General features: G+C 33.2%; 2 protein-coding genes across 2 annotated transcripts; both read left to right on the top strand.

Annotated features, from left to right (window-relative positions):
* Positions 1 to 2039: 2039 nt before the first annotated feature.
* On the top strand, positions 2040 to 45778 carry LOC149492032 (cullin-associated NEDD8-dissociated protein 1-like). The gene is made up of 30 exons (XM_089716913.1): positions 2040 to 2250; positions 2858 to 2962; positions 3297 to 3466; positions 3654 to 3897; positions 3981 to 4144; positions 5150 to 5279; positions 5615 to 5729; positions 5842 to 5999; positions 6096 to 6210; positions 6461 to 6511; positions 6588 to 6670; positions 7055 to 7133; positions 7226 to 7327; positions 7434 to 7532; positions 36883 to 36993; positions 37075 to 37158; positions 37253 to 37393; positions 37544 to 37636; positions 37718 to 37839; positions 37941 to 38103; positions 38186 to 38425; positions 38549 to 38797; positions 38891 to 39067; positions 39168 to 39314; positions 44404 to 44520; positions 44634 to 44711; positions 44946 to 45007; positions 45131 to 45251; positions 45351 to 45509; positions 45607 to 45778. The coding sequence occupies exons 5-26, from the start codon at positions 4081 to 4083 to the stop codon at positions 44670 to 44672; spliced, it is 2679 nt and encodes an 892-aa protein (XP_089573039.1). The 5' UTR covers positions 2040 to 2250; positions 2858 to 2962; positions 3297 to 3466; positions 3654 to 3897; positions 3981 to 4080; the 3' UTR covers positions 44673 to 44711; positions 44946 to 45007; positions 45131 to 45251; positions 45351 to 45509; positions 45607 to 45778.
* A 1072-nt stretch (positions 45779 to 46850) lies between these two features.
* On the top strand, positions 46851 to 48607 carry LOC149492031 (E3 ubiquitin-protein ligase UPL5-like). The gene is made up of 4 exons (XM_089716914.1): positions 46851 to 47460; positions 47850 to 48097; positions 48205 to 48356; positions 48450 to 48607. Exons 1-4 carry the CDS (start codon positions 47441 to 47443, stop codon positions 48531 to 48533), a joined length of 504 nt encoding a protein of 167 aa, XP_089573040.1. The 5' UTR covers positions 46851 to 47440; the 3' UTR covers positions 48534 to 48607.
* The last annotated feature ends 2273 nt before the right edge of the window (positions 48608 to 50880 follow it).

The raw sequence follows: 50880 nt of genomic DNA, 5'->3' as shown, positions 1-50880 counted from the left end.
AAATGTTGTAATTGATTCAATCTAGATAAAGATTATCCATATCTCTCACAGTTTTATTGTTCATTTGTAGACTGGCATAAGTGCAAAGGCACAGAGGAAGCTTGGGAGATCAAAACAGCTCGTGCTTTTGGTCAACGCCTTTCACAACAATGGGAACAAAGTCATTTGTTGTTGGAAAAAGTATGGAAAATCTTGACGAGGACTTCGAATATGAGACCTACAATACAGTTGATGATGCGAATGGGAAAGATGATTTTGTTGGAGCTTAAGTAGATTTTGCTGTGATGTGGGAGTAAACTCATGCTCCTCCACCCTTCTTTTCAGAACATTTAGGGAAGGATTGCTCTATCCAAAAGCCAAGATTGTATACCATTAGATGGTGAATTGGCAAGAAATTTTGAGTCTTTGATTTTTTGCATCATCCAATTGTGAAAGTGTTAGTTGCGGCCTAATAATAACTATAACACTGAAGATGCCTTTCTCAGTCATGATAAATTATGTTTGCTATTATAATTTATCTCCGTAAATTGAAGTTCAGAGCATATAACACAAAGGACAGGTTTAGAGTTCAAGAACTCTGTTTGGATCCATGGAATTTAATCCATGAAAATTTCATGGATTTATCCGTTTCCTTTCTTTGTGTATACGAATTCATGAATTTAGCTTTCTTGGGAATGTATTGTCAGATACTGAAAAATTACATTTTCTAGTCATTTTTCATGTGATTTCAACTGTCAAATTCTTTCTTCTCTCTAAATAATATTTGGTAAATGCAATATGCTGGGAAAAATAAAATTGGTTTCTAAATTATAATCTAAGTCAATACATGAGAATCTTTTTTTCAAAAATTAACTATGAATTTTTGAACTTTTAATTTTATTAACACTTTAATCATTTGGTTCAAAATACTCTATTGATTGTCAACTGATTGAAAATTTTGTTCTAACTTGATTTTTAAATTATAATCAAACTAACTATGAAATTATTAAATTATTATATGTATCCATTTACATGTTGGGTATTTTAGATAGAAAGATAGAAAAGTGTTGGTAGATTCATTTTAAAGTTTTCATTAAGGATGGAAGTGAGGTGAACCTGCTATTTAAATTACCTATATCTAAATCCGTTTAAAAATTCCGATACTTATATCGATTATAACTCATTTAAATTTCTTTGAAATACCTATACACAGCCATTTAAAATTTTAACACACACATCCACACCCATCCAACTAATATCCAAACGCACCTTAAATGGGTTGGAGTACATAAGATACCCACAAAAATCTATTTTACTTATTTATGCAATACTTCACTAGTCTGTTATAGTTAATTTTCGCATAGTCCTAAAAGATAGATATGAAAAATAAACGATAGGACTATAAAATGAAAAGTATGAATGAAAGATAATTCTAAAATTCTAGTAGTTTGATACATTTTTTAAGTAATTAATTTTTTTTAGTATTTGATGATATTAGTGATTGGAGCTTTAGGTTTGAATTTTAATTTATTTTAATTTTAATAAAATACCCATATATATATATATATATATATATATATATAAATTTTTACTTGAATTTTATTATATTTAATAAATATTAAACTATACAATGAGTTTTGGTGGGCAGAAGGTACCATAACTTTACATCCACCTCCAACACAAACTTAATAAAGATAATCAATTTGATACTCATATATTTAATCAATACCCAAACCTGCTTTAAAAAATTTTTTAGGTTGGGTACCCCCACGAAACCTCAACTTGCTTCCATAGCTAGCTTTCATGTACTATTTTGACTATAATTGTATTTTTTTCCTAAAATATAAATATAATTTTGCATACAAAAATTAATTTCGTTGGATCAAATATAACTAAAACAAGTAAACAGCTAGGACTAAGCATGTAGGTCAATCCGATAGACAAACACGAATTTAGGCACTCAAAAAAAAAAAAAAAAAAAAAAAAAAAAAAAAAAAAAACCAACGGACGAGGTTACTCGTCACAAGAGTTGATACAAAATCCTTCCTGAACCGGACCGAACGTACTCGGTCTTCTGTGGGCTTTTTTGTTAGGCACAACACAAAGAACACCTGTATTTCCAAACAAAAGTGGGTTTTAGAGTGAGAGCGAGTCACTGAAACAAAAGCATCAGGAGCAGAAACAAAAGACACAAAGTAGAAACAACTATAAACAGATCAATTTTACTTTCGATAATACAATTTCTCAATCAATCAAGCTCTTCTTTTCGCGGTACGATCTCCTCTCTCTTGCTGCTTTCGCTGTCAATGTACAATGAAAAAAAAAAAAAAAAAGAAAATAACTAATTTCGCTTTCTACTTTTGTTTCGTTGTTTCCTTTGCTATTGCGGTTATCCGCTTTCGATTTTGCTGCTCAGGTCAGCTTCTAGGGTTTTCTTTTCTGTAATATATTTGATAGTTTCTTTTCGTTGGGTTGATGGTAACTATTTAGGGTTTCGAATGATTTTGTTCTAAGTTTTGTAGAAAAATCGAATGATTTTGTTTCAGCTGAGTTGATTTTGTTTTTTTATTTAACTTGTGTTGCTTATATAGCCATAATGTGCGTGTTTTTTCCTTAAAAAGTTTTTGAGTTCTTCTTGGTTATGTGTTGATTCCTTTTCTATTCGTTAGAAGAAACACCAATGCTTGCTTGTGCTCCCATTTTGTGTTTATTTACACCTTTGCTTTTGTTGGGTTCATTGCTTGTGCCATCATCAAGTGTGGAATGGAGGATTTTTGATTTATTTATTGTTTTTCTTTGCATTCCTTTCTGTTCTACAAGCAACCATATATGGGGATATGCAGCTGCATAATTCTTGCAATTCCTTTTTCCTTTCTAGGTTGTAATATCAAGGGAGCATTAAAATCAGGTTTGAATTCTGAGAACACTGCAAGCATAGTTGCCAAAGATGGCGAATTTGCAAATTACTGGTATTCTGGAAAAGGTACTGCCCAATTCAGTTGTTTAATTTTTGCACACGTGCATCTTGTTCTTCTATGTTTTATAATTATGTATTCTGGAAAAGTTACTGTCCAATTCAGTTTTTTAACTTATGCACGCATGTGTATGTATTAATTTGTATTCTACATCCTCTGTTGCTTCTATGTTTTATGATAGTATGTCATATCTACTGGAGGTTTAGCATTGTGCAAAGACAATTTTGCTCCTTTGTGATGAGATCCTTGCTCCTTTATACTATTTTGGCTGGTGGTGGCTGTTAATTATATGAAGCTTTTCTCTTTATGTCATTCAATTGATTTTGTTCCCTTTATTTGCAGATGACGGGTAAGGATAAAGATTACAGATATATGGCAACATCTGACTTGCTGAATGAGTTAAACAAGGAGACATTTAAAGCTGATACTGATTTGGAGATAAAGCTGTCAAATATTGTTCTGCAGCAACTTGATGATGTGGCTGGTGATGTCTCTGGATTGGCTGTGAAGTGGTATTCCTTTCTTTGCAATTATTAGATTTTGAGGATGTGACTAATCGAACTGAATATTTGAAATTTATGATATTATTTTCTCAACTGGCTTTATGTAATTTCAAAATCTTTTCTTTTGATAAATGTTGAAGCCAATGAATGTCTCTTTGGATTCTGTTCCCACCAATATCATGATTTATCTTTACAGTACTTTTCCCTTGTCTGGGCTGTGGTATTGCAGTCTTGCCCCATTGGTGAAGAAGGTTAGTGAGCCATGAGTTGTAGAGATGACTAATAGGCTTTGTGATAAATTGCTCAATGGCAAAGATCAACATCGTGACATTGCAAGCATAGCTTTGAAGACAATTGTGTCTGAAGTTACAACACAATCTCTTGCTCAATCCATTCTTATTTGTCTATCTCCACAGTTGATAAAAGGAATAACTAGTCCAGTGAGTTTCTAATGGAAATGTTCTACTGATTCATCATTTTGAGGCCTCATGCATAATTTTTTCCTGATTCTTTTCTGCCTCAGGGAATGAGCACAGAGATAAAATGCGAATCTCTTGATATTCTATGTGATGTGCTCCATAAATTTGGAAATTTGATGGCAACCGACCATGAGTTGCTTTTAAATGCACTTTTCCCAGTTGAACTCCAATCAAGCCAGTGTCAGAAAGAAGACCGTTTCTTGTATTGGTATGATCAAGATAATTTGTTTTAATTTTCCAAAGATGTGTTTTTTGAAGGCATTTAACCAATAGTGTCAGTTCATAGTTTCTATGCTTGTTTCCCCTTTTTGTGTTAAACAAAAAGATCTAGTGCCAGTTTGGTTAAACTATTAATCTTTATTGATCAGTGTTTAAGCCTGCAACTGCTGGAGCAAGGCATTTGGTAAACGAAAAAACAGGAGCTAGTGATTGCATTTTTAACTGCAAGTTTGACATTTATAACAAGAATTTATACAAGAAACTAGCTTTTGGATTGAAATCTCAAGATTCAATCTCTTGGATTGAAAGCTAAAGATTCTAGCTTGCGGATTCAGAATCTAGCTCTTTATAAAAAAATACCATTCAACTAGCAAAAGTTTACTGAAATACTTGCTAACAGTCTTAAAATAACATCAGTTGCATATATGAATTCTTGTGTACAAATAAAAAATAACTCAAGTTACATATGTATATGTGTGTGTATATGTACTTATAGCTATATACATAAAGAAAAACTGTATCTATTTATATGTGCTAAATACAGAATACTGTTGAAATATTAGATATAGCTGATTGAAAGTGAGCCAACCTTCCAAATGGTTAGAAAGTTTTGTTCCAAAAGTTTAGGGAACCTTTATGTGGTCTGCAGTCAACTGTGGCAGTTAGAGGTTCTAATTTATTGCAAAGTGTGAGTAGGACTGGTATGAGTTTGCATTAGCTGCTAGGGTGCCATTATGAGGACTAGACATGTTATTCACAAGTTGGTGATTTATCCTGCACTTTTAGTTCTCAATTTGGACAATTCTCTCAATGCATGAACAAAGAGAGCAGATAGGTTTTTGGAATGGATTATGTTCTTCATTTTATGAGATTTGCAATTAAGTATGACATGGTGGTTTGGATGTCTGTTTTGGGCTGCAACTTTAAATGAGAGATTCAATTTTCTGTCAACAAGAAAGGAAATTTGGCATGCCAAATATTTTCTCTTTTTCAGTATCTCTTGCTTCAAGCTTGTCAGATGATTTATTGGCGAAGGCAACAATTGAAGTCGTTCAGAGCTTAAGAAGTAAGGGTGTAAAGCCTGAAATGACCTGTACAAACATTCAAATGATTGGTGCTTTAAGGTAAGCTACACTGCAATTGTTAGTTTATACTTTTTCCCTTTTCACTGTCCTGTGGGTATGTTTTGAAGAAAGTACACGATCTTCATGAAAAGTTAAATTTTGCATTATTTTGTGATCACTGGAGCTAGAACTTAAAAGAGGTTGGATATGATATCCAACATGCCAGTATCTATGCATGTGCTTGTGGTGTAATCTTGGGATTTTCAGTGCTGCAAAAAGTGAAACTTAGAGCTTTATGCTTTAGATTTCAATAATCATATTAATTGTCCAGTCATCCTTCAACGTATAAACCAAAGTATGGTTGTGCTCACAAATGTTGCTTTATGGTTTTTTAGCTGTGCTGTCGGTTACCGATTTGGACCTCATCTTGGAGACACTGTGCCAGTTCTGATTAATTACTGCACAAGTGCCTCGGAGAATGATGAGGAGCTTCGTGAATATAGCTTGCAGGTGCTGTATATCTGCCCACTCATTTTTTTTTTCCCTTGATTTATTTTCATAAAATGCCTTATTAGCTTGTTAAATCATAACTGTGCTCTCAACTATTAAATTTTAACTGTAGGCACTGGAAAGTTTTCTTCTCAGGTGCCCCAGGGACATTTCTTCTTATTGTGATGAAATTCTTCATCTTACTCTAGAATACCTACGTTATGATCCAAACTTCACTGATAACATGGAAGAGGATACTGATGATAAGAGTCATGAAGAAGAGGAGGATGAGTATGTTTTCTGCAAAGTATGTGAGTTGATGAATAATGCATGTCCTTGATGAACTTGTTACTTAGTTCTGGTCCTTCTTTGTTTTTGCGGTGAGAGTGCAAATGAATATACTGATGATGAGGATGTCAGCTGGAAAGTTCGAAGAGCAGCTGCCAAATGCTTAGCATTAATCGTTTCTCGTCCTGAGCTGCTCTCAAAGCTTTATGAGGAGGTATATATGCATTATCTTGTCAATCAATTTCTTGATATCATCCTACGTGGTGGCTTAGCTGGACTTTTGATTGATTCATTGCTTTGAAACTGAATATAAGCTTCAAAATGGGTGTCTTAAAAGATTTACCTCTTTTGACATATGATATATTCATGAGATTATGTCCTGATTTGTCTGATAAATGGGTTTCCTTTACAATTTCAAGATCTGGGATTAATATCATTGAACATTCAATTATCTTTTTATACAGGCCTGTCCTAAACTGATTGATAGGTTTAAAGAAAGGGAGGAAAATGTCAAGGTGGGCTGGGATCAATCAATTGTTGGTGTTTAGTTACTTTTACTCTGGCTAGTAATCTGATTATGTTTTGATACAGATGGATGTGTTCAATACATTCATTGAGCTACTACGTCAAACTGGAAATGTTACAAAAGGGCAGATTGATATAAATGAATCGAGGCATGTATCTGATGTGTTTCAAATTTCTCTACATCTCTCTTTTTGACTTGAAATTTACATTACATTGAGTTTGAATGTCACATGGTGCCCTTTTGAGGCATTTCTTGTTGCTGTTATTTGCTTTTCATTTGTTCTATATTTATCTATCTAGTTTATTCTATGATTTCAAAACCATCCTGAATATTAGAACTTCTAATACATAAAGGTGAATTTCAAATTGACTTTGATGGTTTAGAGAAGCCACTGGGAGGAAAGCGTGGAACCATATTTTATGCTTGAATTTAGATATTTAATAAAATGGAATTATTTCATTTGCAATTTATTTCTTGTTTTAAGAGTTGTCTTTTGTTGAATTACTTATATGCTGCTGTTGTAGAGCCAAAGGTGGTTATTGAAGCAGGAAGTGCCAAAGATTGTTAAATCTATAAATAGGCAGCTTCGCGAGAAATCTATCAAGAGAAAGGTAGGGATTGGCCAAATCAGTCATGTATTTAGTGTGTTCATTAGCTTATAATGTTTCACAACTATAGTTGACAGCATCTCATTTGCCTGCAGGTTGGTGCATTTTCTGTTCTGAAAGAACTTGTGGTCGTCTTGCCAGACTGCCTAGCAGATCGCATTGGATCACTCATTCCAGGAATAGAGAAGGCATTAAATGTAAGTAAAATTGCTTAGAGGTGATTATCCATGGTCGCTTAATTTCTTACCCGTAGTTAAAGTTATTGTTTTTTGCTTTTTTGATTCTTCATGTCACCATATCTAGTACAAATCTTCAACCTCGAATTTGAAGATAGAAGCTCTTATATTTACAAGATTGGTATTGGCATCACATTCTCCTCCTGTGTTCCATCCTCAAATAAAGGTAACAGCAATGATTCTTCCTGTATATCTTCATTGTACTTTTTATCAAAACTAGTATATATATATATATATATATGTATATCTAAAAATCCTTGTCTTGTTACTGGTGAGTAGGGTTGAACTTAGTTTTATGTGAATTGTCTCCTTTAAATCTATAGGCTTAGTTATTGCATCTCCTTTAATTGAAATTGACCTAAGTGTTTACATTTTAAATTGCTTAAAAGTTCACCATGTTCATTAAATAAAGGATAAAAATGCTGAACTTTTAAGCAATTTAAAATGTAAAACTTAGGTCAATTTCAATTATATAAAACCACTTTTCTTACACGATTAATGTTAAGGGAAGATTCTAATCAAGCTTTTTGGAAAGAAAAATTCTTAGCTGGTTTACCTTACTTCTTAGGCGAAAAAGTTAGGAATTATATTAAACACCAATATGGTAATCCAATTCCCTACAATAAATTAACTTATGGTCAATTAATAAGTATAATTCAAAAGAAGGATTACAGATTTGTCAAGATTTAAAACTTCAAAAGACTTTAAAATCTGAATTAAAAAAGACTAAACAAGAATTAGGAAGTTTTTGTCAACAATTCAATTATAGTATAACCCCTACTCAGCAATGTAGTGGTCAATGTTCTAAACCATCAAGTTCTAGGAAACACTATAAAAAACATTATAGATCTAAGCCTAGTAAAGAAGACTATTATCGTAAAGATAAAACTAAACATTATAAGAATCTAAAAATAAAAGACCATATAAAAAGTCTGAAAAAATTTCATACAAGGATTTAACTTGTTATAAATGTGGTAAGAAAGGACACACATCAAAATTTTGTAAATTCAATAAGAAATTGCATGAATTAAAATTAGAAGATGATGTTAAATAAAATTCATGAATTGTATCTTACTTCTGATACATCAGATTCTGAGATACAAGAAAGTGAAAATCAAATTGATGAACTTGGTTCAACAACTAGTTCTTCCGAAAAATCAATAAATATGTTAACTAAAGATCAGAATACACTCTTAGAAGTAGTAAAAACTCTCACAGATAATGATCTTAAAAAGTCAACTTCTTAAAAAATAATTCAAAGTTTTGAAGAAGATAAAGAAGTTTAAATTAACATACCTAAAATTCAGACTAATACTTATGATTTAACTACTATATTAAATAAAAATAAAAAATTGGGAGACAAAACTAACATTAGAAGATTTGCATAAAGAAATTAAAGTATTAAAAAATGAAGTCAAAGACTTAAAACATCAGGCACAAGTACATAATGAAAAAATAAACAATTAGAAACCCAGTTGGTATCTAGTTCCTCTTCTGATGAACCAGATGATAAAATCACAGATGGAATAATGAGATAAATGAAGATGAAGAAATAAATCCACATTTTCTTTTTCTTTTACAAGAAATAACATCTAGAAAATATTTAGTAAAATTAACTTTACAAATTTCACATGATTTATAGTAAATGGTATAGCTTTATTCGACACAGGAGCAGATTTAAACTGTAATAAAATCTGATTTAATACCACATAGATTTTGTCAGGAAACCCATGAAAACCTAACTACAGCAATAAGTCTAAATTAGAAATTCTTGGTAAAATTGAAGCAGATATTTGTAAATAAGTGAGTTTTTTTAGAAATTAAAACATATTTCTTACTTTCACCACAGATAATATATGGTAATCTTAGGAACACCATTTATAAACCTCATTACACCATATTCTGTAAAAGAAGATTGGTATTAAATTTAAAGTAAAAGGAAATAAAGCTAGGTTAGAATTTACTGGAAAAACCTAGGAGAAAAAAATTTAAATTTATTAAAAGCTCATTCTATTAAAAACTTTGGAAATTAAATTCTTTAATAAAATCTAAAGAAGAAGAATTAAATAATTTGAGAAATCATACATACCTCCAAAGGATTAAAAATCAACTCGAAGATAAAGATATTCAAACTAGAATTAGTAATTAAGAGCATTTATGGAACAAAAACTATGTGCAGATCATCCCCATGCATTTTGGAAACGTAAACAACACATGGTAGATTTACCTTATGAAAAGGACTTTGATGAAAGTCTATTACAACTAAAGCTCGGCCTATTCAAATGAGCCCTGAACTCATAGACCATTTGTCGAAAAGGAAATTCAGGATTTAGAAAGTAAAAAATTAATTAGCAAATCCAGAAGTCCTTGGTCCTTGTGCAGCTTTTTATGTCAATAAAAATGCTGAAATAGAAAGAGGAGTACCTAGATTAGTAATTAATTATAAGCCATTAAACACAGCTTTAAATGGATAGGTATCCATTACCTAATAAAAAAGATCTATTAAAACAATTGTATAATGCAACATTTTCAGTAAATTTGATATGAAATCTGGTTATTGGCAGATCCAGATTCATCCTAATGCAGATATAAAACAGCATTCACAGTTCCTTCGACAATACGAATGGAATGTAATGCCTTTTGGATTAAAAAATGCTCCTTCTGAGTTCCAGAGGATCATGAATGATATATTTAATCCCATAGTAAATTCTGCATAGTGTATATTGATGATGTTCTAGTTTTTAGTAGAACATTAGAAGAACATTTTAGACACTTAAACAAGTTTTGCACGGTAATTGAAATGAATGGATTAGCATTAAGTAAAACTAAAATGGACTTATTTAAAACTAAAGTTAGGTTTTTAGGCCACTATATAGAACAGGGTATTATCCAGCCCATAGAACGAGCTATGGTTTTTGGGACCAAGTTCCCTGATGAATTAACCAATAAAACCCAACTTCAACGTTTTCTTGGATGTTTAAACTATGTTATAGATTTTATCCAAACCTCAATTGCATGATAAAACCATTACATGATAGGCTTAAGAAAAATGCTGGCCCATGGACAGGCCCAGCATACACAGTTAGTAAAAAAGATAAAGGCCTTAGTAACAGATATTCCATATCTTTATATCCCTGATCCAACAGCTTTTAAAATTGTTGAAACAGATGCTTCAGATGTTGGATATGGCGGTATTTTAAAACAAGTAATTAATAGTAAAGAACGTATTATTCAGTATACGTCTGGTCATTGGAACCCAACTCAAATGAACTATTCTACTATTAAAAAGGAGATTTTAAGTATAGTAATTTGCATAAACAAATTTCAATCTGATTTATTAAATAAAAAATTTTTACTTCGTATTGATTGTAAATCTGCAAAAGATGTTTTACAAAAAGATGTCAAAAATCTGGCTTCTAAACAAATTTTTGCTAGATGGCAAGCTTTACTTAGTATATTTGAATTTGATATTGAATTATTCAAGGAGATAAAAACAACAATCCAGACTTTCTGACTCGAGAATTCTTACAGAACGATGGGCAGGAAAAAGGATAAGGGCAAAGCCCCTAAAGAAGAACCTGCATCACCTACTAAAGCTCTTTCTGAGCATTCAGAAGATTTACCTAAAACCCTAGACACTAAAATTTCTCCAGATCTTAAAAAATGGATTGAACAGTTAAGTCAATCCCCTGAAGTGTTTAAGGCGTTACAAAGTATAGCGTCCTCTTCCACAGAGGCGCCAGGTATGTCTTCTACACCTAAAGCGATCGTACCCGTTCATGGTACGGCTAGTCTGTCTCAAACGGTAGACAGTAAAGACTTATCAAATCCGTTGATGGCTGTGGGTTTGCCAAAAATCCAGTATACTCCAAGTATACATAAATGGTTTGTTAAAAATCATTTTGATTATGAAATTGAGATTGAGGATGGATATAACAATATTAATTCTTGGTCTGTTTTAAAACAATATTATCCTGAGGATTGGTATTTTCCTCCAACAGATCTCTCAAAACCTCAGGAATATTATCACAATATTCTTTTGGATACAGGCTCCGTAAAATTAAACATAATTATGATTCAAAAAATAAATCGATTATTTTGTATTCTTCACTTAAAATCCACAGAATTCTTCATCCAAGGATTGGCCTAAACCCTCTCTTATACACCTGTACAATTTAAAGTTTTATATAAACATGTCCACAGTACTGTTTATAATTATTTTGATTACCGTGATGCATGGGAAGAGTTTTTGCTATTCAAAATCCACTGCTACGCATTCATGGTTAATCTATTTTGATACTTCATTCCGTACCGCCTGTAGAGTGCCTAACTGGTTTAAAAGATGGTGGCAAACAAGGGGTATTTCCAATGAAATTCTCCCTCCTCCAATTCAGGCCTTATATCAGTATTTTAAAGCCCATTATAACCTAGTCCTGCGGAAGCCCATATTCCTTCCCTTATGTATTATTGTATGGCCTTCTTCACGCCCTGGGTATATCAATGGTATTTGGACACTCAGTATGCCGTAGGAACATATCAGATTCCTATATTGGTAAAACGGCACAAGATTAAATGGTGGGGATCATTCAAAAACTCTACCACGGAACTTAAAATTGATCTTTGGATACGTGATAAATTAAAACAGGTCTCTCCATTAACCTATGCAACCACTTCTTGCATTAAAGGATCAACCGACTTTCGGAATCCAAAAAGCACAGTGCCAAGCAAGGTTAGCTGCTGCTAAAACTCCGGATGAGTATAAAAGAATCTGTCAAGAAATGCTTCAGCATCTTTCAACAGATTCTGATTCTCCAGTAAAACCCTCATCAAGTAAAAAGCATGCAGACTGTTCCAGTAAAATATCTAAATCAAGCAAACAGAGGTGGGCTGACATGGCTTCCTCTTCTTCATCAACATCATTCCCACTGTCCTCCAACGAAGATAGTGATGATGAGACTTTTGAATCCATTATAGTCAAAAGTAAAGCTGATACGGCAAAAGAAAAATTAAAGCAAAAAAGCAAAGTAAAGAAAAAAGAAAAGAAAAAGAAGGACCCATCGTCCTCATCTGAGTAAAAGGCAGGTGAAACCTCATTTCACCATCACTTTCTCTCCAGGTAAAAACAAACATGTGACGGCTACAGTAAAATCAAGTGGAAGACAATTCACTGTTCATCCACAGTAAGGTCACACTATTCAAGATTCGATGGCAGACCAAGAACTGTTCATCTACAGTAAAAGAAGCATAGTAAAGATTCTTTTCTATGTTATTTAAAGGGAGCCTTTCCTCTTGTGAAGGCATAAGCTTGAATAACCAAATATTCTAACTCTCTCATCCTCTCCCCTAAGAGTTCTTTGTAAGCATTCAACGTTCGAAGTCTGGATTGTAAACTTTAAACTTGTAAGTTTAAATTTGAATTTCATATTTAAATAAAGGTTATTTATTTAAATTTATAAACTGCTACTACTAAGCCCTGTTAAAGGCTTCCTTCTCTTCTCCCTCCACATTCTGACTTAGTTCTGGGGATCCCAGTGCTAAGGTTGCAGGAACCCTCAACCTTAATTAAAATCAAATAATTAAAATTGATTGAGTTAATTGATAAATTTAGTTTGTAAATTTATAAGTATGCTCTGTGGTTGCACCTTCGTGTGATCTTCCACATCAGAAATATTGTTCTTGTTTGTTCATAAACATAATACTGTTCATTCACTGTTTAAATTAAAACGGATACTGTTCATCTTTAAACAGATACTGTTTAAATTAAAATTCTTTGGTATATCAGCTGGAAACACATAACCTCCTGGTGTTTATCATTGCACTTGATAAACAAGGGAAACTTTGTGGCTACAACGCTAAGTACCATATGAATTATATTCATGTTTTTGTAAATTTAAGAGAAAATAATATTTTGATTACAATATATAATATTAATTTAAATATTTTTGAAATATTAATTAATTTAAATAATAGATCTATTTTAGTTGATATGTTTGATATAAATTTGGATAATATAAATCATTTCTTGTTTGAAATATAATAAATACTTAAATCGGTCGATCTTGGTTATTTATGGTATCAGAGCCTGTATCCAAAAGAATATTGTGATAATATTCCTGAGGTTTTGAGAGATCTGTTGGAGGAAAATACCAATCCTCAGGATAATATTGTTTTAAAATAACCAAGGCTCTGATACCATAAATAACCAAGATCGACCGATTTAAGTATTTATTATATTTCAACAAGAAATGATTTATATTATCCAAATTTATATCAAACATATCAACTAAAATAGATCTATTATTTAAATTAATAAATATTTCAAAAATATTTAAATTAATATTATATATTGTAATCAAAATATTATTTTCTCTTAAATTTACAAAAACATGAATATAATTCATATGGTACTTAGCGTTGTAGCACAAAGTTCCCTTGTTTATCAAGTGCAATGATAAACACCAGGAGGTTATGTGTTTCCAGCTGATATACCAAAGAATTTTAATTTAAACAGTATCTGTTTAAAGATGAACAGTATCCGTTTTAATTTAAACAGTGAATGAACAGTATATGTTTATGAACAAACAAGAACAATATTTCTGATGTGGAAGATCACACGAAGGTGCAACCACAGAGCATACTTATAAATTTACAAACTAATATTTATCAATTAACTCAATCAATTTTAATTATTTGATTTTAATTAAGGTTGAGGGTTCCTGCAACCTTAGCCTGGGATCCCCAGAACTAAGTCAGAATGTGGAGGGAGAAGAGAAGGAAGCCTTTAACAGGGCTTAGTAGTAGCAGTTTATAAATTTAAATAAATAACTTTATTTAAATATGAAATTCAAATTTAAACTTACAAGTTTAAAGTTTACAATCCAGACTTCGAACGTTGAATGCTTACAAAGAACTCTTAGGGGAGAGGATGAGAGAGTTTAGAATTTGGTTATTCAAGCTTATGCCTTCACAAGAGGAAAGGCTCCCTTTAAATAACATAGAAAAGAATCTTTACTATGCTTCTTTTACTGTAGATGAACAGTTCTTGGTCTGCCACGAATCTTGAATAGTGTTGACCTTTACTGTGGATGAACAGTGTTGTCTTCCACTTGATTTACTGTAGCCGTCACATTTTTGTTTTTACCTGGAGAGAAAGTGATGGTGAAATGAGGTTTCACCTGCCTTTTACTCAGATGAGGACGATGGTCCTTCTTTTTCTTTTCTTTTTTCTTTACTTTGCTTTTTTGCTTTAATTTTTCTTTTGCCTATCAGCTTTACTTTTGACTATAATGGATTCAAAAGTCTCATCATCACTATCTTCGTTGGAGGATAGTGGGAATGATGTTGATGAAGAAGAGGAAGCCATGTCAGCCCACCTGTTTGCTTGATTTAGATATTTTACTGGAACAGTCTGCCTGCTTTTTACTTGATGAGGGTTTTACTGGAGAATCAGAATCTGTTGAAGATGCTGAAGCATTTCTTGACAGATTCTATACTCATCTGGAGTTTTAGCAGCAGCTAACCTTGCTTGGCACTGTGCTTTTTGGATTCCGAAAGTCGGTTGATCCTTTAATGCAAGAGTGGTTGCATAGGTTAATGGAGAAACCTGTTTTAATTTATCACGTATCCAAGATCAATTTTAAGTTCCGTGGTAGAGTTTTGAATGATCCCCACCATTTAATCTTGTGCTTTTACCATAGGAATCTGGTATGTTCCTACGGCATACTGAGTGTCCAAATACCATTGATATACCCAGGGCGTGAAGAAGGCCATACAATAGTACATAAGGGAAGGAATATGGGCTTCTGCAGGATTGGGTTATAATGGGCTTTAAAATACTGATATAAGCCTGATTGGAGGAGGGATTTCATTGGAAATTCCCCTAGTTTCCCCATCTTTTAAACCAGTTAGGCACTCTACAGTCGTACGGAATGAAGTATCAAAATAGATTAACCATGAATGCGTAGTGGGATTTTGAATAGCAAAAACTTTTCCCATGCATCACGGTAATCAAAATAATTATAAACAGTACTGTGGACATGTTTATATAAAACTTTAAATTGTACAGGTGTAAAGAGAGGGTTTAGGCCAGTCCTTGGGATGAAGAATCCGTGGATTTTAAGTGAAGAATACAAAATAACGATTTATTTTTTGAATCATAATTATGTTTAATTTTTACAGATCCTATCCAAAGAATATTGATAATATTCTGGGTTTTGAAGATCTGTTGGAGCAAAATACCAATCCTCAGGATAATATGTTTTAAAACAGACCAAGATTATGTTATATCCATCCTATCTCAATTTCATAATCAAAAATGTTTTTAAGAAACCATTTATGTATACTTGGAGTATACTGGATTTTTGGCAAACCACAGCCATCAACGGATTTGATAAGTCTTTACTGCCTACCGTTTGAGACAGACTAGCCGTACCATGAACGGGTACGATCGCTTTAGGTGTAGAAGACATACCTGGCGCCTCTGTGGAAGAGGACGCTATACTTTGTAACGCCTTAAACACTTCAGGGATTGACTTAACTGTTCAATCCATTTTTTAAGATCTGGAGAAATTTAGTGTTAGGGTTTTAGGTAAATCTTCTGAATGCTCAGAAGAGCTTTAGTAGGTGATTCAGGTTCTTCTTTAGGGGCTTTGCCCTTATCCTTTTTCCTGCCCATCGTTCTGTAAGAATTCGCGAGTCAGAAAGTCTGGAATGTTGTTTTTATCTCCTTGAATAAATTCAATATCAAATTCAAATATACTAAGTAAAGCTTGCCATCTTGCAAAAATTTGTTTAGAAGCCAGATTTTTGACATCTTTTTGTAAAACATCTTTTGCAGATTTACAATCAATACGAAGTAAAAATTTTTGATTTAATAAATCAGATTGAATTTGTTGATGCAAATTACTATACTTAAAATCTCCTTTTTAATAGTAGAATAGTTTATTTGAGTTTGGTTCCAATGACCAGACGTATACTGAATAATACGTTCTTTACTATTAATTACTTGTTTTAAAATACCGCCATATCCAACATCTGAAGCATCTGTTTCAACATTTTAAAAGCTGTTGGATCAGGGATATAAAGATATGGAATTCTGTTACTAAGGCCTTTATCTTTTTTACTAACTGTGTATGCTGGGCTGTCCATGGGCCAGCATTTTTCTTAAGCCTATCATGTAATGGTTTTATCATGCAATTGAGGTTTGGATAAAAATCTATAACATAGTTTAAACATCCAAGAAAACGTTGAAGTTGGGTTTTATTGTTAATTCATCAGGGAACTTGGTCCCAAAACCATAGCTCGTTCTATGGGCTGGATAATACCCTGTTCTATGTAATGACCCAAAAACCTAACTTTAGTTTTAAATAAGTCCATTTTAGTTTTACTTAATGCTAATCCATTCATTTCAATTACCATGCAAAATGTTTTTAAGTGTTAAAATGTTCTTCTAATGTTCTACTAAAAACTAGAACATCATCAATATACTATACAAATTCACTATGGGGATTAAATATATCATTCATGATCCTCTGAAACTCAGAAGGAGCATTTTTTAATCCAAAAGGCATTACATTCCATTCGTATTGACCGAAGGAACTGTGAATGCTGTTTTATATCTGTCATTAGGATGAATCTGGATCTGCCAATAACCAGATTTCATATCAAATTTACTAAAAATTTTGCATATAATTGTTTTAATAATCTTTTTATTAGGTAATGGATACCTTATCCATTTTAAGCTGTGTTTAATGGTTATAATTAATTACTAATCTAGGTACTCCTCTTTCTATTTCAGCATTTTTATTGACATAAAAAGCTGCACAAGACCAAGGACTTCTAGATTTGCTAATTAATTTTTTACTTTCTAAATCCTGAATTTCTTTTACAATGGTCTATGAGTTCAGGGCTCATTTGAATAGGCGGCTTTAGTTGTAATGGACTTTTCATCAAAGTCCTTTTCATAGGTAAATCTACTATGTGTTGTTTACGATTCCAAAATGCATTGGGATGATCTGCACATAGTTTTTTTCCATAAATGCTCTTAATTTACCAATTCTAGTTTGAATATCTTTATCTTCGAGTTGATTTTTAATCCTTTGAAGATATGTATAATTTCTCAAATGATTTAAGTCTTCTTCTTTAGATTTTATTAAAGAATTAATTTCCAAAGTTTTAATAGAATGAGCTTTAATAAATTTAAATTTTTTCTCCTAGGTTTTTCAGTAAATTCTAACCTAGCTTTATTTCCTTTTACTTTATAATTTAATACAATCTTCTTTTACAGAATATGGTTGTAATTAGGTTATAAATGTGTCCTAAGATTACCATATAATTTATCTGTGGTGAAAGTAAGAATATGTTTTAATTTCTAACTCATTATTTACAATATCTGCTTCAATTTTACAAGAATTTCTAATTAGACTTATTAGCTGTAGTTAGTGTTTTCATGTGTTTCTGACCAAAATCTATGTGGTATTAAATCAGATTTTATACAGTTTAAAATTGCTCCTGTGTCGAATAAAGCTATACCATTTACTATAAAATCATGTGAAATTTGTAAAGTTAATTTTTACTAAATATTTTTAGATGTTATTTCTTGTAAAGAAAAGGAAAATGTGGATTTATTTCTTCATCTCATTTATACTCATTCTATTCCATCTGTTATTTTATCATCTGGTTCATCAGAAGAGGAACTAGATACCAACTGGGTTTCTAATTGTTTTATTTTTTCATTATGTACTTGTGCCTGATGTTTTAAGTCTTTGACTTCATTTTTTAATACTTTAATTTCTTTATTCAAATCTTCTAATGTTCGTTTTGTCTCCAATTTTTTATTTTTATTTAATATAGTAGTTAAATCATAAGTATTAGTCTGAATTTTAGGTATGTTAATTTTAACTTCTTTATCTTCTTCAAAACTTTGAATTAATTTTTTAAGAAGTTGACTTTTAAGATCATTATCTGTGAGAGTTTTTACTACTTCTAAGAGTGTATTCTGATCTTTAGTTACCATATTTATTGATTTTTCGGAAGAACTAGTTGTTGAACCAAGTTCATCAATTTGATTTTCACTTTCTTGTATCTCAGAATCTGATTGTATCAGAAGTAAGATACAATTCATGAATTTTATTTATAACATCATCTTCTAATTTAATTCATGCAATTTCTTATTGAATTTACAAAATTTTGATGTGTGTCCTTTCTTACCACATTTATAACAAGTTAAATCCTTGTATGAAATTTTTTCAGACTTTTTATATGGTCTTTTATTTTTAGATTTCTTATAATGTTTAGTTTTATCTTTACGATAATAGTCTTCTTTACTAGGCTTAGATCTATAATGTTTTTTATAGTGTTTCCTAGAACTTGATGGTTTAGAACATTGACCACTACATGCTGAGTAGGGGTTATACTATAATTGAATTGTTGACAAAAACTTCCTAATTCTTGTTTAGTCTTTTTTAATTCAATTTTAAAGTCTTTTGAAGTTTTAATCTTGACAAATCTGTAATCCTTCTTTTTGAATTATACTTATTAATTGACCATAAGTTAATTTATTGTAGGGAATTGGATTACCATATTGGTGTTTAATATAATTCCTAACTTTTTCGCCTAAGAAGTAAGGTAAACCAGCTAAGAATTTTTCTTTCCAAAAAGCTTGATTAGAATCTTCCCTTAACATTAATCGTGTAAGAAAAGTGGTTTTTATATAATTGAAATTGACCTAAGTGTTTACATTTTAAATTGCTTAAAAGTTCAGCATTTTTATCTTTATATGTGATGGATCTCCTATAAAATGTAATGAAATGGTTAATATTAAAGTTGCAACTGCATCTTGAATAGGTTCACCATGTTCATTAATAAAGGTTTGATCCTGATCATTACTTGAACTGCATTTAAAATATCTAATTGATCTTTTTAGTGAGGTGATAATCCCACCATCCTTTTAATTGTCCTGTAAATCCCGCAACGAGGATTTCAGCAACTGCTTTATCAGATATAGGTGACTGGGTTTTATAAGCATTTGCAGCCATGGTCATTTGTTGCAAAATACTTAAGATTTTATATTCAGATAATCCATCAATATTCCATTCATATAATGTATTAGCATTATAATGAAATTGGGATATGTATGGAGGTTTATCAATTAGTCCTAAATCTGGAGCCCGAGAGATTATTTCTTTATGGGTTATAGTATTTACAAATTGTTGAGCACTATCTGAGTCAGGTTACTATTTTCAGAGCTAGAAGTTTCTTCTAAAAGATTTATATTCTAGAAGCATTAGTAGAATCCTGAACTATTTGGGGAGTAGAATCCGAACTTGCCTCAAGTTGACTAAGCTGGTGTTTAAAGCTCCTATAAATTGTGAATTTAATTCCTTTTGACTTGACTTAGATACCTGGAATGGTTTTAAACATATGTGACTTTACTAATTCTTTACTTTTAGATTGTTCAAGTATTATGGGTTTATCCTGAAGTAATTGTTCTATCTTTTTTAATTGTGTATTCAAACAGATATAGACTAGCATTACTAAAATTATTTTGTTCAATTAATTTTTTATCTGAATCATTTTCTCTAGCTACTTTATATGGTGCACAAGTAATATCATTATCTGATATTTAAATTTACTAATGGCTTTAGGAGGAAAATCACTCTGAATTATCCTATCATTTACTATCCATTCTGGTCTTTTATCTCGAATTGTTATTGGGTTAAGACTTTTATTTGAATTATGGTTAATTAATGAAAACCAATCTAAAAATTTAATTTTAGTCTGAGTCTTAAGTTGATATGCAAAATATTCTTCTTTTAAGATATCAAAATTATAAGTTTTTACTATGCTATTAACTTCATTAAATTCTTTGTTTTGTTATTTCTTTTACCAACTCTTTATTAATTTCATCTTTAGTTAAAACATTTAGTTCTCTATTTAATTCACTAACATTTTCAGTGATGGCTGAAGCTGTTGGTGACTCTGGTGAATTGTTTACTAAATTAGATGTGATTTAAATAATTGTCTACAGGGTTATAAATTGCCTGTGGAACTATATTACTATAATCAACTCCTTTCATTTTAAATGATGGACTAGATGCAGGTATATCTGATGTAGAATACCTAGGTTTTACTAGGGTTTGAAGAATTGGTTTAGGTTCATGTTCCTTATACCTGGCATAAATGACTGAAGGTATTTTTGGTTTATCATCATCTGTTACAATAGAAGATGTGGATCCTGTATACCTAGAGCTTTGACTCCTATTAAATTTTAAAGTTACTTTACCATCTTCAAATTGTTCAATTTTCTGTAAATTGACATTTGGTTTAATAGGTTCTGTTTCAGGGGGAGGGACAATCCCTTCCAAAATCCATTCCTCTGGTAAGGTGATATCCTTCCATTGGATGGTTTTAGGTATAACAGTATTGGTTTTAGTCAAATCAGTTTGAAGAAATTTAGTTTCTCCAATTTTTGGTTGTAATTTATATTTAGTACTAAAAGCTGAATTCATAGCTTTATAATGGATTTTATAGATTAAAGCAATTGGAATAGATCCTTGCTTCATTTTATAATTATGAGTTTTAACTTCTAAAATTATACTTTCTAAAATATTAAGGTCATTAAAGAAACAGTCATATCTGGATAGACCTCAAAAGAGATCGGCCCTTCACTTAAGCTTGTTTCAACTGATCCTAATAACGAATCCTGAAAATTTAAAAATCTAGCATCTCGAACTACTGCTAATATACTAGTATTTAATCCTTCTCTAGTTAAAGGTTTTATTCCTACTTGAATTAATCCTATATGAATATATTTATACTTTTTACTTTTATGTTGCTGTAATGTTTTTGATGAAAGAAGAGTGATCCGTTCAAAAGGTTTACTTAATTGAAAATCACGTTCTTCAGTTTTAATAACATAATCTGTGTTCCATAAAGGAAATTTACTAATTTTATAAATTTGTTCTTTATCTACTTTAGGTATTTCCCAATCATCTATAGCTTTACTAAAATCTTGCAATATCAATTCATTCCTATTTATTATTCTTTTTATTTCTGAGGAATCAGAATCATCCGACTTAACATGACTTACAGATCGACACAATAAAGGATCCATTGTATAATATATTAAAGAATCTTGACGCTACCCGATTATGCCCTCCGGTTATACCCTTCACTGCCCAACAAATCTCAACAAATGGGTCTTACAACGGGTTCAGATGGAATCGGCTCAGTGGGCAAAGCTGAAAGCTTCATTAATATATTATAAAATTAATACTTTATTGGGTGATAGTAACCAATACTCAAATCGATGGCTCTGATACCATAAATAACCAAGATCGACCGATTTAAGTATTTATTATATTTCAAACAAGAAATGATTTATATTATCCAAATTTATATCAAACATATCAACCTAAAATAGATCTATTATTTAAATTAATTAATATTTCAAAAATATTTAAATTAATATTATATATTGTAATCAAAATATTATTTCTCTTAAATTTACAAAAACATGAATATAATTCATATGGTACTTAGCGTTGTAGCACAAAGTTTCCCTTGTTTATCAAGTGCAATGATAAACACCAGGAGGTTATGTGTTTCCAGCTGATATACCAAAGATTTTAATTTAAACAGTATCTGTTTAAAGATGAACAGTATCCGTTTTAATTTAAACAGTGAATGAACAGTATATGTTTATGAACAAACAAGAACAATATTTCTGATGTGGAAGATCACACGAAGGTGCAACCACAGAGCATACTTATAAATTTACAAACTAATATTTATCAATTAACTCAATCAATTTTAATTATTTGATTTTAATTAAGGTTGAGGGTTCCTGCAACCTTAGCCTGGGATCCCCAGAACTAAGTCAGAATGTGGAGGGAGAAGAGAAGGAAGCCTTTAACAGGGCTTAGTAGTAGCAGTTTATAAATTTAAATAAATAACTTTATTTAAATATGAAATTCAAATTTAAACTTACAAGTTTAAAGTTTACAATCCAGACTTCGAACGTTGAATGCTTACAAAGAACTCTTAGGGGAGAGGATGAGAGAGTTTAGAATATTTGGTTATTCAAGCTTATGCCTTCACAAGAGGAAAGGCTCCCTTTAAATAACATAGAAAAGAATCTTTACTATGCTTCTTTTACTGTAGATGAACAGTTCTTGGTCTGCCATCGAATCTTGAATAGTGTTGACCTTTACTGTGGATGAACAGTGAATTGTCTTCCACTTGATTTTACTGTAGCCGTCACATGTTTTGTTTTTACCTGGAGAGAAAGTGATGGTGAAATGAGGTTTCACCTGCCTTTTACTCAGATGAGGACGATGGGTCCTTCTTTTTCTTTTCTTTTTTCTTTACTTTGCTTTTTTGCTTTAATTTTTCTTTTGCCGTATCAGCTTTACTTTTGACTATAATGGATTCAAAAGTCTCATCATCACTATCTTCGTTGGAGGACAGTGGGAATGATGTTGATGAAGAAGAGGAAGCCATGTCAGCCCACCTCTGTTTGCTTGATTTAGATATTTTACTGGAACAGTCTGCATGCTTTTTACTTGATGAGGGTTTTACTGGAGAATCAGAATCTGTTGAAAGATGCTGAAGCATTTCTTGACAGATTCTTTATACTCATCCGGAGTTTTAGCAGCAGCTAACCTTGCTTGGCACTGTGCTTTTTGGATTCCGAAAGTCGGTTGATCCTTTAATGCAAGAGTGGTTGCATAGGTTAATGGAGAGACCTGTTTTAATTTATCACGTATCCAAAGATCAATTTTAAGTTCCGTGGTAGAGTTTTTGAATGATCCCCACCATTTAATCTTGTGCCGTTTTACCAATATAGGAATCTGATATGTTCCTACGGCATACTGAGTGTCCAAATACCATTGATATACCCAGGGCGTGAAGAAGGCCATACAATAATACATAAGGGAAGGAATATGGGCTTCCGCAGGACTAGGTTTATAATGGGCTTTAAAATACTGATATAAGGCCTGAATTGGAGGAGGGAGAATTTCATTGGAAATACCCCTTGTTTGCCACCATCTTTTAAACCAGTTAGGCACTCTACAGTCGGTACGGAATGAAGTATCAAAATAGATTAACCATGAATGCGTAGCAGTGGGATTTTGAATAGCAAAAACTCTTTCCCATGCATCACGGTAATCAAAATAATTATAAACAGTACTGTGGACATGTTTATATAAAACTTTAAATTGTACAGGTGTATAAAGGGAGGGTTTAGGCCAATCCTTGGGATGAAGAATTCTGTGGATTTTAAGTGAAGAATACAAAATAATCGATTTATTTTTTGAATCATAATTATGTTTAATTTTTACGGAGCCTGTATTCAAAAGAATATTGTGATAATATTCCTGAGGTTTTGAGAGATCTGTTGGAGGAAAATACCAATCCTCAGGATAATATTGTTTTAAAACAGACCAAGAATTAATATTGTTATATCCATCCTCAATCTCAATTTCATAATCAAAATGATTTTTAACAAACCATTTATGTATACTTGGAGTATACTGGATTTTTGGCAAACCCACAGCCATCAACGGATTTGATAAGTCTTTACTGTCTACCGTTTGAGACAGACTAGCCGTACCATGAACGGGTACGATCGCTTTAGGTGTAGAAGACATACCTGGCGCCTCTGTGGAAGAGGACGCTATACTTTGTAACGCCTTAAACACTTCAGGGGATTGACTTAACTGTTCAATCCATTTTTTAAGATCTGGAGAAATTTTAGTGTCTAGGGTTTTAGGTAAATCTTCTGAATGCTCAGAAAGAGCTTTAGTAGGTGATGCAGGTTCTTCTTTAGGGGCTTTGCCCTTATCCTTTTTCCTGCCCATCGTTCTGTAAGAATTCTCGAGTCAGAAAGTCTGGAATGTTGTTTTTATCTCCTTGAATAAATTCAATATCAAATTCAAATATACTAAGTAAAGCTTGCCATCTAGCAAAAATTTGTTTAGAAGTCAGATTTTTGACATCTTTTTGTAAAACATCTTTTGCAGATTTACAATCAATACGAAGTAAAAATTTTTTATTTAATAAATCAGATTGAAATTTGTTTATGCAAATTACTATACTTAAAATCTCCTTTTTAATAGTAGAATAGTTCATTTGAGTTGGGTTCCAATGACCAGACGTATACTGAATAATACGTTCTTTACTATTAATTACTTGTTTTAAAATACCGCCATATCCAACATCTGAAGCATCTGTTTCAACAATTTTAAAAGCTGTTGGATCAGGGATATAAAGATATGGAATATCTGTTACTAAGGCCTTTATCTTTTTTACTAACTGTGTATGCTGGGCTGTCCATGGGCCAGCATTTTTCTTAAGCCTATCATGTAATGGTTTTATCATGCAATTGAGGTTTGGATAAAGATCTATAACATAGTTTAAACATCCAAGAAAACGTTGAAGTTGGGTTTTATTGGTTAATTCATCAGGGAACTTGGTCCCAAAAACCATAGCTCGTTCTATGGGCTGGATAATACCCTGTTCTATATAGTGGCCTAAAAACCTAACTTTAGTTTTAAATAAGTCCATTTTAGTTTTACTTAATGCTAATCCATTCATTTCAATTACCGTGCAAAACTTGTTTAAGTGTCTAAAATGTTCTTCTAATGTTCTACTAAAAACTAGAACATCATCAATATACACTATGCAGAATTTACTATGGGGATTAAATATATCATTCATGATCCTCTGGAACTCAGAAGGAGCATTTTTTAATCCAAAAGGCATTACATTCCATTCGTATTGTCCGAAAGGAACTGTGAATGCTGTTTTATATCTGTCATTAGGATGAATCTGGATCTGCCAATAACTAGATTTCATATCAAATTTACTGAAAATGTTTGCATTATACAATTGTTTTAATAGATCTTTTTTATTAGGTAATGGATACCTTATCCATTTTAAAGCTGTGTTTAATGGCTTATAATTAATTACTAATCTAGGTACTCCTCTTTCTATTTCAGCATTTTTATTGACATAAAAAGCTGCACAAGACCAAGGACTTCTGGATTTGCTAATTAATTTTTACTTTCTAAATCCTGAATTTCTTTTCGACAATGGTCTATGAGTTCAGGGCTCATTTGAATAGGCCGAGCTTTAGTTGTAATAGACTTTTCATCAAAGTCCTTTTCATAAGGTAAATCTACCATGTGTTGTTTACGTTTCCAAAATGCATTGGGATGATCTGCACATAGTTTTTGTTCCATAAATGCTCTTAATTTACTAATTCTAGTTTGAATATCTTTATCTTCGAGTTGATTTTTAATCCTTTGGAGGTATGTATGATTTCTCAAATTATTTAATTCTTCTTCTTTAGATTTTATTAAAGAATTAATTTCCAAAGTTTTAATAGAATGAGCTTTTAATAAATTTAAATTTTTTCTCCTAGGTTTTTCAGTAAATTCTAACCTAGCTTTATTTCCTTTTACTTTAAATTTAATACAATCTTCTTTTACAGAATATGGTGTAATGAGGTTTATAAATGGTGTTCCTAAGATTACCATATAATTTATCTGTGGTGAAAGTAAGAATATTGTTTTAATTTCTAACTCATTATTTACAATATCTGCTTCAATTTTACCAAGAATTTCTAATTTAGACTTATTAGCTGTAGTTAGGTTTTCATGGGTTTCTGACCAAAATCTATGTGGTATTAAATCAGATTTTATACAGTTTAAATCTGCTCCTGTGTCGAATAAAGCTATACCATTTACTATAAAATCATGTGAAATTTGTAAAGTTAATTTTACTAAATATTTTCTAGATGTTATTTCTTGTAAAAGAAAAAGAAAATGTGGATTTATTTCTTCATCTTCATTTATCTCATTTATTCCATCTGTGATTTTATCATCTGGTTCATCAGAAGAGGAACTAGATACCAACTGGGTTTCTAATTGTTTTATTTTTTCATTATGTACTTGTGCCTGATGTTTTAAGTCTTTGACTTCATTTTTTAATACTTTAATTTCTTTATGCAAATCTTCTAATGTTAGTTTTGTCTCCAATTTTTTATTTTTATTTAATATAGTAGTTAAATCATAAGTATTAGTCTGAATTTTAGGTATGTTAATTTTAACTTCTTTATCTTCTTCAAAACTTTGAATTAATTTTTTAAGAAGTTGACTTTTAAGATCATTATCTGTGAGAGTTTTTACTACTTCTAAGAGTGTATTCTGATCTTTAGTTAACATATTTATTGATTTTTCGGAAGAACTAGTTGTTGAACCAAGTTCATCAATTTGATTTTCACTTTCTTGTATCTCAGAATCTGATGTATCAGAAGTAAGATACAATTCATGAATTTTATTTATAACATCATCTTCTAATTTTAATTCATGCAATTTCTTATTGAATTTACAAAATTTTGATGTGTGTCCTTTCTTACCACATTTATAACAAGTTAAATCCTTGTATGAAATTTTTTCAGACTTTTTATATGGTCTTTTATTTTTAGATTTCTTATAATGTTTAGTTTTATCTTTACGATAATAGTCTTCTTTACTAGGCTTAGATCTATAATGTTTTTTATAGTGTTTCCTAGAACTTGATGGTTTAGAACATTGACCACTACATTGCTGAGTAGGGGTTATACTATAATTGAATTGTTGACAAAAACTTCCTAATTCTTGTTTAGTCTTTTTTAATTCAGATTTTAAAGTCTTTTGAAGTTTTAAATCTTGACAAATCTGTAATCCTTCTTTTTGAATTATACTTATTAATTGACCATAAGTTAATTTATTGTAGGGAATTGGATTACCATATTGGTGTTTAATATAATTCCTAACTTTTTCGCCTAAGAAGTAAGGTAAACCAGCTAAGAATTTTTCTTTCCAAAAAGCTTGATTAGAATCTTCCCTTAACATTAATCGTGTAAGAAAAGTGGTTTTATATAATTGAAATTGACCTAAGTGTTTACATTTTAAATTGCTTAAAAGTTCAGCATTTTTATCTTTTATATGTGATGGATCTCCTATAAAATGTAATGAAATGGTTAATATTAAAGTTGCAACTGCATCTTGAATAGGTTCACCATGTTCATTAAATAAAGGTTGATCCTGATCATTTACTTGAACTGCATTTAAAATATCTAATTGATCTTTTTCAGTGAGGTGATAATCCCACCATCCTTTTAATTGTCCTGTAAATCCCGCAACGAGGATTTCAGCAACTGCTTTATCAGATATAGGTGACTGGGTTTTATAAGCATTTGCAGCCATGGTCATTTGTTGCAAAATACTTAAGATTTTATATTCAGATAATCCATCAATATTCCATTCATATAATGTATTAGCATTATAATGAAATTGGGATATGTATGGAGGTTTATCAATTAGTCCTAAATCTGGAGCCCGAGAGATTATTTCTTTATGGGTTATAGTATTTACAAATTGTTGAGCACTATCTGAGTCAGGTTTACTATTTTCAGAGCTAGAAGTTTCTTCTAAAAGATTTATATTTCTAGAAGCATTAGTAGAATCCTGAACTATTTGGGGAGTAGAATCCGAACTTGCCTCAAGTTGACTAAGCTGGTGTTTTAAAGCTCCTATAAATTGTGAATTTAATTCCTTTTGACTTGACTTAGATACCTGGAATGGTTTAAACATATGTGACTTTACTAATTCTTTACTTTTAGATTGTTCAAGTATTATGGGTTTATCCTGAAGTAATTGTTCTATCTTTTTTAATTGTGTATTCAAACAGATTAGACTAGCATTACTAAAATTATTTTGTTCAATTAATTTTTTATCTGAATCATTTTCTCTAGCTACTTTATATGGTGCACAAGTAATATCATTATCTTGATATTTAAATTTACTAATGGCTTTAGGAGGAAAATCACTCTGAATTATCCTATCATTTACTATCCATTCTGGTCTTTTATCTCGAATTGTTATTGGGTTAAGACTTTTATTTGAATTATGGTTAATTAATGAAAACCAATCTAAAAATTTAATTTTAGTCTGAGTCTTAAGTTGATATGCAAAATATTCTTCTTTTAAGATATCAAAATTATAAGTTTTTACTATGCTATTAAACTTCATTAAATTCTTTGTTTTTGTTATTTCTTTTACCAACTCTTTATTAATTTCATCTTTAGTTAAAACATTTAGTTCTCTATTTAATTCACTAACATTTTCAGTGATGGCTGAAAGTGTTGGTGACTCTGGTGAATTGTTTACTAAATTAGATTGTTGATTTAAATAATTGTCTACAGGGTTATAAATTGCCTGTGGAACTATATTACTATAATCAACTCCTTTCATTTTAAATGATGGACTAGATGCAGGTATATCTGATGTAGAATACCTAGGTTTTACTAGGGTTTGAAGAATTGGTTTAGGTTCATGTTCCTTATACCTGGCATAAATGACTGAAGGTATTTTTGGTTTATCATCATCTGTTACAATAGAAGATGTGGATCCTGTATACCTAGAGCTTTGACTCCTATTAAATTTTAAAGTTACTTTACCATCTTCAAATTGTTCAATTTTCTGTAAATTGACATTTGGTTTAATAGGTTCTGTTTCAGGGGGAGGGACAATCCCTTCCAAAATCCATTCCTCTGGTAAGGTGATATCCTTCCATTGGATGGTTTTAGGTATAACAGTATTGGTTTTAGTCAAATCAGTTTGAAGAAATTTAGTTTCTCCAATTTTTGGTTGTAATTTATATTTAGTACTAAAAGCTGAATTCATAGCTTTATAATGGATTTTATAGATTAAAGCAATTGGAATAGATCCTTGCTTCATTTTATAATTATGAGTTTTAACTTCTAAAATTATACTTTCTAAAATATTAAGGTCATTTAAAGAAACAGTCATATCTGGATAGACCTCAAAAGAGATCGGCCCTTCACTTAAGCTTGTTTCAACTGATCCTAATAACGAATCCTGAAAATTTAAAAATCTAGCATCTCGAACTACTGCTAATATACTAGTATTTAATCCTTCTCTAGTTAAAGGTTTTATTCCTACTTGAATTAATCCTATATGAATATATTTATACTTTTTACTTTTATGTTGCTGTAATGTTTTTGATGAAAGAAGAGTGATCCGTTCAAAAGGTTTACTTAATTGAAAATCACGTTCTTCAGTTTTAATAACATAATCTGTGTTCCATAAAGGAAATTTACTAATTTTATAAATTTGTTCTTTATCTACTTTAGGTATTTCCCAATCATCTATAGCTTTACTAAAATCTTGCAATATCAATTCATTCCTATTTATTATTCTTTTTATTTCTGAGGAATCAGAATCATCCGACTTAACATGACTTACAGATCGACACAATAAAGGATCCATTGTATAATATATTAAAGAATCTTGACGCTAACATGAACCTAAACCAATGCTAGTCTTGGTCTGTTTTATGCCAGGTATAAGGAACATGAACCTAAACCAATTCTTCAAACCCTAGTAAAACCTAGGTATTCTACATCAGATATACCTGCATCTAGTCCATCATTTAAAATGAAAGGAGTTGATTATAGTAATATAGTTCCACAGGCAATTTATAACCCTGTAGACAATTATTTAAATCAACAATCTAATTTAGTAAACAATTCACCAGAGTCACCAACAGCTTCAGCCATCACTGAAAATGTTAGTGAATTAAATAGAGAACTAAATGTTTTAACTAAAGATGAAATTAATAAAGAGTTGGTAAAAGAAATAACAAAAACAAAGAATTTAATGAAGTTTAATAGCATAGTAAAAACTTATAATTTTGATATCTTAAAAGAAGAATATTTTGCATATCAACTTAAGACTCAGACTAAAATTAAATTTTTAGATTGGTTTTCATTAATTAACCATAATTCAAATAAAAGTCTTAACCCAATAACAATTCGAGATAAAAGACCATATAAAAAGTCTGAAAAAATTTCATACAAGGATTTAACTTGTTATAAATGTGGTAAGAAAGGACACACATCAAAATTTTGTAAATTCAATAAGAAATTGCATGAATTAAAATTAGAAGATGATGTTATAAATAAAATTCATGAATTATATCTTACTTCTGATACATCAGATTCTGAGATACAAGAAAGTGAAAATCAAATTGATGAACTTGGTTCAACAACTAGTTCTTCCGAAAAATCAATAAATATGTTAACTAAAGATCAGAATACACTCTTAGAAGTAGTAAAAACTCTCACAGATAATGATCTTAAAAGTCAACTTCTTAAAAAATTAATTCAAAGTTTTGAAGAAGATAAAGAAGTTAAAATTAACATACCTAAAATTCAGACTAATACTTATGATTTAACTACTATATTAAATAAAAATAAAAAATTGGAGACAAAACTAACATTAGAAGATTTGCATAAAGAAATTAAAGTATTAAAAAATGAAGTCAAAGACTTAAAACATCAGGCACAAGTACATAATGAAAAAATAAAACAATTAGAAACCCAGTTGGTATCTAGTTCCTCTTCTGATGAACCAGATGATAAAATCACAGATGGAATAAATGAGATAAATGAAGATGAAGAAATAAATCCACATTTTCTTTTTCTTTTACAAGAAATAACATCTAGAAAATATTTAGTAAAATTAACTTTACAAATTTCACATGATTTTATAGTAAATGGTATAGCTTTATTCGACACAGGAGCAGATTTAAACTGTATAAAATCTGATTTAATACCACATAGATTTTGGTCAGAAACCCATGAAAAACTAACTACAGCTAATAAGTCTAAATTAGAAATTCTTGGTAAAATTGAAGCAGATATTGTAAATAATGAGTTAGAAATTAAAACAATATTCTTACTTTCACCACAGATAAATTATATGGTAATCTTAGGAACACCATTTATAAACCTCATTACACCATATTCTGTAAAAGAAGATTGTATTAAATTTAAAGTAAAAGGAAATAAAGCTAGGTTAGAATTTACTGAAAAACCTAGGAGAAAAAATTTAAATTTATTAAAAGCTCATTCTATTAAAACTTTGGAAATTAATTCTTTAATAAAATCTAAAGAAGAAGAATTAAATAATTTGAGAAATCATACATACCTCCAAAGGATTAAAAATCAACTCGAAGATAAAGATATTCAAACTAGAATTAGTAAATTAAGAGCATTTATGGAACAAAAACTATGTGCAGATCATCCCAATGCATTTTGGAAACGTAAACAACACATGGTAGATTTACCTTATGAAAAGGACTTTGATGAAAAGTCTATTACAACTAAAGCTCGGCCTATTCAAATGAGCCCTGAACTCATAGACCATTGTCGAAAAGAAATTCAGGATTTAGAAAGTAAAAAATTAATTAGCAAATCCAGAAGTCCTTGGTCTTGTGCAGCTTTTTATGTCAATAAAAATGCTGAAATAGAAAGAGGAGTACCTAGATTAGTAATTAATTATAAGCCATTAAACACAGCTTTAAAATGGATAAGGTATCCATTACCTAATAAAAAAGATCTATTAAAACAATTGTATAATGCAAACATTTTCAGTAAATTTGATATGAAATCTGGTTATTGGCAGATCCAGATTCATCCTAATGACAGATATAAAACAGCATTCACAGTTCCTTTCGGACAATACGAATGGAATGTAATGCCTTTTGGATTAAAAAATGCTCCTTCTGAGTTCCAGAGGATCATGAATGATATATTTAATCCCCATAGTAAATTCTGCATAGTGTATATTGATGATGTTCTAGTTTTTAGTAGAACATTAGAAGAACATTTTAGACACTTAAACAAGTTTTGCACGGTAATTGAAATGAATGGATTAGCATTAAGTAAAACTAAAATGGACTTATTTAAAACTAAAGTTAGGTTTTTAGGCCACTATATAGAACAGGGTATTATCCAGCCCATAGAACGAGCTATGGTTTTTGGGACCAAGTTCCCTGATGAATTAACCAATAAAACCCAACTTCAACGTTTTCTTGGATGTTTAAACTATGTTATAGATTTTTATCCAAACCTCAATTGCATGATAAAACCATTACATGATAGGCTTAAGAAAAATGCTGGCCCATGGACAGCCCAGCATACACAGTTAGTAAAAAAGATAAAGGCCTTAGTAACAGATATTCCATATCTTTATATCCCTGATCCAACAGCTTTTAAAATTGTTGAAACAGATGCTTCAGATGTTGGATATGGCGGTATTTTAAAACAAGTAATTAATAGTAAAGAACGTATTATTCAGTATACGTCTGGTCATTGGAACCCAACTCAAATGAACTATTCTACTATTAAAAAGGAGATTTTAAGTATAGTAATTTGCATAAACAAATTTCAATCTGATTTATTAAATAAAAAATTTTTACTTCGTATTGATTGTAAATCTGCAAAAGATGTTTTACAAAAAGATGTCAAAAATCTGGCTTCTAAACAAATTTTTGCTAGATGGCAAGCTTTACTTAGTATATTTGAATTTGATATTGAATTTATTCAAGGAGATAAAAACAACATTCCAGACTTTCTGACTCGAGAATTCTTACAGAACGATGGGCAGGAAAAAGGATAAGGGCAAAGCCCCTAAAGAAGAACCTGCATCACCTACTAAAGCTCTTTCTGAGCATTCAGAAGATTTACCTAAAACCCTAGACACTAAAATTTCTCCAGATCTTAAAAAATGGATTGAACAGTTAAGTCAATCCCCTGAAGTGTTTAAGGCGTTACAAAGTATAGCGTCCTCTTCCACAGAGGCGCCAGGTATGTCTTCTACACCTAAAGCGATCGTACCCGTTCATGGTACGGCTAGTCTGTCTCAAACGGTAGACAGTAAAGACTTATCAAATCCGTTGATGGCTGTGGGTTTGCCAAAAATCCAGTATACTCCAAGTATACATAAATGGTTTGTTAAAAATCATTTTGATTATGAAATTGAGATTGAGGATGGATATAACAATATTAATTCTTGGTCTGTTTTAAAACAATATTATCCTGAGGATTGGTATTTTCCTCCAACAGATCTCTCAAAACCTCAGGAATATTATCACAATATTCTTTTGAATACAGGCTCCGTAAAAATTAAACATAATTATGATTCAAAAAATAAATCGATTATTTTGTATTCTTCACTTAAAATCCACAGAATTCTTCATCCCAAGGATTGGCCTAAACCCTCCCTTTATACACCTGTACAATTTAAAGTTTTATATAAACATGTCCACAGTACTGTTTATAATTATTTTGATTACCGTGATGCATGGGAAAGAGTTTTTGCTATTCAAAATCCCACTGCTACGCATTCATGGTTAATCTATTTTGATACTTCATTCCGTACCGACTGTAGAGTGCCTAACTGGTTTAAAAGATGGTGGCAAACAAGGGGTATTTCCAATGAAATTCTCCCTCCTCCAATTCAGGCCTTATATCAGTATTTTAAAGCCCATTATAAACCTAGTCCTGCGGAAGCCCATATTCCTTCCCTTATGTATTATTGTATGGCCTTCTTCACGCCCTGGGTATATCAATGGTATTTGGACACTCAGTATGCCGTAGGAACATATCAGATTCCTATATTGGTAAAACGGCACAAGATTAAATGGTGGGGATCATTCAAAAACTCTACCACGGAACTTAAAATTGATCTTTGGATACGTGATAAATTAAAACAGGTCTCTCCATTAACCTATGCAACCACTCTTGCATTAAAGGATCAACCGACTTTCGGAATCCAAAAAGCACAGTGCCAAGCAAGGTTAGCTGCTGCTAAAACTCCGGATGAGTATAAAAGAATCTGTCAAGAAATGCTTCAGCATCTTTCAACAGATTCTGATTCTCCAGTAAAACCCTCATCAAGTAAAAAGCATGCAGACTGTTCCAGTAAAATATCTAAATCAAGCAAACAGAGGTGGGCTGACATGGCTTCCTCTTCTTCATCAACATCATTCCCACTGTCCTCCAACGAAGATAGTGATGATGAGACTTTTGAATCCATTATAGTCAAAAGTAAAGCTGATACGGCAAAAGAAAAATTAAAGCAAAAAAGCAAAGTAAAGAAAAAAGAAAAGAAAAAGAAGGACCCATCGTCCTCATCTGAGTAAAAGGCAGGTGAAACCTCATTTCACCATCACTTTCTCTCCAGGTAAAAACAAAACATGTGACGGCTACAGTAAAATCAAGTGGAAGACAATTCACTGTTCATCCACAGTAAAGGTCAACACTATTCAAGATTCGATGGCAGACCAAGAACTGTTCATCTACAGTAAAAGAAGCATAGTAAAGATTCTTTTCTATGTTATTTAAAGGGAGCCTTTCCTCTTGTGAAGGCATAAGCTTGAATAACCAAATATTCTAAACTCTCTCATCCTCTCCCCTAAGAGTTCTTTGTAAGCATTCAACGTTCGAAGTCTGGATTGTAAACTTTAAACTTGTAAGTTTAAATTTGAATTTCATATTTAAATAAAGTTATTTATTTAAATTTATAAACTGCTACTACTAAGCCCTGTTAAAGGCTTCCTTCTCTTCTCCCTCCACATTCTGACTTAGTTCTGGGGATCCCAGGCTAAGGTTGCAGGAACCCTCAACCTTAATTAAAATCAAATAATTAAAATTGATTGAGTTAATTGATAAATATTAGTTTGTAAATTTATAAGTATGCTCTGTGGTTGCACCTTCGTGTGATCTTCCACATCAGAAATATTGTTCTTGTTTGTTCATAAACATATACTGTTCATTCACTGTTTAAATTAAAACGGATACTGTTCATCTTTAAACAGATACTGTTTAAATTAAAATTCTTTGGTATATCAGCTGGAAACACATAACCTCCTGGTGTTTATCATTGCACTTGATAAACAAGGGAAACTTTGTGCTACAACGCTAAGTACCATATGAATTATATTCATGTTTTTGTAAATTTAAGAGAAAATAATATTTTGATTACAATATATAATATTAATTTAAATATTTTTGAAATATTAATTAATTTAAATAATAGATCTATTTTAGTTGATATGTTTGATATAAATTTGGATAATATAAATCATTTCTTGTTTGAAATATAATAAATACTTAAATCGGTCGATCTTGGTTATTTATATATATATATATATATATATATATATATATATATATATATATATATATATATATATATATATATTGGCGTGAGGGTTGGGATTTAAATTAAGCTGCTTATGGAATCTGATCTGAAGTAGGATTGCCAAGTGGATGCAGTACATTCTTTGGGCTGCTTTTCTAGAGCCTGTAAAAGCAGTTAGTGCTTTGGGCTTGGGATTGCTTCCCCCCTTCCCACTCTTTTTTCCTTGAGACTCAAGGTTTTGGCTGCTTGGAATACTCTAACAAGTGAGTCTATCATTTGATTGCTTACTCGGTGTTGGTCTTTGATGTAGCTTGTTGGTTCCTATGGTCATGGCACTGTGATTATTGATATGATGCTGGCTTTGTCATGTTGGGAGATCGAATTGCAATGCTCTAGGTTGATTAGGAATCACTTTGAGGGCGTAGGATTTCATTGTGAGCATCGCCAGCGGAATTGGGAGAGAATTAATACTGGTGCTAAAACTATGGTTCTCTGAGATCCTCTGTGAGTGTTGCCGCATTGGGGTGTGTGTGTGGGGGCGGGGGGTGTTGAACTTGACTGTCGACTTGACTGGTACATGAATTAGGGAGTTCCATTGTGGATCTGGGACTTGCTTTTTTATAGTAAACAGACTGTGATGTTATTACTATGGATTTGGAGATAACTTGGGAGTTGGTACTTGTCGTATTATGATTTGAAGTGAAAAGCAAGTGCGCTGTTGATGTTGCTAAAAGAGGATGTGTGGAGCTGAATGACCAGTTTGGTTGTGTGTGGTTAATTGGATTCCTGCAACAATAGTGGATGATTAGAAATTTAGAATTGCCCATGTCTATCAGGAAGAAATTATGGCTGCTGATTGAGCCTTCTAATGGCATTCGCATATGCCTCTTACTGGGTTTTTTTTGGTGTAGCTTGCCTTAAAAGCTGTGTTGTCTTCTGATAATGGGACCCTCAGCCAGTTCTTTCTAGAATAGGAAAAAAATCTTTGCACTAGGGTTATCAATTTTTTTATGTACTTGTTGGAGGTTTAGAAAATTACTTTGGTGTTTGAGAACAACAAATTGACTTTTTGAGCTGTGCTCACACGACGAAAGCCAGAAAGCTAGAGTTTGATTTTTAATTTTTTTCTGTTATTCTCCTCTGATAGATAGAAAGCACAAATATTATGTTGATGGAGGAATAAAATCTTCGGATGCTATCACAAGCTACCAACTTCTATTTTTTTTTCTTTTTTCTTTTTTAATTCCTTTTTTTTTTTTTTTTTTTTTTTTGAGTTAGGGAGGAGGAGGTGGTTTCTCTGTCTCTTTCTCTTGAGTAATTTCTTTTAGTTGGAAGTGCATATCTTAATCTTAAGTCGTATTGAATTCATATCATGCAGTATCTCTAATTATTTTATGCATGAGTGAAATGATGTTGATGGTTGGATCAATGACATTACAAATGCTGTTCATGCAGGCTCTTTCTAGTCCTGTTTTATCAGCAGTTGGAGAGCGGTACTCTAAGGTAGCAGCTGAGGCATTAAGAGTATGTGGCGAACTTGTTCGTGTTGTACGTCCAAATATTCAGGTTAGATTATTGAGTGGCCTCCTTGTTGTTCAAAATCTTGTTAGATTATTTCCGATGACATGAAATGGTCTTCTGATGTAGGGATTGGGTTTTGACTTCAAACCTTACGTTCATCCAATATATAATGCCATAATGTCTCGCTTGACAAACCAAGACCAAGACCAGGTGAGTGTTATTGGCTTTCTGCTTTCTATCTTATATGCATAGTGCCTCAGTCAGGCATTTCCTTGCTAAAATTCACTGGCTTCTTTTTCTCCAGGAAGTCAAGGAACGTGCTATTTCTTGCATGGGACTTGTCATTTCAACATTTGGTGATAACCTCAGAGCAGAATTACCTGCATGCCTTCCTGTACTTGTTGACCGGATGGGCAATGAAATAACACGACTCGCTGCTGTAAAGGTCAGTTTGTTTTACCTATGCTTTTCTAACTGCAATGTCTCTTAACTAAGCCTTCTCATCTGTTTGTTACTGTTATTTGTTTAATGAATTTAACATGTGTCGGTCATCATAGTGTATGATTACTTATACCTTTTGAATTTCTGAATTCAGGTTTTTGCTGTCATTGCTTCTTCTCCTCTTCGGGTCGATCTATCTTGTGTTTTGGAGCATGTAATTGCTGAGTTAACAGCATTTCTGCGGAAGGTGTGGAGTTTGTTTACTTGCTGTCAAAAATTGATGAGCAATATAAGCCCAATATTGACCTCTGATTGTTTTGGAAAATAGGCTAATCGGGCTCTAAGGCAGGCAACACTTGGGACACTAAATTCCCTAATTGTTGCTTATGGTGATCAGATTGGTTCATCTGCATATGAAGTTATTATTGTTGAACTTTCAACTTTGATAAGGTTCATTATTTTTCATTTCATTCTCATGGTGACCTTTGAAGTGATGTATGATTAATTATTATGTTATTCTTAATGCTTCTCTTGTTTGGCTTGTATTTCAGTGATTCGGATTTGCACATGACAGCTCCTGCTCTGGAACTTTGTTGCACTTTGATGGCTGACAGGAGATCCAGCCCAAATGTTGGCTTGGCTGTTAGAAATAAAGTTCTTTCTCATGCCCTAACATTAATCAAAAGCTCGTTGTTACAGGGTCAAGCCCTTTTGGTACTTCATCTGCTACTGCCACTTATTATAATTTTCTTATAGAATTAATGCTCAGTTGCTTATATTTTGTTTGATATTGCAGGCTTTACGAAATTTCTTTGCTGCATTAGTCTATTCTGCAAATACAAGTTTTGACACATTGCTGGATTCCCTTCTTTCAAGTGCTAAGCCGTCTCCCCAGTCTGGTAGTGTTGCAAAACAGGCATTATATTCAATAGCCCAATGTGTGGCCGTTCTCTGCCTTGCTGCAGGTGATCAGAAATGTTCCTCTACAGTGAAAATGCTGACTGACATTCTTAAAGATGACAGCAGTTCCAATTCAGTAAGTTTCTTTAGTATGCTTTTCTAACTACTCTCTTTTCCTTGATGGATAATTTTTTTTTATGTTTATAATAATTATTATTAGTATTAATTGAGCTTAAACTTTTTCTTGTTTGCTCTCTAGGCTAAGCAGCACCTTGCCTTGCTATGCCTTGGGGAGATTGGGAGAAGGAAGGATTTAAGCTCACATGTACTTACAGAAACTATCATTATTGAGTCCTTCCAATCTCCATTTGAAGAGATAAAGTCTGCTGCTTCCTATGCTCTTGGCAATATTGCTGTTGGTAATCTATCCAAGTATCTGCCTTTTATCTTGGATCAGATTGATAATCAGCAGAAGAAACAGTATCTCCTGGTTCATTCTCTGAAGGAGGTAGGTTTTCTGATTTAGGAATCTATGCTGGGTTCAATCTTATAGTTCAAAAATACTGACCTGTTTTAATTCCTAACTTCCTCCACGATGAAGGTTATTGTAAGGCAATCTGTAGATAAGTCAAAGTTCCAAGATTCTAGTGTTGAGAAGATACTTAAATTGCTATTTAATCACTGTGAGAGTGAGGAAGAGGGCGTTCGAAATGTTGTAGCTGAGTGCCTCAGTAAAATTGCACTTATAGAACCTGCAAAACTTGTTGCTGCGCTTAAGGTATTTTTCCATAAAAAATTAGCGCACTGGATTTTGTACTTATTTAGTACTTGGTGTTTATTGGGTATGGTGTTTGATTTGTACCCTAATTTTCATAAAGGTGAGAACAACTAGTCCAGCTGCATTCACCAGAGCAACAATGGTCATTGCTGTAAAATATTCAATAGTTGAACAGCCAGAGAAGATAGACGAAATTATATATCCTGAGATTTCATCATTCCTTATGCTCATCAAGGATCATGATCGGGTGAGGTTTAGATTTGTGAAAAAGAAGAAGAATGAGAGGAAAATTCACTCTGATATTCCCTCCAGAATTGGGGATATAAATAGTACTACATATGTACAATTTATGACAGCTAATTACAGCTAATAACAGCTAATAATAACACAGCAACAACAGCTAATCATAACACAGCTACAACAGCTAATCATAACACAGCCACAGCATCTAATCATAACACAGCTACAGCATCTAATCATAACACAGCTACAGCAGCTAATCATAACACAGCTATCAATTAATGACAGCTAACAACAGCTAATCATAACAATCATAACACTCCCCCTCAAGCTGGAGCATACATGTTGTATGTTCCTAGCTTGCCACAAATGTATTCAATTCGAGGTCCTCGTAAAGATTTGGTCAGTATATCTGCCAATTGATCGTTCGAACTGACAAAGGAAGTAGATATGCATCCTGACTCGATCTTTTGTCTGATGAAATGACAATCGATCTCAATATGTTTCGTTCTTTCATGAAACATTGGATTTGAGGCAATATGGAGTGCTGCTTGATTGTCACATATCAGTGTCATCTGTTTTATTTCTCCACACTTCAATTTTTGAAGAAGTTGCTTGAGCCAAACAAGTTCACAAGTGGCTAATGCCATGGCTCGATACTCTGCTTCTGCGCTTGACCTAGCCACAACATCCTGCTTTTTACTTTTCCATGATATCAAATTTCCTCCAATCATGATACAATAACCAGAAGTGGACCGTCTGTCAGAGGGAGAACCTGCCCAATCTGCATCTGAATAGCCAACCACTTCTGAATGACCCTTGTTCTCATATAACAGACCTTGCCCAGGAGTTCCTTTGATATATCTCAGAATGCGAACAACTGCATCCCAATGACTATCACATGGAGACTGAAGAAATTGACTAACCACACTCACAGCAAAAGAAATATCCGGTCGTGTAATAGTAAGATAGTTTAATTTTCCAACAAGCCTCCGATATCTGCCAGGATCTTTAAATGGCTCCCCTTGTCCTGGAATAAGTTTTACATTGGGATCCATAGGAGTATCCACAGGTTTGCAATTCATCATACCTGTTTCTTCTAGTATATCAAGAGCATACTTTCTTTGTGAGATTGCAACTCCAATCTTGGACTGTGCTACCTCAATCCCAAGAAAATATTTTAGCTTTCCCAAATCTTTAGTTTGAAAGTTGTTGAATAAATGCTGCTTTAGTTGAGAAATCCCTTCATGATCATTGCCAGTTATGACAATATCATCAACATAAACAACTAGATAAGTACATTTCCCATGATTTCCATGTCGATAGAAGACTGAATGATCAACGTCACTTCGACGCATGCCAAATTTCTGGACAACAGAACTAAATCTTCCAAACCATGCACGTGGAGATTGTTTCAAGCCATAGAGAGATCGACGTAGTCGACATACCAAACCAGACTCCCCCTGAGCAACAAAACCATGAGGTTGCTCCATATATACTTCCTCGGTCAATTCCCCATGCAAGAAAGCATTTTTGATGTCAAGTTGATGAAGGGGCCATTGATAGATAGCTGCTAAAAAAAGAAGAAGACGAACATAGGCTATTTTGGCCACAGGGGAAAAAGTATCACTATAATCAAGGCCATAAACTTGTGTGTACCCCTTTGCCACAAGCCTAGCTTTTAACCTATCAATTTTACCATCTGGTCCAATTTTAACCGTGTAAACCCATCGACAGCCAACAGTGCTCTTCCCAGGAGGCAAAGAAACAAGTTCCCATGTACCATTATTATGCAAAGCAGTCATCTCCTCAGTCATAGCAGCAGACCAACCAGGATGGTTAAGTGCTTCACTGACACTCTTAGGGATAGAAACAGTAGACAATGTGGAGATAAAGGCATAATATGAAGGAGATAAACGGTGATAGCTCAAAAAATTGTAAATAGGATGAGAATTACGAGTGGAGCGAATACCTTTGCGAAGGGCAATGGGAGCATTGTCTGCCTCTGTGTTTGGCACGATCGGTGCAGGAGATGAAATCGGAATAGGAGATGAGTCACTAGGCTGTATATCTGCATTCAAAACAGGGTTAGTAGTAGGACGACGAGAATAGACCTGAAGAGGGCGAGATGGAGCTGAAGGAGGAAGAATAGTAAAGGGGAGAACATTGGAAACAGATTGTTCAAGCTCCGGCTGTTTAGAAAAATAAGGGGTAGTTTCAAAGAAAGAAACGTCAGCGGAGATAAAGAACTTGGAAGAGATTGGGTCATAACACTTGTACCCTTTCTGAAAACGAGGATATCCTAAGAAAATGCACTTAATGGACTTTGGTTGAAGCTTGTCCCTGCCAGGGGTATGATCGTGAACAAAACAAGTACTCCCAAAAACACGAAGTGGCAGATGAAAGGGGTCCTGTTTGGGAAACAAAACAGAATGAGGGCTTTGACTCTGTAAAACAGAAGAAGGCATCCTGTTAATAAGAAAACAAGCAGTATGTACTGCATCTCCCCAGAAATGAAGTGGGACTTGATTATGAAGAAGTAATGTTCGTGCTGTTTCAATAAGATGACGATTCTTTCTTTCGGCAATTCCATTCTGTTGGGGTGTATAAGCACAAGAAGATTGATGGAGAATACCCTGAGAAGACATAAACTCATTAAATTGCTGAGAAAAATATTCCCGAGCATTATCACTACGTAATGTTTTTATGAAAACACCAAATTGAGTTCGAATTTCAGCACAGAATTTTTGAAAGATAGAGAATAGTTCAGAACGACTTTTCATTAAAAACACCCATGTACAACGAGAATAGTCATCAATAAAGGTAACAAAATAATTAAATCCCAGAATTGTACTAACACGACTAGGACCCCAAATGTCTGAATGAACAATATCAAACATAGCCAAAGCTTTATTATTGACAATCTTAGGAAATGAAACACGAGATTGTTTTCCAAGTTGACAAGATTCACATTCCAAAACACTTAATGAAGATAAGCTAGGAACTAAATGTTTAAGTTTAAGAAGACTAGGATGACCAAAACGATTGTGTAGAAGCTCAGCGGAAGCAGTAGAAGCTAATGTAATAGTGGCTTTCAGAGGGGATATGTAATACAAGCCATGTGACTTATATCCTATTCCAATCGTCTTCCCCGTACGCCGATCCTGCACAACACCATAGTTAGCTATGAAAATGACAATGCAATTAAGCTGTTCGGTGATTTTGCTAACAGAAATTAAATTATAAGGACAGTCAGGGGTGTATAAGACAGATTGTAAAGTTATTGATGGAATAAGCTGAACGGTCCCAATGCCTTTAACTGTAGTTTTGGAACCATTAGCTAAGGTGACTGTGGATGAGTCTAGAGTAGGAATGAGAGTAGAGAACAATGTTTCATTACCAGAAATGTGATCGGAAGCGCCGGAATCAAGTATCCAAGGAGTACCGGTTGAGGACTGAGACAAACAAGCAATTGAAGTGCTAGAGTGCTGTAGACTAGATGACTGTTGTTGAGCTTGTTGTTTGGCTGCTTGGAATTGGGCATATTCTTCATATTGTGATCCTGTCAGAGTGATGCATTTGCTTGATGTACCAGGCAAAGGAAGAATTCCAGCTCCATTACTCTGAACCATATAAGCTGCAGGTCGTCCAGTACCAGCCGATTGATTCTGAGACGGTTTACCATGTAATTTCCAACAGGTTTCACGAGTATGTCCTGGTTTATCACAATAAGTGCAGTGAACCTTATACCTATTACCTTTCCATCTTTGATTACTATTCTGGATGGCCAAAGCAGAAGCTTCAATGTTAGGAGGTGCAGCTGGAGTGGTGGAAATACGAAGAAGTCGAGCAGAGATATCTTCTAAGGTAGGAACAAAGGAACCAGTCAAAATTTGATCTCGAACAGAGCTAAGATCGGGTCGAAGGCCGATTAGAGCCAAGACCATAAAAAACTTGTCTCTTTGTTTTTCTTGTTCAGCAATATTCTCTGTGAAAGGCATAATGGAAACAAACTCATCTTTCAATGTCTCAACTTGCCCAATGTAACTAGCCATATCCATTTGATTTTGCTGCAAATGGACAATATTAGAGACAACATTATAAATTCGTTGTATATCATTGGTATACAATGTTTTGGCTTTTGTCCAGACCTTACAACAGGTTTTACAGGACTGAAAAAGAGGAAGTAATTTGGGATCAAGAGTATGCCATAATAGGCTACACAACTGAGCATCAATTCGAATCAATGCTGTCCTATCGGTTGCAACGATATCAATAGCATTCTTCATAAGATGATCATCATATCCTTGGCCTAAGAACCATAGCTCAATAGAATTGAACCAAGAAATGTAATTGCTACTGCCTTGAAGTTTTACAGTAGTAATACCAGTAGAATTAGGAAGAAGAGACTTGATTAGACCTGATTCAGCCATATTCAGTAGCAGAACAGTGAAGAGGAAGGTTGTCGGAGAAGGGCAGGCCTGGGATAGTGGCTATGACTATAGAAGAGAGAATGTATTCAGGCCCTTTGCAGAGAGCGCAGAGGCAGAAAATACAGAGGCAGAAAGTGCAGGAAATGCAGAAAATATAGAAGCAGAAAGTGCAGGGGCAGAAAGTGCAGAGAAATGCAGAAAATATAGAAGCAGAAAGTGCAGAGAATGCGGAAAATACAGAGGCAGAAAGTGAAGAAGCAGAAATCAGCCCTTCTTTGGCTCTGATACCATGTGAAAAAGAAGAAGAATGAGAGGAAAATTCACTCTGATATTCCCTCCAGAATTGGGGATATAAATAGTACTACATATGTACAATTTATGACAGCTAATTACAGCTAATAACAGCTAATAATAACACAGCAACAACAGCTAATCATAACACAGCTACAACAGCTAATCATAACACAGCCACAGCATCTAATCATAACACAGCTACAGCATCTAATCATAACACAGCTACAGCAGCTAATCATAACACAGCTAAGTACAACTAATGACAGCTAACAACAGCTAATCATAACAATCATAACAAGATTCAATAATGCTTTGAGGTGGGTTGATTGGGTCTTCAACCTGACAGCTATTTTCGTATATTATGTGCAGCATGTCAGGCGTGCAGCTGTTTTGGCCTCAAGTACATTTGCACATAAGAAGCCTAACCTTATTAAAGGACTTCTTCCAGAATTGTTGCCACTTCTCTATGATCAAACAATTGTTAAGGTAACCTGAAAGTCCTGGAGTTTCTTATGCCTGTGCTGTATTTTAATTGGTCCTTTCAACAAGTAAATCAAAACTTTGGTTTATTTATTTATTTGTGTTCTTCCTTGTACTAGATCATGGTTTTATTCCAAATGAAGGGTATTTTCTACTGAATTTATAAATTAGCATTGAATGAGGACCAACTGGTTCAGGTATTTTCCACCTCTTTGATGCCATATTTTTTCCTTTTTCTTTGATGATTGTTGTGGTGGTTCTGTTTCCTGATTCATGTAGAATTATATCTTTTGTGTTATTTAATGGGGTGATAATGCTTCTTCCACTTGATGGGCATGTTGCAGGTAGAGAAACTTGCAATTTCAAGTTAATGAGTCAGTTTTTTTTGAAGGAAACTGACAAGATATGATGCAATTTTTGTTGTTCCATAGGTCCTTATGGAGCCAAAAAATCTCTCTGTAAACAGTACAAGAAGATGTTCAATATGAATAATGTAAGTTTTTGTTCCTTGCTATGCATGGGAAACCTTTCTGCTCTCTTCTCCTTTTACGTGTAATAATTGATGCTGATATATGGGGCCAATTATGGTTTGCTTGTCATCTCTATAATCTTTCAGGTCACTACATTTTCCTGAGAATTCGTTGAGATCAATTGCCAAGAAAGCAATGGCTAAGAACACCGGTGCCCGAGGATTGAGAGCTATCTTATAAAATATTCTTACAGAAGCAATGTATGAGGTATACTTCGATTTCAAATTCTACCACTCTTGATCCATCGAGTACATTAAATGTTGGGAGTATATTTTATTTGTTATGCTAATTATTATCTGGTTACAGGTGCCAGAGAACAAGACAGGAACCAATTATATTACAGCAGTTTTGGTTGATGAAGAGGCTGTTGGGTCAGTGGATGCACCAGGATGTGGAGCAAAAATTCTTTATTGGGATGGTGCATTTGGGTGTAATTTTCATGAAATGAAGTTAACAAATTCTAAGGTATTGCATACTTGCAACCCCTCTTTCTTTACTAGAATTTATATTGAATTCACCGCAATGCTGTAAGATTGTCTGCCATTATTAACATTCACTACAGGATGATAGTCGGGTTGCAGAAGGAGAGTCATCGGAGTGTGAACCAGAGTTTCAATCGAGAGCCCTGTGCCTGTAACTAATTAGATAGCCTGTGTATATTATGTCTACATGTATACTTTACATGATATGATTGCAATGCAAAAGCCTAGCAAGTTCCTATTACTTATGCTCGCTTTCCGCAAGTGAAAACCGAAGACCAAGTTTAGCTTGACAGTGAATGAAGTCATGATAATGGTTGTGGATTGGTTCATCAATGGAGATGCATCTGGGGAGAATTGGGAGTCGGCTCTCAATACTAACTCTAAGTACCTAGACTCAACATCAAAGAGAAATTTCAGATCGGAAGCAGAACAACATGAACTTCCCAATCCTTCTTCATTAGTTGATGGCACTGAAATATAAACCTAGATATTGCAACTTCTTATCCAGTATTTTGACCTGCCAAGTATTCAACATGCTTTCTGCATTAGTGCTAAAACTTCTAAACTCATCTCAACTCAATAGATTAAGTTCTTGCAAGTTGAATAGTGATTAGTACTGATGTGAGAAAACTGGTCTTCAACTTACTGGAGTAAGTTCTTGCAAGTTGAAGATGAATTGAGCACTTTTGGCACTATTGTTGAAAGTAATAGGACTAACATTTCTGCTATTGGTGGGCAGTGAGCAGTACTATTGTTAAGAATCCCAAATTGAATAAACACCGCATCCATGAAAAACATACAAGGGTGGAAAGTTGCCTAGTTAATTGGTTAGTACTAACATTTTAATATTTGTTGGCCCAAGATCAAGAACCCCCACTAAAAATTGTAATATGGTATCATGACATTGGTTGAAGTCCAGTTTTGTCACATTAGTACCAATCACAATTTAACAATAACAAAACTTAAACTAGGAAAACTATAGAAGGGCTGAAGAGACCCAAAACCTACGAAGTGTAGGTTGAAGTCCAGTTTTTCTCATAAATAGAAAGGAAGCGCCAGCGGCAAAAAAGGACACGTAGCAGGAGATTTTCTATTTATGAGATGTGTGCATGTGTTAATGTTTTGAGCCACTCAAAAGGTTCCCCACATAGGTCTTCCCCACTGGAATGCCAGGCGGAGTGTTACTGCCTTTGTCACATTAGTACTAATCACAATTTAACAATAACAAAACATAAACTAGGAAAACTATAGAATGGCTGGAGAGACCCAAACCCCACAAAGTGTTATGCAACAGAAAGCTGGAATATACATAGGGAAAGCCCTTACCCCTTGGTAATAAGACAATAGAGGATCGGCATCAGCTTCCTTCTTCCTTTTGCCATTAGTACTGTCTGCACTATGATTAGATCTCCGGGGTCTATGCAACTCTTTATTAATGTCTTCAATCTCTAAACCTCCAACACGCCTCAATTCTTCGATTGACACACGATATCCTCCTCTGTTGAGTTGTTTATCAATTCCTCATCTGGTGCAGAATCACTCACAGTCTGTTTCTACATATGTGAATTGCTGTTTTTTAAACATTATAAGAGGTTCAAAACTCTCTATTGGTGTGGCTGTTTCGTAACTTCCAATGATGCTGTTGGACTGGAGCTATCAAATGATGTAGACTGTACAGACTTAGTTGCTTCAATTGACATAGCTGTAAAATAACCAAACAAGTATTTATCTGTTTGCATCAAAATATTCTGGTTAACAATTATATATTCTAATTTTAGCAAAGTTAATGCTTTAGCAGTGGAGGGTGCTAAAAATAGAAGAGATGTCGTTGAAGATTTGCAAGACAGGTTGGTACGGGATTTAGATTCGTGCAACACTTCATCTTCAAGCAACGAGAATGCAGAGTCGTTTTGAATGATTTTAAGGACTTCAAGGTATTTTCATGCCTTTTCTGTCACTTGATTCAAAAATTGAACCCTTCTCCTATTCCAGCTATTAACTTTATTTATGATGGGAAAATCGATTCTCTAAATTGTGTATTTCGTAAATTGTTGAAAAAAATGGAGCACCTGCTTGAAGCACTTCAAATAGACTATAGTGGCAAAGAAAAATGTCCGACCTGAATGGTCTCTGTATCTTGCCATTTTAGAAGAACTGAATTCATATCTAAAATTTTTGAGGATGCAAACGAGGAATTTTGGGACGTATTAAAGAAGACGAAGGTTTCAATACGAGTACTGATTCTTTGATGCGCTGGTAGAACAGATGATTATGACTATAGGTGGCTTCTTAAGCATAATGATGTGACTTATTCTGAATCCAGGATGCATTTAGCCTTGTTGATGATACCTCAAGTAAAAGAACCTGATGTGAAGACGATTAAGAAGGTTTTTGATTGGTCTCAAAACAATCTACTCGCTAATCTGTTGGGAGTTTTCGTGAATGAGGAACTTACAGATCCTCAAGTTTTGAAGGATTGGTTGTGTAAGTCCAGTAGAGCTATATTCAACTCAGAAAATCCCCTTTTCCTGGCACGTCCAAATGATCCTACGAGGTTCTATCTGAACCACGGTAAATTTCCAAACTTGCTTTTTCTGAATACGATATTACTGAAATAATGACACTAGTATATAATGGAATTAATACCATTTCTTTCATATATACATGTGCATAAACAGAGCTCATCCCACAATTCTTTCACCGTGAATGTGTGAAATTTGCTGGAGAAGTGATTGCATTAGCTTTGATATATAAAGTGAGAGTAGGTGTCACATTGGATCCTGAGTTGCTATCGCCCTTTAAGGTTTCATCTTTGGATAGTAAGAGCCTGGTAAGTTCAATAATTCACAAGACTTGAGATTCTTTTCAAGGGAATTTGTGATACAGCAAGGTTCTTGAACTTTCCACTGTTATCTACAAGCAGGTATCATGTTTCTCAAGTGGCTTTTTTGAATGTTTTTGGTGTGTCAATCGAAGAATTGAGGCGTGTTGGAGGTTTAGAGATTGAAGACATTAATAAAGAGTTGCATGGACCCTGGAGATCTAATCATAGTGCAGACAGTACTAATGGCAAAAGGAAGAAGGAAGCTGATGCTGATCCCTCTATTGTCTTATTACCAAAGGGTAGGGGCTTTTCCCTATGTAGTTCTAGCTTTCGTTGCATAACACTTTGCAGGGCTTGGGTCTCTCCAGCCATTCTATAGTTTTTCCTAGTTTTTAGTCTTGTTATTGTTAAATTGTGATTAGTACTAATGTGACAAACTGGACTTCAACCTAGACTTTGTAGGTTTTGGGTCTCTTAGCCCTTCTATAGTTTTCCTAGTTTAAGTTTGTTATTGTTAAATTGTGATTGTACTAAGGTGCCAAAACTGGACTTCAACCATATGCTATGGTACCCATATTACAATTTTAGAAGGGTTCTTAAGCTTGGGCCAACCAATATTAAAATATTAGTAATAACCAATTAGCTAGACAACTTTCCACCCTTGTATGTTTTTCATAGATGGTTATTTATTCAATTTGGGATTCTTAACAATAGTACTGGTCAGTGCCTAACAATAGCAGAAATGTTAGTCCTATTACTTTCAACAATAGTGCCAAAAGTGCTCAATTCATCTTCAACTTGCAAGAACTTACTCTAATAAGTTGAAGACCAGTTTCTCACATCAATTCTAATCACTATTCAATTTGCAAGAACTTAATCTACTGAGTTGGGATGAGTTTGGAAGTTTTAGCACTCATGTAGAAAGCATGTTGAATTACTTGGCAGGTCAAAATACTGGGTCGTGATATTCAGAATTGGCAAAGGGGCTCAATGTTGGGGAGTGGGTCATTTGGAGAAGTCTATAAAGGAATGGATGATCCTCAAGGGTTCCTTTTTGCTGCGAAGAAAGTTCCACTTACTGATGCACAAAAAGTCAGCTCAATTGAGCGTGAGATTGATTTATTATGTCACCTACGTCATGAAAATATAGTTGAATATTTTGGCACAAAAAGGGACGAAACAGATCTCTACGTTTTTCTTGAGTTTGTAAATGGGGGCTCCATTGATAAGTTTATCGAGAGTTTCCCCTTAATGATTCCCAAGTGTCCTCTACACCAAACAGATACTGAAAGGTTTGGAGTATCTCCATGAGCAAGATGTTGTGCATGGGGACGTTAATGTGCAAACTTACTGTTGAATGAGAATGGAGTCGTGAAAATTGCTGATTTTGGATTAGCAAAGGTAACTGACTTGAAGACTCTTCGCAAGTCAGGTAGAGGGACTCCAGCCTGGTGCGCTCCTGAGGTCATTAATTTGAAGAGACAAGGATGGAATGGATTCCAAGCTGATATATGGAGTCTTGGCTGCACGGTCTTGGAGATGTTAACAAAAAACCATCCGTACTATGGTTTAGAACCTTGGACGATATGGTATCAGATTGGAGAAGGTATACTGCCTAAAATTCCTCAGACTCTCTCTGAGGATTCGCAGAAATTTATTCTGAAATGCCTGCAAACTTAGTTTTCTATGTAAACACACTTCTTATCACAATATGTTGTTTTAATCTTGAAAGTGATAGTCAATGTAATTTTGTTAATGAATGAAGAGATTAAGTAAAGAAAATTGTTGACAAATAGGAGTGGGTAGAAGAGTAAAGGAGATATAATGGGGAGAAAAGTGTTAAAATCATTTGTGTCAAAGAAAGAAAAGAAAAATTTTGATAAAATCGCGAGAGGCTGTTAGACAAGAGAGAGAGAAAGGGATTGAAGAAAGCAGAACCAAAAAAAAAAAAAAAATGTGAGGGAGAAGGAGAGAATTGGAGAACGTTAGGAATAGCTTTGCTGTGCTCTTACAATAGAGCAATACCTGGTTCAGTGTAGGCCACGAATGGTTCATTTAGTACTCCTTTTCTGGTGAAAAGCAACTTGTTGATGGTGTCATATCTCATCTAGAATGTTGAGAGTTAAATCAATTTGATAAATCAAACACTAAGAACATAGTCTCATGCCTAATTGAATGCACCTTGCCTAAAATTTGGAATGCATCGGCGCTGGGAGTCATGCCTTGCACCCTTGGTGCCAGTTTTAAGAAATCTGCCCTTGCAGCAGATCTTATTTTGTCGTCCAGAAGCTGTAAATTCTGAAGAAACAATTTCTTGTAGGTTATACTGCATGAAGTAATAGATGTTGAAAATGATGAAGATTGCCCTGATGTCATGATTCTTGATGCGAAAGCTGACACAAACTGTAAAGGGAAAGCTGTAGGACATAATTCTGATGGTTACAATCACTAAGGTATTATGTGCATCAAATAGTTTTCTTCTCTTTAGATGTGTTTCGTCTGCTTCAATTTTGTCCTTTATTTTATGTTT

The sequence above is a fragment of the Jatropha curcas genome, unplaced genomic scaffold (assembly GCF_041381405.1).
Source record: "Jatropha curcas cultivar XTBG-Jc1 unplaced genomic scaffold, XTBG_Jcur_1.0 HiC_scaffold_153_pilon, whole genome shotgun sequence".
NCBI lineage: Eukaryota > Viridiplantae > Streptophyta > Magnoliopsida > Malpighiales > Euphorbiaceae > Jatropha > Jatropha curcas.
Note: the sequence above shows the minus strand (reverse complement) of the source record. Positions and strands in the feature narration are given on the sequence as shown.

Coding starts and splice junctions, on each gene's coding strand:
- LOC149492032 (XM_089716913.1), top strand. CDS start 4,081: ATGCACTTTTCCCAGTTGAACTCCAATCAAGCCAGTGTCAGAAAGAAG. Junction 7,134..7,225: donor AGAAATCTATCAAGAGAAAG/GTAGGGATTGGC, acceptor ATTTGCCTGCAG/GTTGGTGCATTTTCTGTTCT. Junction 38,104..38,185: donor TACAGGGTCAAGCCCTTTTG/GTACTTCATCTG, acceptor TTGATATTGCAG/GCTTTACGAAATTTCTTTGC.
- LOC149492031 (XM_089716914.1), top strand. CDS start 47,441: ATGATTTTAAGGACTTCAAG. Junction 47,461..47,849: donor ATGATTTTAAGGACTTCAAG/GTATTTTCATGC, acceptor TTCTGAATCCAG/GATGCATTTAGCCTTGTTGA. Junction 48,098..48,204: donor GAGGTTCTATCTGAACCACG/GTAAATTTCCAA, acceptor GTGCATAAACAG/AGCTCATCCCACAATTCTTT.